We start from the raw sequence: 72,089 nt of genomic DNA on the forward strand, positions 1-72,089 counted from the left end.
GACATATGCACACTACTGTATATAAAATAGGTAACTAATAAGGACCTACTGTATAACACAGGGAACTCTGCTTGATACTCTGTGATGACCTGCATGAGAATAGAATCTAAAGAAGAAAAGAGAATAGATATATGTATATGCGTAACTGACTCACTTTACTGTACATCTGAAACTGATACAACATTAAAAGTCAACCATCCTGAAATAATAATTAATTTAAAAAATGAAAAAGAGGAGCATATCTTACAGCTTATGAGGATAGAAATGTTGGAGGGAATTTGCCATATGCATCCTCCTACATCACTCCCAAGACAGTCCGGAGACCACTTTCTCCAGTAAAGTCCTGAAAAACTACTAAGAAGAGGCTCTGCGGTGCTGTCTTGCTCCAGGCAGGTGTGCCAACAGCAAAGGCTACCATTAAACTTTCTGACTCAATGAAACTGAACAGGTCCCAAAGCAGCAGAGGTCAAATGCCAAGGTTGGTTTATTAAAGATAAGCCATGTGCCTTTATCTTACTAGTTGGCAGAGACTAAATCTCTATCAGAATCTTAAGATGCAGGGTCATGATTACTAGCTTATTTATGACAGCTTTCCCAGGAATGAAATAATTAGTATTTCCTTCTACAACAACAACAACCAAAAAACAACAGAAACACAACTTCTGTCTGGTGCCAGAAATATGAGCTCTTCTCTGCAATGGAGGGTCGTATTTTCTTACCTTATTTTTAAAGCTAAGCTGGTTTGCAGATCAGAGTCTCTTGATTGAAAGACAGGCTGATTTCCATTGAGTAAAAACTCTGCAGCTCTGTTGCTATGAGTCATCCTCTCTGCCTAGTTTTAAGGAATTTGTAACCAATTACTTGAACAATAGTGCCTTGGGGAAAAGGCCTATGTAGATTTCTCAAAGATTACTAGATTCTGGTTCCATGTTACTAATTCCTGGGGACCAAGTGCTTGTCACTGTGGTCCACAGTTTAAAATGAAGCTTATGGTGAAATTTTCACCCAAGTTCAAATAAGGGCATGCCTAGTAGGTCTGCTTATCACTCCTGTGGTTATTTTCCCATTTACTGAATACATATTTGGAATGGCCATTCTTAGAAAATAGCAGAATATTCCCATTAAATCACAGGATTTTTACACCTGGTTAATGTTCTCTTTGGTAATTCCTTTTCCTTCGGGGACAATGTAGGCTTCTGATCTTTTTGCATTGAATCCTTTCAATGTACCAGAAACCACGTTAAAATTTATCACCTAGACCTAAACAAAGGTCTCAAACTATTTTGCTTTCTCAGCTCATGGGGCTTGGTTAACTTACTAGATGTTGTCACAGGGTTATTGAAAAAAATCGGCCATAATGAGAAGGCAATGCCTTTAATCTAACCTGCCTTCCAAGGTACAGTAGGCAAATATTTTACCAATTATTATACTTGGCCTTTTTATTGGAACAGGCCTCTAGTTTTAACATCCACGATTCTGTTACCCATGCCGAGAAAAGGGTATAAGGAACAGTGATTTGGGGGCATAAGCTTTCATTTCCCAGGGCTACTGGCTATGCTGTTTCCACCTAGTTCAGGAGATGGAATAAAGATGCATAGTATCTGAAGTTGGAGAAAGCTGTGGTCTGTAGGAGTGAACCTAGAACTGAAGGGGGTCCTGCAGGGCAGCAAAAGCGTTATCTGCAGGAGTGCGGTGTGCAAGCTACTCTAAAACCTGAATGAGGACAAAACCTGCCACCCCCAAATGGTTTTTGCCATGTGGCCTGTTTTTAACTGTGAACAAGCCCCATCTGAAAGATTCAGGAAGAAACTTTGACCTGCCCCCTAAAAGCCTAAAGTATTAGATAGAATGGTTGTTTCTCAGAGTAAAACTGTCATTAGATGTATTTCTAAAGAATAAGAGCCAGTTGTGGTGGGGGGAACAGGGCCTAGATCTGAGCCCAATCTGTATCTCATTGACTGCCTGGCTCAACAAACATTTGTTTACTAAAAATTTGCTTTCCAGCTCCATGTGAATTGCCTCCACCCCTTTTGATGTCCCAAGGCACTAGCCCTGACATTCTTTTTGTCTTTAACCGAAGATGGTATTTAAGGTAAGGGATTTTGCCATTTTGGTGATCTACTTAGCTTTCCTAGATCTCTCCCATGTATATAGATTATCAAACTTTTGTCTGATTTTTTTCATGTGATGTTGTCTCATGTCAATTTAATTCTTAGACCATCCAAGGAATCTAGGAGGATAAAAGGAATATTTCTTTCTCTCTGACAAACCCTTTCCTCTTCTAGTATTTCTCCTGTGCATTCTATTACAAAGCTTGGCATTGTGCTCCTGGCAAAGAGAAATATTTGCCGTGCTCAGCTCTATTATGATAAAGCAGCAAAATAAATGAATTTATCGATAAGGGACAATAAATTGATCATTGACAGAGCTGGTGTTGATGCATCACCTCTGTCCACATAACATTAGCAAGAATTAGTCACATGGTAACATTCAGTTAGGAAGGGGCCAGGAGAACGTAATTCGTACATAGGCAGCTGTCTGTCAGTAAATGCCATGACACGGGGCTGAGAGGCAGCATTTTTGTATAAGACATCACTTCTGCTACAACTCAAGTCATCCATGTATTTGGAGTTGATGTGAGTCAATCATGTTTCTGAGAAGCTGAGTGAGGAAAATGACAGAATCTCTGGCCCTTCTATTGAGGATAGCATATATTAATATTAATTTGCATGTAGTCATCTTCGCTTTTAGTCTATAGTTGTGAAGATAGTTCCCACTGTTATTTTCTGCATCTGTAAGAATCTCCCATTGACACTGGATTTCTCCATGTATCATCCTTGACTCCAATTCTGTACATCCAAGCTGGCCATGTTATTATTTTTTCTTAAATCTGTATGTTTATTTCCTATATAATATACTCCCTTTTAAGAAGAATAATTATATTCCTAATAAAATTTTGGTCCTACTCTTCCTTATGTTTAGGCATATTTCCAGGTTCTTGGGGGTGTGCTGTTTTTAAAGTCGGTTTTATCATCACCATAACTACTAGAAATCATTCACTTATTTTTAGCTAAGTCAGTTCAATGAAATGCTGATTATGGAAGAGATGTATATTAATTCTTAAATTTGTATAAAGAAACAAGTAATACTTAATGACCTCATAATCCAGGAGTATCTATCATTATTTGAGGGGGATGTCTTTATAGTTCCTTTTTCGGTACAAGTTTAATATATTTTAATTTATGCTAAAAATAAATTTATCCTTTTAAAAGTGGGATATAATATTAAATCTTTGTGAATATAGTTTGAAACATTTGCATAGCATTTACTAATATTGGTATATCATGTTTGAAGTAGTCATTTTAAGGCTTTTGGAATTTGTGTTGGATCTGACTTTTCCCTGTTATGCTTAAACAAAGTGACAGAGATGCTTACAAATAAAGCACAAAAAAGATCTCTGCAAATTTAAATATCTAAAAACAGGTTTATAAAGGTTGAATTTCAAAATTAAAATTATTGAATTTTTTAGGTCTTGATATCTGTTGACAATCATTTTCTAAAACAATTTTTCATATTAACAAGAATTATGATGGTATTCTTTTAATAAAACCATCACCAGCACCAAAGCATATTTTTAATGTCTACCTATCTAAACTGATATTGTAAACTTTATCATGGGTTTTGTGCCCAGTATCACTGTAAATTTCTGGTGTTAAAACTTTCTATCATGTGACATTGCAATTGTCTGTCACTGAAAGTCTCAACCTGTTTTTTTCTTTAATAGTCTCACGAATATTTTTATTTCCTCCCTGAGAAGTAAGCAGGAAAATAAAACTAGCAATTCTTATATTAGGCAGTTTTACTTGTTTTGTTCCCTCATGTGTAAACAATTTTCTGAGATTTCTGATATTCATAGATGCCAAAAATTCCTATATGAAATCCCATATGAGATTTAAAGAACTAAATGTGTCCTGAAAAAAAAAAAAAAAAAAAGCAGGATACATGGTAATAACTCTGAGTACCCATTTAGCAAGTACTTGGCAGAAATGATCATATGTAAGTTTTTAATGTTGAAATAGTATTAATTTAGGTCCTTTACACAAATAACAGCATTCAGTGGCACAGTATGCTATAGTAATCAGCAGTAGTCATCTTTCCTAACTTCCAACATTGTTTCACGTGTCCATCAATCTCTTACTAGTAACATCTCTTGAACCCTCAGTGATTTTCAGCCAGGAAATGATGCCACCTTTTTTAGGCAGTAATATCTACCGCATAGTATTTCCTCTATCCATTAGGAAAAAAAAAAATGAAAAAACAAAAAACAAACTCTTAAAATTTTGTCAGTTGGCTGGAAAGACCCTCTGTAGGTTTCTCCTGCTTATTCATGCTGCTCCTTAGGTAAGTCTGGAAAGATGACCTACTTTGATATTCAAAAGATGGTTCTGGCTGTTGGCCAATAAGTCTCGGTTTCTCTTCTACATGGCCTCTCATACTCAGGTGGCTAGATTGACTTCTGTTTATGGAAACATTTCAAGAAACTGAGAACAGAAGATGTAAGTTCATTAAGGTCTCAGAAACTGTGTGATACCACTTTTACTAAATTATATTGGTCAATCAAAGTAAATCACACAAAACAGCATGTATCCAAGGAATGGGGAAGGATACTCTACCTCTGTATTAAAGAAATGGCAAAGTCATACTGATAGAGCCATGCATAATCAATTGGGAATAATCTGTGGTCACATTTTGCAATCTGCTTTTGACTCTCTCTTACCACAGTTATTTAAATTTCTCTTTGTTAAAAATTCACTCACCCCAAAGTTTCATCTATCTATGACATTAAGCTCAAAACCTAGTATCTTATTATGAATCTGGCTCACGTACAATGAGTTTTCTTGATACAATACATATAAATTATAAAGGCAAATTATCTACATCACTCCATTGGCTAGAAACAGGATAATCATCAGACCCTCATATTAAAAAGGGGAAGAGTGCAAGAACACAGGAATCAACCATTCATAGCATTTCTGAAATTCAGTCAGTCTCATATAGCCAGTTGCCCCTACTCAGGGGGCAGGTCATTGAAAGGTTGTTGCTGAACCATGAAAAGACGCCAGGATTCTTGGCCTCCAGAGGAGAAGAATTCAATCCAGGGCCAGAGACAAGGCTGGATCTCTCAGAGCTTTTGTGTAATAATGTTTTATTAAAGTATAAAGGAGATAGAGAAAGCTTCTGACATAGGCATCAGAAGGGGGCAGAAAGAGTAACTTCTTGCTAGTGTTAGCTAGTTAGTGGAGTTATATACTCTCTATTAAATTAAAAGAATGTCTGGAGGTTGTAAAGACCTCACTACACCTACTCCCATAATTTACATTTTAAAATAACAGGATTAGCCAGAAGGTTTAATCCGGAGAGTGTCCTCAGGCAGGATACATTGTTATATAATCCTTGTAAAGACCAGACCTACTCCCCTAATTTACATTTTAAGATAACAGGGTTAGCCAGAAGGTTTAATCCAGAGACTGTCCTCAGGCAGCATTCATTATGTTATACAATCCTAAGAAATGTAGAGGAAAGGGAAAAAAGTTTGTCCTTTCTTCCTCCTTGAGAATTCCAGACCCCTCTCTCCTTGGGGACCCCTGGACTTCTTAGCAACCTGCCTAGGAAATGACTCTCTCAGTGTGATAATTGGTAAGGTATTGTTTTCAGTCCTCTGTGAGTGCTTTTCTGGTGCATTTTTCCAAATATCTCTTGACTCTGTCCTGTTGAATCTTGGGGCTACCGTCTAAGGCAGTTTGGTTTTTACCAAGCAAATATCCTAAGCTCATTACACTTTTGGACTCTCAGCCCACTGTGCATGCATGCATGCTAAGTCACATCAGCTGTGTCTGACTCTTTGCGACCTTATGGACTGTAGCCCACCAGGCTTCTCTGTCTATGGCATTCTCTAGGCAAGAATACTGTGTGGGTTGCCATGCCCTCCTCCTGTGGCCTGCTTTATGACCATGCAAATTTAGTGAAAAGAGCCCTTTTTTCATTTTGAAATATCTCAGTTTCTTTTAATCTAAGTGGACACTGCTTTCATAAATCCGACTTAATTTTTGAAGTACATGAGTTTCCTAGGTATCTGGTTATAGTTTCCTCAGGCCTCAGTAAATCCACCCATAACTGTTTTGGAGACAGTAATCTCTCTATGTTGGGTCATGTGCTGCTTTGACGTGCCACACTAAGTTTCTGTTCTTATAAACAGTTTTTTGAAGCTGTGAAGCTTTACTAGGCATTTCTTAAAACTCCCAGAAGTCCTAGCAAAGAGCATTATGCATTTTTTTCCTCATGGTTAATTCTTCTTCTTCTTTTTTTAATAGAAGGATAATTCACAGTATCGTGTTGGTTTCTACTGAACATCAACATGAGTCAGCCATGATTCTTACTTTGGGAATCTCTTCAGGGCTGGACGGAGAAGATGGAGATGAGAAAAACTTTATTTCAAATTCAAACAGATATTGGATCCTCTTGATTTTTTCCTAAATTATGCTTAAAAACTAACTATTTCCTTTCTAGGTTCATTTCCACTTCATACACCTTATAATAGGCATCCCCCCAAAAAATCAGTTGCCAGTTTCAGAAGTCTGCCTGAAAATCTCTTTAGTCAGTTTAACACATTCATAAGACACATGTTTAATCTTCCAAGCTATTACATACGATATTTGCCAGTTGTTCTGCCACCATTTAACTACAGATGTCCCTCTTCCAGTCTCAGATAACAGTCTTCTTACTATTCTTCCCGCTTTTGCTGACTTCCTGGTACCAAAGGCAAAGCCACATTTTAAGTTTTGGTTAATGTAGCCCTCTATTTCATGATACTAACTACTGTAATGGTACACAAAAAACATCTCAAAACTATCATTTATATTTTCATAATTTTTCCATTCAGTATTGGATTTAGCTGGGTGTCTTTTTTCTGTTCCACTTGGCTCACTCAAGCCTTTCTAGTGATTGGAAACTTCAAGGTGGAATCACTCACATATCTGCTGCGTCACCTAGGATTCCTGGCTTGGTTAGGATCTGGCTGTTCCTCTCTGTATTCCTATGTACTTTTACTATCCAGTACTTCTCTCTCCATGTGGCCTCTCACCTTCTAGAAGACTCCTTTAAATGAAATCTCAGGGCAGCGAGAGACAAAAAGCAGAAACTTCAACTACTCTTAAGGCCTAATCTTGACATTTTCACGATGATATTGTTACATTCTATTGTCCAAAAAATTCAAGGGTCACCTCCATGTCAGTGTGGAAGGGGACCATACAAAGAGGTGACAACCCATCATATCACCCTAAAACAAAGAAATTATTTAGCTCACTAAGGTACACACACACACACACACACACACACACACACATATACACATATATCAGTTCAGTTCAGTTCAGTCCCTCAGTCGTGTCCGACTCTGCGACCCCATGAATCGCAGCACACCAGGCCTCCCTGTCCATCACCAACTCCCGGAGTTTACTCAGACCCATGCCCATCGAGTCAGTGATGCCATCCAGCCATCTCATCCTCTGTTGTCCCCTTCTCCTCCTGCCCCCAATCCCTCTCAACATCAGGATCTTTTCCAATGAGTCAACTCTTTGCATGAAGTGGCCAAAGTACTGGAGTTTCAGCTTCAGCAACAGTCCTTCCAATGAACACCCAGGACTGATCTCCTTTAGGATGGACTGGTTGGATCTCCTTGCAGTCCAAGGGACTCTCAAGAGTCTTCTCCAACACCACAGTTCAAAAGCATCAATTATTCAGTGCTCAGCTTTCTTCACAGTCCAACTCTCACATCCACACATGACCACTGGAAAAACTATAACCTTGACTAGACAGACCTTTGTTGGCAAAGTAATGTCTCTGCTTTTTAATATGCTATCTAGGTTGGTCATAACTTTCCTTCCAAGGAGTAAGCATCTTTTAATTTCATATAGTTTTAAATATCTTTCTTGCAATAAGACATATATGATATATACATATACGCTAAGATATATATTGTTATATATATTATATATATATATATATTCAAATATCTTCAATTATATCTAGCAATTATATACATAGGACAATTTCATTTTAACCAATTCTCAGATACCCTAGTTAATTATATCAATCAAGTAGTAAAATATTTGTGAAGAAGCATAGTAGTTAAGGTCACAAGATTTAGATACACGTTACCTGGGTTCATGTCTTGTATTATCTGCTTGCTTGCTACATGATTATGTGTATTGTTATTTGACTCTTTCTTTCATCTTCACAATAGGATGGGGAAGTTAACAATAGTAATTCCTCTTATATATCAAGTTTAAAAGTCTATAGAAGGACTTCCCTGGCAATCCAGTGGTTAAGACTTCACCTTAACAAAGCAAGGAGTGTGCGTTTGGTCCAGGAGCTAGAATCCCACCTGTCTCATGATCAAAAAGTCAAAATGTACAACAGAAACAATACTGTAACAAATTCAATAAAGACTTCAAAACTGGTATATATAAAAAAGTTCTTTAAAAATCTGTAGAAAGTTTCTGGTATACGGTGGTAACCTTCATTAGTTGCACATGTATAATAGTATGAATAAAATTGGAAATAAATGAGGAACAGTAAAAACAACATTTTAGCTGAATGTTTAAGTGTTCTGACAAATGTATTTTCAAGATCCTAGGGAAGTTCAGAAGTGACTAGATTGATACTGAAAGGATGATTGTAAAAATATGAGTAGGAATGGTTGGAACGAAAAATGAAAGCTCATCTTGTAGAAAGGCATGACGGAGGAAACGGATGGGCCCGAGGTGAGTGGGTTGTGGTCCAGCAGCAGAAGAATATTAGAGGCAGTCCTGTGTTCTGGGTGAGATGTTGTCTCCCTCCTGGAATTTATGGGGGATTATGGACTAGTGACTCAGCCTGTAAAGAATCCACCTGCAATGCGGGAGACCTGGGTTTGATCCCTGGGTTGGGAAGATCCCCTGAAGAAGGGAACAGCTACCCACTCCAGTATTCTGGCCTGGAGAATTCCATGGACTGTATAGTCCACAGGGTCGCAAAGAGTCAGACATGACTGAGTGACTTTCACTTTCACTTTCATGGCCATCTTTTAAGCAGAGTGATCCCATGCATAGTTCTGTATCACAGAGGAACACTCTACAAACAAAGTGAAACAGTTTTTAAAGACCCTTTGAGAGAATCTCTATAACTTTTGCCTGGTTCAACTGTGCTGACTGCAATTGAGTTGACTTTTTTAGCATATAAAAATATCAACGAAATATCTTTCATATTTGTGAGTGTACACATATACCTCATTTATACACTTTTTACTGGCAGAGTTGCTGTATAAATGAGGTATATGTGTACACTCACAAATATGAAAGAGTTTTCCAATAGGTAATATGGGCCCACAACCATTTAAACAAAATTCTGAAATCCATAAACCTCAGAAGAAAAAAAAAAAAATGGTAGTAGAAGAAACTCACCCGATTTGGACTCATTTGAGGCAAAGTTGAATGGATATGAAAAATGAAATATTATTTAAAATTTTCCCACTTAGGTAATCTTTATATCTTTGCTAATTTCCTTTTTAATCTAGGGTGAGTATACAATAAAATATATATCATATACATGCTGTATATTATATATGACATACACACACTGCATTACCATTCTAAAATATTATATATATGATGAATTCTAAAATGCATTGTATATATATATGAGATTCCAATTAGTTCTGGTTCCTAGAGCTTCAGATAAAAAATTATGTCCCTGTGCTATATAATTATAACAAACTAATAGAATTATTATCCAAATCAGAGCAAGAAAAATAATCAAAATATCTAATTAAATTCATTTAAAATGGAGAAAAAGAATTACTGTTATATACCTTGCATCATCTGAGGCCAGATATTGTTAGTTTCCAATCTTTTTGGCAACACCAAATCCTGCCTAACCTTGTTACACTCAATCATGACTCTGATGGAGCAGTTTGGGTAAACAAGTCTGTTATGACTGTCATATCTTGTTAAAACAAGATAAAAACAGAGAGCTGGGGAAGATCACTGCATATGGTCAGGAGATAGTGAAAAGGCAAGAACAACTCACAACTTTGTGCTCAAACCATCTGCTTACAAACCAGTACTCCACTGCTGACAAACATGTAATTTTATCAATTTAGAAAGATTCTATGTATTTCCATATCATTAAAAATAGTTAAAATGCAATTTATATGGGAAACGGTTATGGGCAGTTAGCCTCTAAATCCTCCAAAAATTAAAATGTCCCAGGAGAGTGGCCCTGAATTGCCTTCAAACTCTTTCAAGTTTTCCACAGAACTCAGCACAGTGCTACTGGCAAGTTTGGCATCAGCAAACCCATATTGGGGGCATTAATCTTCAGGCCCTTTTAGAGGCACCCTGGGGGTTGTTAAAATCACGCACAAGCTGTTAACTATTAAAGCACATGATGTTTACTGTATTCATCTCTTAGCCATGACCATGTGAACTGTCCAACTTTGCAAAGTCCAAGTGAAAGACATAGTACTCATGGATGACTAATACTGGCGTGGGTAGCCTTTCCCTTCTCCAGGGGATCTTCCCAACCGAGGCATCAAACCCAGGTGTCCTGCATTGCAGGAGGACTCTTTACCAGCTGAGCCACAGGGAAGCCCAAGAATACTGGAGTGGGTAGCCTCTCTCTTCCCCAGCAGATGTTCCCGACCCAGAAATTGAACCGGGGTCTCCTGCATTGCAGGTGGATTCTTTACCAACTGAGCTCAAGGAAGCCCTTTGATGTTTTCAAACATTCCCAATTTCCCCATCACTGTAGAATACATTGCATCGTATAACTTACTATAATTTTATGCAGTCACATGAGGTCATTCTTTGTCTAGAATGAGTTGTGCATAGCTTTCATAGATAGGAAGAAAGCATGGGATGATAGTTGGGTATTGTATTATCAGGGACCATCAAATCTGAAAATCTCCTTATGTAACTTTCCCGTATGAGTAGAAGCTTGGCCAGATAAGGCATTTTTGAGATATGTCATTTTCTTCTGAAAATTCATAAACCAATTCATTGCTTTCCTGAAAATTATGCTATAGAGCAGTATAATGTTGCAGTGATGTTTCCTCTCTGAGCTTTGCTTATTGACTGGTGCTTTTTTAAAAAAATTGGGGCATAGTTGCTTTATGATGTTGCATTAGTTTCTGCTGTACAACAAAGTAGATCAGCTACTGATAGACCCTCCTTGCTGGATCTCCCTCCCATCTCCCCATCTCACCCATCCAGGTCACCACAAAGTACCAGTCTGAGGTCTCTTTGCTGCACCGCAGGCTCCCTTGGCTGTTGCTTTGCACTTGGTAGTATATACATGTCGGCGCTACTTTCCTATGGATCCCACTCTCCCCTTTCTTCACCCGTGCCCACAAGTCCATTGACTACATCTATATCTCTATTCCAGCTCTGGAAATAGTTTATCTATATTATTTTCCAGATTCCACATATATGCCTTAATATGTAGTATTTTTTTCTCCTGCTAAGTTCATTCTATATGACAGACTCTAGGTCCACACACGTCTCTACAAATGATCTAATTTCATCCTTTTTTATGGCCAATTAATGTTCCATTGTATATACGTACCACATCTTTATCCATTCATCTGTCAAAGAACATTTAAGTTACTTCCTTGTTCTGGATACTGTAAATAGTGCTCCAGTGAACACTGAGGTGCATGCGTCTTTTTTAATCGTGAATTTTCTCAGGGTACACGCCAGTAGTTAGATTACTGGGTCATATGGTAGGTCTATTTTTAGCTTTCTAAGGAGCCTCCATAATGTCCTCCACAGACACTGAATCAATTTACATTTCCACCAACCATGAAAGAAGATTCTCCTTTTTCCACATCCTCTCCATCATTTGTTGTTGCAGATATTTTGATGATGGCCATTCCGACCAGTGTGAAGTGATACCTCATTGTAGTTTTGATCTGTATTTCTCTAATAATTAATGAAGCTAAGAATCTTTTCAATTGCCTATTGCTCATCTGTATATCTTCTCAATAATTGGTGCTGTGAAAACTGTACAGCTACATGTAAAAGAGTGAAATTAGAACATTACCAAACATCATACACAAAAGTAAATTCCAAATGGATTATTAAGATCTAAGTGAAGACCAGACAACATAGGAAGAACACTATGATATAAATCACAACAAGATCTTTCGGACCTGACTCCTAGAGTCATGAAAAAGAAAACAAAAAATAAACAAATGGGAACTAATTAAACTTAAAAGGTTTTTCACATGGCAAAGAAAATAATAAATGAGGCAAAAAGACAACTCTAAAAATGGGAGAAAATATTTGCACATGAAGCAACTGACAAGGTATTAATCTCCAAAATATATAAACAACTTATGCAGCTTGATATAAAAATAAAATAAAATAAACCAACCAAAAAAAAATGTGCAGAAGGCCTAATAGACATTTCTTCAAAGAAGACATACAGATGGCCAAAGGGAACTTGAAAAGATGACTGAGGTTTAAAGAACTCATTGCTTAATTTTAATGTTCATAGTTTTCACCAGGATATGTCAATATATACAATGAAACGATATACCCAGGCAATATGTTTGAAAAACAAAGTGTTTAGGGCCCAGTCGTTTGGTAAGTGGAATATGCTGTACAATCCTCTCTGAAGAACCACTGTGAACAGGTGCATGTCTCTGAGAAGCCCAGCAGTGAAGGATCCTGGTGGATTTTGCTCTATCCAATACTCTACAGACTCCAAATATATTCAAACAGTTCTTCACTGTTACTTTGAGCTAACAATTCTTTTAGTAGATATTTTGCAAATATTGATACCTTCTAAGTAATTTTTATGATATCTTTTGAGTTTTTCCAATATGTAAAATCTCATGTCTCAGCAGAAAAGCTTTGTTATATTTCATTTTGGTTCTCATCTGTTCAGAAACATTTTTGATACCCCTCTCTTTTCCTTTATTCCCAACATCTTTCCCTCTTTGTATATATCTATAATTTTATGAAATTCATTCTCAAAATCACAAGAATGAAAATTTCTTGGTTTTAGACAACAGAAGGGACTTGCACTTACTCAGTAGAAAATATATTTGTAGGAAGCATATCCAAACACCTAAATTGTTCTCTGAAGTAAGGAGTGGGCTGCAGAACCAGACTCAGAAAGGTGGCAAGGATAGATGGTGGCAAGGAAGAGGAGAACATCACCAGGAACCATCTACTTCAGACACCGCTGCCTCTGGACACCCGCCTGTGTCACTATTGCCTGATCCTAGTCACCCAGAAGTGTCCTCCCTGGATCTACTCTCGAGGACACTTGCTTCCACACTGATGAATGCTAGATCTTCTAGAAGTCTCTTCAAAATCCCCTAACATTTCTGTGAAACAGTCTCTCCCTTTAGTTACTGAGCGGTGCTATCTACTTCACCAAACTTGGGCCACATGACCCTACTGTGTTATACAAAGGGGAAAACCTGAAACGTTGAAGGGGAGCAGTGTTTTGCCTCCTTCTCATTTTGATATATCCCCAAATTTAAAGGGTGCTTTTTGGCAAGGCAAGCAAATACACACATACATACACACACAGAGAGATCCTTTATATCACTCATTTACTGTTTGAATTACCCTTTTCCCTTATGTTTACTGTGTACTCTTTATTATTATGTTGATGAATATTTGATTTTATAGCATTCTTCACATTATCTAGTTTCCTTGTTGTAAATTTCTGCTTGATTTTCAATTAACTTTTCACCTCATACTGTTATCCTATCTTATCTCTCATTATATAGAATACATGCTCCATAAATTTGACTAAGATAGCAACAGATGCTATTTAAAGTTTACTCCTTTTCCCTACAGTGAATCTGTTGGGAAAAAATGCATTTCTGCCTTTTATTGTTATATCTCATTTCTGACATAAACAGATTTCCTTGAGTTTGATATTATTTTTTATCCATCTTTATTCATCCTTTTAAAATGAGACAACTCTAAAATTTAATGCCTATTCCTAAAACAAAGTATGGATAACTGTCTTTGATATGTTGTGTTTACATTTAGGTCCCACTCCTCTGGAATCTGGAAACTGGAGAGCTGATTCAGCAACCGAGGATAAATGCAAAGGGCCAGGAGCGGAGGAAGCTGAGTGGGGCGGCAGCGGGATTAATGACCCCGGTGGGGCATGGAGTCTAATGAGACTTGCTTGCTTTCTCACTACTTTCACCTTCCATGTCAGGGAATAGCATGTGCTCTTTATAAAGAAATTCCTGTCAATTCTCCAGACTCCTCCCTGTGATAACACTTGTCTCAACAGGAAAGATGCTATCATGTCTCTGGAGATGCTACGGGAGCCACTCTATGCTATGACCTACTGTCTCTGGAGCCACTGAATTTTACACATATTTCTTAGCCCCGTTCTTAATACTATCCCTTGATATGCAAAGGACAAGAATGCATTTACTTTTCCCCACTAAGAGCTATAGCTGGCACCTTGCTTGTAGGTGTAGCCACCCATTCCTCGGACCGCCAATGTACCATCCCCCTCTAAGCTGGCTGGCTTTGGTCCAGGTGCTGCTGCCTGATCACAGGGCAGCGCATCTCAGCCGTGGGTAGCCTCCGGGTGCTGGTGCCTGATCACGGGGCAGCGCATCTCAGCCTGGGTAGCCTCCAGGTGCTGCTGCCTGATCACGGGGCAGCGCATCTCAGCCGTGGGTAGCCTCCAGGTGCTGCTGCCTGATCACGGGGCAGCGCATCTCAGCCGTGGGTAGCCTCCAGGTGCTGCTGCTGATCACGGGGCAGCGCATCTCAGCCTGGGTAGCCTTCACTGGTTGCCATGGCCCACCACTCCTGTGGCTCTTTCGTCCACTAAATCCTAGTGGCGCATCCTCCAGGCCTCTGTTTCTTCTCTGTTCATTCCAAACTGTAGAGAACTCATGGAACTCAACACATCTTTTAGTTATTTTCCACACATCTAAGCTGACTTCAAAGGAAGTCTCTGTGTCCTTCTTCAAAGGTAGTGGCATCTGAATATCACCCTTGCTTATTTTTTAATAGTGACCAGACCTATTTATGTTCACACTTTTTGGTTGTTGCATATGCTGCAGAGATGGAAGGAAGGAGAGTCATCTACTTCTACCCACGTTTTGCCAAAGGATAGATCTTTATGAACTTTTCAGCATTAGCTATATTATCAGTTGACTTCCTTGCTTGCAAATAAAATTTAGTAGTTGCTTTTTATAGCAAAATGGGATAAATTTCAAGGATTCCATATTTTGGCCTGATCACTTGGAACGTAATTGTACACTGAGAGATCAGTTCAGAATCTTCTGACATTTGGGGAAATGTACAAGATCTTCTTGTTCCTGATCCAAAGTACAGTTTTAAGTTGTTAGAAATTGTTTCCCATGAATAGAAACATTCTAAAGAAATAATTCTTTGGGGAAAAAAATAATTTGAGGTCACATTGAGAAGAAAGTAGAGATATATGGTGACTGTAGAAAATGGTTTAAGATAGATGTCATTTTTAGAATTTTAAGGAAAATCAATTTATATATTACTCATTTAGTAGATTATAGCTGTTCATCTTAAATGGGCTAGATAAATTCATATAAATGTTTATTATAAACCACAGGTAAATTTCACTAAAATCTATGGGGTGTGCTTTTTTGAAAGTTATTTTTCATTTTATTTTCAATGAAAGAAAGCATGGAAGCAGGCGTAACCATAAGCAGCCACATCAGGAAGGCTGCTGAGCATTAGACATCTCCTGTGCAATCTGAAGGCAGCCCTTGCCTGCTCTGCTTTATTCAATGTACCTAAGCTAAGATTGTGGTGCCCCAAAGGACACCAAGGAATGAGACCTGTCTCATTTTCCAATACTTGTAGAAAATGGAACATTTTGACATATTTGGAAAAATGTATCTGCTCTTCTAGTTTACTAGAGTCTTCTTTCAGAGAGAAGAAAAATAAGAGTGTATGTTCTTGACCTTTCTTGGCATATAAGTAAAAAAAACAAGGGTCTAGATAGAATAAACTACCCAGTAACAAATTTAATTTTATGCTTATGATATAGTTTTAATAATAGTATGTATTATGGAGGGAGTCTTTTAAAATTTCTATTGGAGTGTAGTTGATCTACAAAGCTACTTCAGTTTCAGGGATACAGGTATATGTTATGAATATAACATATATATATATATATATATATATATATATGTTTGTGTTTATCCATTATTTTTCATATTCTTTTCCTATGTAGATTATTTCAGGAGATTGAATAGAGTTCTCTGTGCTATACAATAGGTCCTTATTAGTGACATATTTTATGTATTGCAGTATGTATATGTTAATTCAAATCTCTTAATTTGTCACACCCCACAAGTTTTCCCCTTTGGTAGCCACAGTTTTGATTTTGAGGTCTGTGGGCCTGTTTCTGTTTTGTAAAAAAAGTTCATTTGTATCATCTTTTATTAGATTCTACACATAAGTGATATCATATGCTGTTTGTCTTCTCTGTCTGACTTATTTCAGTTAGTATAATAATCTCTAAAGGATGAAAGGATAAAGAAGATTTGTTAATATATACAATGGAATATTACTCAGCCATAGAAAAGAAGGAAAATAATTATTAAATACTGAAAACCCATTAGAAACATTGCTAAACCATTGGTCTTATGAAATTAAAGTGGAAAATGTCTTTGGGGTCAACTGCAGTCTTTAAAGTAGACACGTCATAGGAAACAAATGTATGCGTGAGAAGGGGCGGAAAACCAGGACATCTGCGAATGGGATTTGTTTGCTGTGCAGACGTGGAGAAAGTGCAGAGAGGGGCACAGGCTGCTCTGAGGAGAATGGAATCCTTTCTTTAGCACTTCTTTAGTAACGGTAAGAGTCTGTAACCTAAGCTAGCACATTCCCGGAGAACTGTGACTTAATTATATGCTTATTTTATACAGGCGCACCAAGTGGCTAAGTGAGAAAGAATCTGCCTGCCGATGGAGGAGATATGGGTTCAGCCCCTGGGTCGGGAAGATCCCCTGAAGAAGGAAATGACAACCCACTCCATTTTTCTTACCTGGGAAATCCCGTGGATGGAGGAGCCTGGCATGCTATATAGTACATGGGGTTGGAAAAGAGTTGGACATGACTTAACAACTAAATGACATTTTCTATACACAAAAATAAACATTTATGATAATTAAACTCAGAGGTATTGACAGTGTTATTAATAACAGTACAACCTAAAAATAAACTAAATGTCTAAGTAAAAATTCATAAGAGCATGTAATTCAATGAACTATTAGGTTGTTGATTGTGGTCATTCATATCTGATAATAATTGGAACCTAATTATGTATAAATATAAAGTTAAAGTGGTTGTATTTGGATATCAAACTGCGGTCTTTTTTAACATTTGTGTGGGGGTGCTTATCCAATTTTAACAAATTTTAATGAAATATATAGTAGCAATAAAAATAACATAACATGTTTAATACATATTCAAGTAAAATAAGCTAATTGGAAAGGTTGCATGCTGTGTGACTCCAACAATATGACATGCTATAAAAAGCAAAACTACAGAGACAGTCAAAAAGCAAAGCAGTGGTTTCCAGGAGTGGAGGAGTGGAAGGTGAATGATAAATAGTCAAAACACTGAGAAATTTTAGGGCAGTGAAAATGCTCTGTATGATGCCATTTGATGAACATATGTTATTATGTTCATTTATTCAAAATCATAGAATGTACAATACCAAGATTGGACTTTGGGTGATTATGATGTGCCAACATAGGTTAATCAATTGTAACCAATATGGGGAATGATGAAAGTGGGGGAGACTCTCCATGTGTTCAGGCAGATGATTCAAGGAACCTCTGTATCTTCCCTTCAATTTTTCTGTGAATCTAAAACTGCCCCAAAGAGTAAAGTAATAACTGGAAAAAATTACAAATGCTAATATGAGTTTCATTAAAGCACATTGGTTAAAGTTAAAGCTCTAGGTGCTACTCCAAATAAACCCCCAGTCTCTAGAGTTTCAAAATAAACTTTGTAGCAATTTTAGACTATTTTTAATTTAAAATAATTTAATTTTTAAACTAGTAGAAATCAACACTATGTATTTAGAGCCTAATATATTATAAGTGCCTTACATATTCTATATTCAATTTCACAAGCAGATTATTATGTGTTCCACATATGTGGAAAGGAATCCTCAGAAACATTAAGCAACTTACTGCTTAATCACACTGCAATTAACTAGCAAACCTGGATTCAAATCTGCATCTGTGTGACTCCAAGGTGTGACTTTCTTTCCTCTCTACTTGGAATCACTGACTCACTGTTCATCCACTCATAAGCCAGTGTTTCACAGTGACAAGCAGGAAACTCAAAGTGACATTGCTCAAGGCTTCACATGTGATACTTTTAGAAGGAACACAATCCATCTTCACTTTAGCCAGGGATGGGAACTGTTTCCACAAATCTTTAACTCCCCACTGTGGAAAGACCTCCATCTGATTTCACCATCCCTTGATTTACAATCGCCATTAGTTGGGGTCGGTCACTTTTACGGGTATCCATGTCCCAGTGAACTGATTTGTCCATGGCCATATATAATTATAGTCCAATTGGTTCAGGCAGGGACCATCCAACTGCCCAGACATTCATTTTATTATAAGCCTTGATTTGAGCTTTAATTAAATAATAATTTATTCAGTACCACCTTCAAAGAAGTCTGCTGCGATTAATACCCATATATCTCTCCAAATGTCTATATGTACTGTGGAAATTCAATAAACGGTGCTGACTAACTTCATGCCTGGCAGAAAGAGAAATATTGTTGAGGCAGATGAGGTGGAAACAAACCCAGTAGTGTGATATATAAAATTGAATCAGTTGATCTTTCTTTGGTTAATGCGGGGACACAGCCAGGCATCAGATGAGAAACAGCAGCTCAGAGCCATGTAATATCAGAAGCAGCTGCATAGCCTTAGCTGCTGTGCCCACTGGCTCATTTCTCTTGTCATTAGAAAGATCAGCTATGACATTTCCACAAACATACTGGCATTTGACATAGCAGACTTTTCTGGAGGTTGGTTGTGTGGTGATTCTGGGCTTCAGCCCCAACAGCCACTGCGAGATCATGCTGTTTTTCCTTTACCCTGGTATCCACATGGGGAAAATGGGAGAGTGTGCTGCTGTCATCAATAATACCACACTGTTTATTTCTAGGAAAAGGAGTTAAGATGCATCTGTAGTGGATGGGATAACCAGCTCCATGCACAGCATCTGCATTCTGGAGATAAGAAAATAAACACCCAATTATAAATAAAACATCAATAAAATAAATGAAGGTAGTCAGATCACATGCATACCACACATGCAAAGGCACAAAGCCTTAACCATTATAATTGAGCAGTCTAAATGGTAATGAATATTTAAGAAGAGAATTATGTATTCAATGGGTCTAATAGATAAAGAGCCTGTGATTTATCACCAGACTTTTTTAGGTAAATATAAAGCACATGAAAATGGATTAGTACACAGAACCATCTCTTATTTGCACCTTTCAATGCTTTGCTTCCAGTGGATTCAGAGATTATTCTGCTCTCTCATTTACCAAAGATACATAGACTATAGTCCACCTGATTCCTCTGTATTTGGAATTCTTTAGGCAAGAATACTGGAGTGAGCAGCCGTTTTCTCCAGGGGATCTTCTTGACCCAGGGATTGAATGCAGGCATCCCACATTGCAGGCAGATTCCCAGGTAGTGCTAGTGATAAAGAACCCGCCTGCCAAAGCAGGAGATGTAAGAGACTCAAGTTTGATCCCTGGGACAGGAAGATCCCATGGAAGAGGGAATGGCAATGCATTCCAGTGTTCTTGCTTGGAGAATCCCATGGACAGCGGAGCCTGGTGGGCTACAGTGCATGAGGTTGCAAAGAGTCAGACACAACTTGAACATGCATGTCTCATTAACATTCCCAAGACTCCCTTACACTCTCTCTCAGTCAAAGACGACTATGAAGCCTCTTCCCATGAACACACGTGTCTTGTTATTTTTCCTATCAAGTCAGTCATAAGCTTTATTTATTTATGAACTTCTGAGAAAAGGAACTAAGGAAAGGGGCAACAGGGAACAAGATTTAGTTTAGTTCAGATCAGTCACTTAGTTGTGTCCAACTCTTTGTGACCCCATGGACTGCAGCATACCAGGCCTCCTGCCCATCACCAACTCCTGGAGCTTACACAAACCCATGTCCATCAAGTCGGTGATGCCATCCAACCATCTCATCCTCTGTTTCCCCCTTGTCCTCCTGCCTTCAGTCTTTCCCAGAATCAGGGTCTTTTCTAATGAGTCAGTTATTTGCATCAGGTGGCCAAAGTATTGGAGATTCAGCTTCAGCATCAGTCCTTCCAATGAACACCCAGGACTTATTTCCTTTAGGATGGACTGGTTGGATCTCCTTGCAGTCCAAGGGACTCTCAAGAGTCTTCTCCAACACCACAGTTCAATATCACAACTCTTCACTGCTCAGGTTTCTTTATAGTCCAACTCTCACATCCATACATGACTACTGGAAAAACCATAGCTTTGACTAGACAGATTTTTGTTGGCAAAGTAATGTCTGCTTTTTAATAAGCTGTCTATGCTGGTCATAGCTTTTCTTCCAAGGAGCAAGCATCATTTAATTTCATGGCTACAGTCACAATCTGCAATGATTTTGGAGTACTAAATAAATAAATTCTCTCCCTGTTTCCATTATTTACTCAACTATTTGCCATGAAGTGATGGGACTGGATGCCATGATCTTAATTTTCCAAATGTTGACTTCTAAGCTAACTTTTTCACTCTCCTCTTTCATATTCATCAAGAGGCTCTTTAGTTTTTCTTCAATTTCTGACATAAGGGTGGTGTCATCTGTATATCTGAGGTTACTGATGTTTCTTCCAGTAACCTTGAATCCAGCTTGTGCTTCATCCAGCCTGGCATTTCACATGATGTACTCTGCATATAAGCTAAATAAGCAGGGTGATAATATACAGCCTTGATGTACTCACTTTCCAATTTGGAACCAGTATGTTGTTCCATGTCCAGTTCTAACTGTTGCTTCCTGACCTGAATATGGATTTTGCAGGTGGTCTGGTATTCCCATCTCTTTAAAAATTTTCCATAGTTTTTTGTGATCCACACAGTCAAAGGCTTTTGTTTAGTCAATAAAGCAGAAGAAGATATTTTTCTGGAACTCTCATGCTTTTTCGATGATCCATCGGATGTTGGCAATTTGATTTCTGGTTCCTCTGCCTTTTCCAAATCCGGCTTGAACATTGGTAGTTCACAGTTCATGTACTGTTGAAGCCTGGCTTGGAGAATTTTGATCATTACTCTGCTAGCGTGTGAGATGAGTGCAATTGTGCAGTAGTTTGAACATTCTTTGGCATTGCCTTTCTTTGGGATTGGAATGAAAACTGACATTTTCCAGTCCTGTGGCCACTGCTGAGTTTTCCAAATTTTCTGGCATATTGAGTGTAGCACTTTCACAGCATCATCTTTTAGAACTTGGAATAACTCAGCTGGAATTCCATCACCTCCACTAGCTTTGTTTGTAGTGACTTACGAGGCCACTTAGGGCTGCCTAAGGCCCAGTTGACTTTGCATTCCAGGATGTCTGGCTCTAGCTGAGTAATCACACCACCATGATTTTCTGGGTCATGAAGATCTTTTGTGTACAGTCCTTCTGTGTATTCTTGCCACCTCTTCTTTCTGCTTCTTCGAGGTCCACATCATTTCTCTCCTTTATTGTGCCCATCCATCTTTGCATGAAATGTTCCCTTGGTGTCTCTAATCTTCTTGAAGAGATCTCTAGTTTTTTCTCACTTTATTGTTTTCCTCTATATCTTTGCATTGATCACTGAGGAAGAGTTTCTTATCTTTCCTTGTTATTCTTTGAAACTCTGCATTCAAATGGGTATATCTTTCCTTTTCTCCTTTGTCTTTAGCTTCTCCTCTTTTCTTATCTATTTGTAAGGTCTCCTCAGACAACCATTTGACTTTTTGCCTTTCTTTTTCTTAGGGATTATTTTGATCACTGCCTCCTGTATAATGTTATGAACCTCCATCCATAGTTCTTCAGACACTCTATCAGATCTAATCCCTTGAATCTATTTGTCACTTCCCTGCATAGTCATGGCCATAAGGAATTTGATTTAAGTCATACCTGAATGGTCTAGTGGTTTTTCCTGCTTTCTTCAGTTTCAGCCTGGATTTGGCAATAAGGAGTTCCTGGTCTGAGCCACAGTCAGCACCCAGTCTTGTGAATATAATCAATCTGATTTCAATATTGACCATCTGGTGATGTCCACATGGAGGGTCTTTTCTTGTGTTGTTGGAAGAGGGTGTTTGCTATTACAAGTGCATTCTCTTGGCAAAACTCTGTTAGCCTTTGACCTGCTTTGTTTTGTAATCCAAGGCCAAATTTGTCTGTTACTCCAGGTATCTCTTGACTTCCTACTTTTGCATTCCAGTCCCCTAAAATGGAACGGATATCTTTTTGGGGGTGTTAGTTCTAGAAGGTCTTGTAGGTCTTCATAGAACTGTTCAACATCAGCTTCTTCAGCATTACTGATCAGGGCATAATCTTGGATTACTATAATATTAAATAGTTTGCTTTGGTGACAAAGAATTCATTCTGCCCTTTTTGAGATTGGATCCAAGTACTGCATTTTGGACTCTTTTGTGGACTATGAGGCCTACTCCATTTCATCAAGAAGGTTGAATTCTTTTATTATGTGAGGTTAGAGATCCTTGAAAACTCAAGAACTCCAAAGCCTTGCTTTTGTCCTAGATTGTCCCCATACCCTTCTTTATAAGGATGCCTATCATAACTCTGTTCAGATCCTGCCCCAATTCTCCATCCTCACTCTCAACTTCCACTTGGTTGATTGAACTCTTGTTACCTGCAGTCAGAATGCACTAGGTTCTGACACTGACTGCCTACCTGTTTTTTTTTTTTTTTTTTGTATAACCTGTATATACAGTAATATTCTCATGTTTCACTTGTATACAGAGCATCCTCAGGACTTAAGTTAGCATTCTGGATGCTATAGAAGAACTTCCCAGACAGTACAAGTGGAAAAGAAACCACCTGCAGATGCAGGAGATGCAATAGATGCAGGTTTGATCCCTGGGGTGGGGAAGATCTCCTGGAGTAGGAAATGACAACCTTCTCCAGTGTTCTTGCCTGGAAAACTTCCATGGACATAGGAGGCTGCCGAGTTACAGTTTATGGGGTGGCAAACAGTTGGACATGACTGAACGACAGAGTACACACATACACACGCTATAGATATCTCACCACTCCTACTTGCCACAATTTACAAGTAACATGTTCTGCCTTTTGGGTAAGACATCTCTGTCTCTGTCTCTTTATTTCTTATCTACTTTTTTTTCCCCTCAATTGAAAAAAAAAACAAAAACAAAACCCTCGCTTCTGTCTGTGTAGATAGCTTTTATAAACTCCTGAGAAATTTTTCCAGAATTGCAAAACTGTGGAGATGACATAAACTCAGAGAGGCTAACTAGAAAGTGTAATAATGGCCATATATTGCCCCTTGCTCTAACATTTACTCAAGCTTCACAACAGAAGGCCTTGTGACTAAAATGATGGTTTGGAATCTATAAGCATCAGTAGATAAAAGTTATAAGTTCTGAAATTCTCTATAAGTTCTCCTTTTGGTTCCCCATTTTGGTAAAGGACAATTCTGCCTTACCAGCTGTTCAAATACAAGAACAATGGAATCACTAATTCCTTTACCTCTCTTATCATCCATCAGAACCACCAGCAAAGTCTGTTGGCTTTGACTTCAGAGTGTGTCCTCCATCCATTTACTTCTCTCTACAATCCTGTCACGCTGCTTCTCCCCGTGGTGGCCACACATTTGTTCTCTATGTCTGTGTCTCTATTTCTGCTTTGCAATTAGATCATTTATACCATCTTTCTATTCCACATATATGTGCTAATATAGGATATATACCTTTTCTTTCTAGCTTACTTCACTTGGTGTGGCACTGTGTAGGTCCAACTTGTGAAACATCCAGGCTGGCATTTCGCATGATGTACTCTGCGTGTGAGTTGAATAATCACAGTGACGACATACAGCCTTGTCACAATCCTTTCCCAATTTTGAACCAGTCCATTGTTCTGTGTCCTTTTCTAACTGTTGCTTCTTGATCCACATACCGGTTTCTCAGGAGGCAGGTAAGGTAGTCTGGAACTCCCATCTCTTCAAAAATTGTCCACAGTTTGTTGTTATCCACACAAAGGCTTTAGTGTAGTCACTGAAGCAAAAGTAGATGTTTTTTTGGAAGGCCCTTGTTTTCTCTATGACCCAGTGAATGTCAGCAATTTGATTTCTGGTTCCTCTGCCTCTTTGAAACCTAGCTTGTACATCTGCCCCTGGCTTAAAGAATTTTGAGTATAATCTTTCTAGCATGTAAAATGAGCACAATTGTGTGGTACTCTGAACATTCTCTGTCATTGTCTTTCTCTGCATCAATTAATAATACTTCCCTACAACTTTCCTACCCAAGTTGCTCACAATCTCTATTCCACTTTCTGCCTCTATAAATTTACCTCTTCTATGTAACTCATAGAAGTGGAATCATAAAAGAGAAAAAGGGAAATAGAGTTTAAATGTTGGTAAGAGAAGACTATCATTACTAATAGTCATCTATAAATATTCAAGACAATTAAGCTATTAAAAATTATAACTAATGAGTATCTAAAATTAAAAAGATACAAGATAAATCTTAGAAGAATCAAAAGCTCTCACTAAAGTAATCAATTAGAATTTTTAACTTCAAAACAATTCAAAGTATAGTGAATTTAAAATCAGCAGTGTTAACAGATGTTAAAAATTGCCTATCAATAAAATTGAAAAAATCTAAAGTGAAGGTGTTAGTTTCTTGAGTCATGTCGGACTCTTTGCAACCCCATGGACTGTAGCCTCCCAGGCTCCTCTGTCCATGGGATTCTCTAGGCAAGAATACTGGAGTGGGTAGCCATTTCCTTCTCCAGGGGATCTTCCCAACCCCGATCAAACCTGGGTCTCCTGCATTGCATGCAGATTCTTAACCACCTGAGCCAGCAGGTAAAGCACTAATAAACACTGTAAAGACAAAAAAGTAACTTAATAAACAGAAAAGTAATTATATTCCTCTATTAAAAAGCTCAATTAAAGTATGCTAAAATTTCAAAATCTATAAATGTATGCACTTCACATTTAAACCTTTGTGGTATTCATTTATGAACTTTGTATAATTATATGTAGGAATATCTGAATTTTTAATAGAATAATAATAAGAATTGTACTTTCAAATATTAACACACACAGTGAAGCTATGTTCATTTAAATTGTGGGATATAATTCAAAAATTGACAATTTCATCAATAGAACAGATTAGGGAATCTAAAATATGTAGAATTTGTTGCATTATAATGGTAACAATTTTAATTAGTGGCAAGTAGATTGATATATTCAATATATGTCATTCAGATATTTGGCTAAATACTTAGAAAAAATGTGTCACTTACTTTACCTGTACTCTAAATAGGATGGATCAAAAGCTCTAATGTAAAAAAACAGAATCACAAAATCAACAAAAATTTAGCAAATTGCACATTGAGCTTGAGTATAATTAAGGTCATGGCAAGTAAGATGAAATTTTAAAAACCATAAAAAGATGAAGAGATTTGACTATAGAAATCTAAAATAACTGAGCAGTGAAAGGTACTATAAATATATTAAGAAGCCCTATACTGGAATAAAATACTTCCTTCTATACAGCTAACATCTATGTAAATTAGTCTATGTAAATTAATATCTAAACTTATAAAATAATTATACAAATAAAAATAATAAATATAATAGCCCAAAAGATAAATTAACCAAGGATAGAAATTGAAAATTCATAAAATAAGACCTTCATATGGTGAGTGGTAAATGAAAAGATGCCAAATTTTTCTAGCAATTAAAGAAAAGCAAACTGAAATAGTAAATGCTATGCAAATTGATAAAATTTTTCAGAATTTGATAATATTGATGTTTGCCATGGAGATATGGAGGTCGTGTGACTATTTTTATAAATTACAGATACAGAGTAAAAATTAGTTCAGCCTCTTTGAATTTTAAATATGCATAGACTTTGAACTCAGAAATTCTATTTTTCAAAGTTCAGCTAGGGAAATATGTATGCAGGTAAACATGAATATATGTGTATGGCACCCCACTGTTTGTAACAGTAAAAATGGAAATAATCAGAGAACAAACTGAGCATAAAAAAAAATTATAACATGTATGTTTTTTAAGAATAATATGGAGCTGTTAAAAAGAATGGCTTAAATCTGTTCATATTGACACAGAAATTTAGGTAAGCTTTAATATGCCAGTAAAAAGCCGAGTGGTAGAACATATGAATACCAAGATCCCATATGTGCCTTGAGCAAAAGATTTGGAAAGATGAAATCCCATTAACAGCGGGTACCTCTAAAATTAGTGTATGAAGAGGGAGAATTGGCTTTAGAAAATACAATAGGAGCTGAAGGGGCCTTCGCGGGTGGTCCTGTGGTTAGGACTGCTTCCACCGCAGGGCCACAGGTTCAGTCTCTGGTCTGGGAACTAAGATCCCATATACCAAGACACGGCAAAGAGAAGAAGAAGAAGAAGAAAAGAGAGAAAGCAGAAGGGAAATGTCTTCTGAAAGGCCTCTGCTCTACAGTCTCTAACCCAGTTTTGATTATTGTGATTATTAAATATCTGTAGATGAGCATATCCTAGGTTTGCACTGTCCGTGTCCTTGCGTTTTATCAGAAATACCCGTATGAAAATATAGAATTTGTCTCTATGTTTTTGTGTCTATGTTTGTGTTCATGAATTTAAGAATTAGAGATTTTCAAAGGCATATTGCTTATTTATCCCTTGTTGTTTCAAAGCATCGATTAGCAGAACCTCAAATTATTATCTCTTTAACCTGTGTGTCTCCAACTTATTATTGCTTGAGGCTTAGGTAATGTTTATATGCAACATACATGATGGATGTAAAGCAGCACAGGGATGATGTTGCCCCTAGATACGCAGCAATTACAAAAGCAACTTTTGACCATTTTAGAAAAACCTGAAACTCTTCTGTCTCTGTTAAGTGGATGTATTTTTTTCTTCATCTAAGTCCTTTCACTGTGTAAGATTGACTACCAACAAGGCTCCCTAGATGTATTTATCAAATTTAGGGGTTTCATTTTGTTGCCAGAAATGTTGTAATTGTGAAGAATGGCAAGAGATAATAAAATACAGAGAGAACCAGCCTGATCCTGTCATCCCTGGAAATGTTTCTCATGGGCCTTAAATTTGGCTCCTGGCTCCATTTCAGTCTGTTCAATGTTGATGGAACAATGAAATGCAGACCTTACTGGCCAAGGAAAATGCTGCTTGAATCATCAGGTAGGTGTGTGGCAGGCAGCCATACAGGAATTCAAACCCAGTAAATCTAAAAATCCGTGCAAACGGTGAGTCAGTGAGCCCCAGAACACTAATGCCTTAGACACCATCTCTTCATTTTTCCAATCACTAAAGGCAAATTCAAAGTTCCTCAGCTCTTGAGATAGCTGAATACACAAGATTTTCCATTTAATAGTTCTATCTGTCCCTTTCTCAGTTTCTGACCCAATCCTGCTTCCCTGTAGCATGAAAAATAGTTGACTTACAGTGACTCCTTCTTAGTTACATATTTCTTAAAGTGCTAACATGTCAAATATGTAGAGTATCTGCAAAGATTAATAATTTGTCTTCCATATTTTAAAGGTACTTCCACACGTTAGAAGTTACCTGGCTTGCCTAGAGTCATAACAGAAAATTTTGTCTCATGGTCTGGGGCTTTCTTTAGAAACATACTAGTTTATCACAATGAAATGTAAAGTCCTCAAAACACTGAAAAACAGCAAAAAAAGAAGAAACTTTCATATGCAAGAAAAGAAAGAATTGAGAGGAAGGGAGACAGAGAAGGAAGAAGGGCACAACAGGAGAAAGGGAAAGTGAGAAGAAGACTATGAAATTAGAACATAAATGTGAAACCAAAATGAAATAAATTCATTATCAGGTGCTGTTACAATAATAAAATATAAAAACCCAGGCATCATTCTTTAATCCATAATTAACTCCAGAATATCATACTGAGGACCAATATCATACTGGATAAAATAGATACCCAAAGAACAAAAGAGTATAAGACTAAGAAACTCTCCACTTCAACAGGGAGACAAAAAGCAAGACAAAATTTTCTATCAAGTAAATACAGTGAAGGCTTTCCAAATATGAAGAAAATGGCATAAAAGGGAGGTGGGGAGGAGAGAGAGAGAGAGATGCAGAAGGAAAGACATGTATTCTTTACTGCACTTACTTCAAATTTGTTCATGTAATATTTAATTAAATTATTTAAAGCACAAAAATTTTGGAAAGAAGCATATCCAGTGAGAGGAGGATGGTCCAGCCATACTAGACAAGAACTTACTAGCAGGGAGTATTCAGGATTCCATTAGCATTGGTCTGTAAGGTTTCAGAAGTGTAGTTTAATTCAGTTCAGTTCAGTTCCATCCCTCAGTCATGTCTGGCTCTCTGTGACCCCATGGGCTGCAGCATGCCAGGCTTCCCTATCCATCACCACTCCCAGACCTTGCTCAAACTCATGTCCATCGAGTCGGTGATGCTATCCAGCCATCTCATCCTCTGTCATCCCCTTCTCCTTCTGCCTTCAATCTTTCCCAGCATCAGGGTCTTTCCAATGAGTCAGGTCTTTGCATCAGGTTGCCAAAGTATTGGCGTTTCAGCTTCATCATCAGTCCTTCCAATGAATATTCAGGACTGATTTCCTTTAGGATGAACTGGTTGGATCTCCTTGCAGTCCAAGGGATTCTCAAGAGTCTTCTCCAACACCACAATTCAAAAGCATCAATTCTTCAGCACTCAGCTTTCTTTATAGTTCAACTCTCACATCCATACATGACTACTGGAAAATCTGTAGCTTTGACTAGACAGACTTTTGCTGGCAAAACAATGTCTCTGCTTTTTAATATGCTATCTAAGTTGGTCATAACTTTTCTTCTAAGGAGCAAGCACCTTTTAATTTCATGGCAGAAGTCACTATCTGCAGTGATTTTGGAGCCCTCCAAAAAATAAAGTCTCTCACTGCTTCCATTGTTTCCCCATCTATGTGTCAAGAAGTGATGGGACTGGATGTCATGATCTTCGGTTTTTGAATGTTGAGTTTTAAGACAGCCTTTTCACTCTCCTCTTTTACTTTCATCAACAGACTCTTTAGTTCCTCTTCACTTTCTGCCATAAGGGTGATATCATCTGTGTATCTGAGGTTATTGATATTTCTCCCACCAATAATTATCCCAGCTTGTGCTCCATCCAGTCTGGCATTTCGTATGATGTATTCTGCATATAAGTTAAAAGCAGGGTGAAAATATACAGCCTTGACGTACTCCTTTCCCGATTTGGAACCAGTCTGTTCTTCCATGTCCAGTTCTAACTGTTGCTTCTTGACCTGAAAACAGATTTCTCAGGAAGAAGTTAAGGTGGTCTGGTATTCCCATCTCTTTAAGAATATTCCATTGTTTGTTGTGATCTATACATTCAAAAAGGCTTTGGCATAACCAATAAAGCAGAAGTACATGTTTTTTTCTGGAATTCTCTTGCTTTTACCATGATCCAAATTAGCGTTGTTTGTAGTGATGCTTCCTAAGGCCAATTTGACTTTGCATTCAAGGGTGTCTGGTTTTAGATGAGTGATGAAAGCGTCATGGCTATCTGGGTCATGAAGATCTTTTTTGTAGAGTTCTTCTGTGTATTTTTGCCACCTGTTCTTAATGTCTTCTGCTTCTGTTAGGTCCATTCTCAGTGGATTATTAAATTGAAGTCCACTCAGATAGCTCCTACTGCAAATAACCAATAATAATCTGTCATCCTTTCAGCACTTGCTTTCTGACATTGTTCTGGCAATGAACTCAGCTGGTAGGTATTCTTCTAAGTGATTTAAAATAACAGATTTAGAAACTTCAGATGCATGCCTACTGTGAATAGACCCTCTTGAAAATCCAAAAAGGATAATTTTCTCCTATAGATAAGATTCCTCATTGCGGAGAACCTCATCTTCCATCAGCCAGTTAGGTTAATTCAGTAGCACCATCAGTGCACAAGTAAGATTGTGGCCCCGAGTTAAGGAATTCTTTCCTATGATATGTGTTAGATAAGAGTCAAGCTTTTTCATGTTTTTCTCTAACTTCAAGGCAATGTAGCTCAATTAGATGCAAGATTAGTTGTCCAAAATTATTATTGGGGGTCACAGGGCATTCTTAGTGATAGAAAATGTAATTTTGATAGAAATTAGCTCTAAGTTCTGAAAGAAGCAAGTAAAACCAAATCTGATTTCTATTTCCAGATATATTTGCATTTCTGTCCACACATGTATGTGTTCATGCATGCATGTGTGTCTGACCATTTCTTTATACAACTTCCTGTGTAACAATCCAATGAAACTTAAGAAGTAATTAAAGAAAATATTCACTTTGCAAAAAATTTTAGTAAGTACTTATTGAAATAAAAGCCTTACATTTGTATATATATTAATGTATATTAATAATATAATGTATATTTATATGTCCTACTATATGATTTATACATATTAATATATTGCTATACACATAAGTAGCTTCCCTGGTGGCTCAGAGATTAAAGCATCTGCCTGTAATGTGGGAGACCCAGGTTCGATCCCTGGGTCAGGAAGATCCCCTGGAGAAGGAAATGGCAACCCACTCCAGTATTCTCACCTGGAGAATCCCATGGATGGAGGAGCCTGGTGGGCTACAGTCCACGGGGTCACAAAGAGTCAGACACAACTGAGCGATTTCACTTTCTATACACATAAGTCATATGTGTATATTAATTAATATATTAATATGTTAATATTTTTATATAGTAACATATATATTAAGGTATATTATATATGTGTATATATATGTGTATTCTGTACATACTATCTGTATAATATACATTATATAATATGTATATAATAATATATACATACAAGGCTTATGCATATATTAATATATATTAATTTTGTATGTTAACACAAATAAATTTAAAAACTAAGATCATGGCATCTGGACCCATCACCCTATGGTATATAGATTGGTAAACGATGGAAACAGTGAAAGACTTTAATTTCTTGGGCTCCAAAATCACCGTGGATGCTGACTTCAGCCATGAAATTAAAACACACTTGCTCCCTGGAAGAAAAGCTATAACAAACCTAGACAGTGTATTAAAAACCAGAGACATGGCATTGCCAACAAAGGTCCATATAGTCAAATCCATGGGCTTCCCTTGTGGCTCAGCTGGTATAGATTTCTCCTGCAATGCAGGAGACCTAAGTTCGATTCCTGGATTGGGAAGATCCCCTGGAGAAGGGAAAAGCTAACCACTCCAGTATTCTGGCCTGGAGATCTCCACAGACTGTATAGGCCATGGGGTTGCAAAGAGTTGGACACGACTGAGAGACCTTAATTTTCATTTCACGTTCATCGTTTTTCCAGTGGTCACGTATGGATGTGAGAGTTGGACCATAAAGAAGGCTGAGCACTGAAGAATTGATGTTTTGAACTGTGGTGTTGGAGAAGACTCTTGAGAGTCCCTTGGACTGCAAGGAGATCAAACCAGTCGATCCTAAAGGAAATCAGTCCTGAATATTCTTTGAAAGGAATGCTGAAGCTGAAGCTCCAATGTTTTGGCCACCTCATGCAAAGACCCGACTCATTGGAAAAGACTCTGATGCTGGGAAAGACATAAGTCAGAAGAAGGGGATAACAGAGGATGAGATGGTTGTATGGCATGTCTGACTCAATGGACATGAGTTTGAGCAAGCTCCGGAAGTTGGTGAAGTCAGAAAGCCTGAAGTGCTGCAGTCCATGGGGTTGCAGAGTTGGACACAACTGAGTGACTGAACAACAAAATATAAATATATATCATATATGCTATGTACTATATGCTCTATATGCATATATTAATGTATCTACACATTCAAGCCTTTTTATTTCAACAAATATTTAGTGAATATTTTTGTTAACTGGGTATTTTCCCCAGTAGCTCAGAGTGTAAAGAATCTGCCTGCAATGCAGGAGACCTGGGTTCAATCTCTGAGTTGGGATGATTCCCTGGAGAAGGGAATGGCAATCCACTCCAGTATTCTTCTCTTGGAAAACACCCTTGCTGTTTGGTTGAAGCATAGCTTTCTAGGACCACAGAAGTTTGAACAATTTGGGCTTGATGCCCACCATTAATCTTGCCCAACTATCTATAGGAAATGTGATTGAAGGATAATAAAGATTAGGAAGACACATCTCCATTAGAAATATTTGCCCTGAACCCTTTTGACTTTACTTTTATTTTTTTCCTTCTCTGACCCAGTCTCAACCTTAATTTGATTAAAATTATTATTTAATTACCAATACTGAGTTCCAACTATTCTATTGAGCTGTTGAATAATATATATGCCTTTAATTTTTAGCATATTTTTGAGAAATATCTAATTTTCTAATTAGGAAAAAAAAAAAAAAAAACTTGTCTAATGTCTAATGGCCCTGACTCGAAACAATATCTTCCTAACTTCAAAATCCATGATTTCCCAAATAGATCCTTAGCTTTCCTAAGGACTTAGGATTTCATTCACTGTTTACTTTCAGTAACTTAGATGCATATGAGTAATTTATCTTAATCCAAGCCTTCTGGAAGAGAAAAGTTTGGCTTTATTTCTATATTTCTTGCCTAAAATGTTCCACTTCTGCAGGACTGGAATATTGAAATATAGAAAGTATTTGCAATTAAAAATAAATACTAAGTGCATTCCAAGGTTTCCTTTTGTTTGCTGTGTAATAAATACAGTAAAATTCCCTGAGGTGACCCTGAGGTGTATAGGGATATAGCAAAGAATGATCATGTTATGATGCTTCTGTACAAACCATTCCAGAAGATTATACTTAAGTTAGTGTTTCTAATTCAGTTCTGTCCTGTGGAGTTCAAATACATCTACAATTTATGTAAAATAATTCATCAAAGTTAAAAGGATTATTGGCATGTCTGACTGTACAATCACTCCTACATTTGACATTTAACAAGTAGGCAAGATTGCCTCCTAATTTGGAGGTGGTACCATTTCCGAGGCCTTAATATGGGTACATTGCTTACCTTGAGATTCACCTTAGCTCTAGGAGTTGTGTTGATCAAAACGTAATCTAAACATAAGCTTCATGAAAATAAAAATGTCTTTTTCCATTAGTTCTGATAGGAGAGCAGTCTTGAATTTCTTGTGATCCCCATGTTGTTGTTTAATAATGCATATTTTGAGTGAATAATTATTACCCTATCTAAAAACAGATGATTTCAGAAGTTGGGCTTTTTCTTCTGTTTATAAATGGAAGGATTTTACAACTGCAAGAAAACTTAGGTATTTCTGTTTATTCATTATGCATATGTATTTTCTATTTTTAAACAGAGTTATATTTTATTTTATTTCTTACATAATAAAGAAAATCAACTTTATGTGTAAAGGTACTATGGATGAAAGAAGAGACCCTAGGAAAAATGCTTGATAACATGCAAAAAACAAAGTTACTATTCTTTTTTTCTTAATTTTTATTTGGATATAGTTGCTTTATAATGCTGTGTTAATTTCTGTTGTAAAACGAAGTGACTCAGCTACGTGAATACATGTGTCTCCTTCCTCTTGGACCTCCTGCCTACCACCCACACCCAGGTCACTACCGACCTGGGGGTCTCACTGTGATATACAACAGCATCCCACTAGCTATTTTACACATGGTAATATATATGTGTAGATATTACAAATGATAGGAAATGCATTTCATAATAAAAAGAAGAAAGATATTAGTGTGTGAAATGCACATGAAAGTAGAAGAAGCCAAAAATGTGAAAAAATATAGAACTTTATAGTAAAAGAGGAAATGCAAATTAAAATACCATTGGGCTTCTCTTTATCAAATGAACATTTTTTCAAAGGAAGATAATATTGGCGAGAGTACGTAAAGTTTGGTATTTGGGCAGGTGAGGGTGTTTGTTCTGAAACCAGCTCTTGTGAATACTGAGAGGGCTCCAATTCTCCAGTTCTCTCCAATTCTCTGGCATCAGTCAACTTTCTTTCCTAGAATGTATTAAGAGGGGAATAACTGGACCCGAAACCTTTTACCTGGTCTTAGCAGGGTCGCAACAACAACAACAACAGCAACAACAGAAAACTTGTCAGGAATCGCTGATTCCCACTTGCCACTTATGCAACTAGACATCTGCAACTATAGGAGAGTTACTCTTAAAATTCAAGGAGCTTTCTCCCAACCAGCTTATCTAAAATAACCACATCAATCTCTTCTATCCTTATCTATGTGTTTATGCATATGCTTCTTTCTCTCCCTTCAAAGTATATCTCAGTGCCTGAAATTTGGCTATTTGGTTTTTGAATTATTTAATTTATTCATCTATCATTTTTTTCAAGAAAGTGAACTGTATAAAGACATGAACGTCTTATCTCTTTTACCTCAAAATTTTCAGAAACTAAACAATGGCTGGTACAGAGATTGAAATATTTACATATTATTTTATATTATGACAATAACATGCTAATGGGAGAAAGCAAAGAGGAACTAAAGAGCCTCTTGATGAGGGTGAAGGAGGAGAGAGAAAGAGCTGGCTTAAAACTTAATATTAAAAAATCCAAGATCATGGCATCCAGATCTATGACTTCATGCAAACAGAAGGAGAAAAGCTGGAAGTAGTGACATATTTTCTCTTCTTGGGCCCTAAAATAACTGAGATGGTGACTGCAGCCATGAAATCAGTAGACATTTGCTTCTTGGCAGGAAAGCTATGATAAATCTAGACAGTGTGTTGAAAAGCAGAGACATCACTTTGCTGACAAAGGTCTGTACAGTCAAGGTTATGGTCTTCCCAAAGGTCACGTACTGTTGTGAGAGAGGGGCCTTAAAGAAGGCAGAGAGCCTGAAATTGATGCCTTCAAACTATGATGCTGGAGAAGGTTTCTGAGAGTCCCTTGGACAGGAAGCATATCAAACCAGTCAATGTTAAGGGAAATCAGCCCTGAATATTCACTAGAAGGACTCATGCTGGAGCTGAAACTCCAGTGTTTTGGTCATCTGATGTGAACAGATGGCTCATTGGATAAAGCTCCTGATGCTGGGAAAGACTGAGGGCAGAAGGAGAAGAGGTGTCAGAGAATGAGATGGATAGATGGCATCACCAAAGCAATGGACGTGTACTTGGGCAAACCATCAGATGGTGAGGGACAGGGAGGCCTGTCATACTGCTGTCCATGGGGTTACAAAGGGTTGGACAGGTCTGGGCGACTGAAAGCAACAACAATTAATGCATGTTTCCCAAGTGGCGCCAGTGGTAAGGAATCTGCCTGCAAAACAGGAGCTGTACAAGATGTGGGCTTGTTCTCTGGGAAGAGAAAACTCCTTGGAAGAAGGCATTGCAACCCACTCCAGTACTGTTGCCCAGAGAGTGCCATGGACAGAGAGCCTGGCTGGCTGCAATCCATAGGGTCACAAGGAGCTGGACACAACTGAAGTGACATAGCACACACATATTAATATTGTTGTTGTTGCTATTCAGTCACTCAGTTGAGTCCGACTCTTTACCACCCCATGGACTGCGGCACACCAAGCCTCCCTGTGCATCCCCATCTCCCGGAGTTTGCCCAGGTTCATGTTCATTGCATTACTGATGCCATCCATCCATCTCATCCTCTGACTTCCTCTTTTCCTTCTGCCCTTGATCTTCCCCATCATTAGGGATTTTTCCAGTGAGTCATCTGTTCACATCAGATGACAAAAATGCTGGCGTTTCAGCTACAGAATCAGTCCTTCCAGTGAATATTCAGGGTTGATCTCCCTTAAGATTGACTGGCTTGATATCCTCGCTGTCCAAAGGAATCTCAGGAGTCTTCTCCAGCACCACAGTTCAAAGGCATCAGTTCTTTGGTATTCTGCTTTCTTTACAGTCCAACTTTCACAACCATACATGACCACCAGGAAGACCATAGCCTTGACTATATGGTCATCTGTCAACAAGTAATGTCTCTGCTTTTCAACACACTGTCTAGGTTTATCATCCCTTTCCTGCCAAGAAGCAAATGTCTTCTGAATCTGTGGCAGTATCTGTATATTAATATACATAAATATTTAAATATAAATATACATTAAATATCTTCAATTTAACATATATAATTAAATATATGTATCATATATATTGTTCAGGAAGAATGGAAGGAAAAGAAGAAGGGAAGAAAGGAAGCCAAGAAAAAGAAGGAGCAAAATTAAGCAAATGAGGAATGAAAGAATGGAGAGAAGAAAGAGCAATTGCAGAAAATGAAAGACAGAGAGAGACGAAAAAAAGGGCAAGAATTTTGAGTGTCTTATACTTCTTTGTGCACTTAATAGTAAGTGTACAGAGATAATTCTCAGCGTAGTATTTAGCAGAATGTCGTTCATACATAGGCCAACAACCTGAGAGCAGAGCTTCAGTATATTGCTCATCCCATTTCTCCCTTGTATTCTGTATTCATCATGTGCCATTTCTTCAAGGCTCTTCGGTGCTATGTAGAAGAGCCTGTGTAGAAGAGAGGAGATCTATTTCCCCTTTGCCCTCCAATCCTTTCGCTATAACCTTCTTCTGGCCCTCTTTTCACAAGGGTCAGCCTTAGAGAGATGGCCTTCTAGCAAGTACCCATTCTTCCCCAGTTTGGTTCAGTTCATTGGTCAGTCGTGTCCAATTATTTGCGACCCCATGGACAGCAGCATGCCAGGCATCCTTGTTGATCACCAACTCCAGTTTACTCAAACTCATGGCCATTGGGTTCGTGATGCCGTCCAACCACCTCAACCTCTGTCGGCCCCTTCTCCTCCTGCCTTCAATCTTTTCCAGCATCAGGGTCTTTTCAAATGAGTCAGTTCTTCACATCAGGTGGCCAAAGGATTAGAGTTTCAGCTTCAGCATCAGTCCTTTCTATGAATATTCAGGATTTATTTCCTTTAGGATGGACTTCCCCAAGTACAAGATCTTCTTCCCCCAAATCCTGTCAAATTAATTTCTCTAAACCAGTGATCAATTCATGCCCACTCAAAATAAAATTTAAGTCTTCATTAAAAGCAGAACAAGATTGAATCTTCTTTCCCTCACAATCAAACAGATTCTCCCGTAAAGTTGCCCATCATCTTTTCTCGTGTATTTGGCCGATAGTGATACAGCATAGGAGCTCTGGTCACAAACCGAAAGATCCCATTCTTTGGTCATGTGGTTTTGGAAAAATTAATCATCACTTTTCACGTGGAAGAATGTCTATGAGGAGTGCCTGTGTTACAGAGTTGCTGCAATAATTGTGAGCCATAAAGCACCTGGACCTCAGGCTTCAACTTCAGTGTCTCCATGTTTGCTGTGTCATTTTGGGCACAGACTTAAGGACTCTGCGATGTAGCTTCTCAAGGGTAAAACGAAGGTAGTACCTACTTCAAAACGTTCTTATAAGGTTTCAGTAAACATCTGAAGGCTCTTCGGGCATGTAATAATGTTCATAAAAGCTCATTTGGGGTCTTCCCCGGTGGCCCTAGTGGTACAGAACCTGCCCGCCAATGCAGGAGACATGAGAGATTCAGGTTCAATCCCTGGGTTGGGAAGATCCCATGGAGGAGAGCATGGCAATCACTCCAATATTCTTGCCTGGAAAATCCCAAGGACAGAGAAGCCTGGCAGGCTACAGTCCATGGGGTCGCAGAGAGTCGGACACGACTGAAGTGACTGAGCACACACGCTTCCATGTTCATTTATAAGACACATAATTTTAGCCAAATATTCACTTTAAAAATTAATTACCCTGGTTTATTTTATGTATTTCATTTTGTTTTCAGCAGAAGATCTATTCTGAGATTCTGCCAATAAAAATCCTTCTCACTCTTCAAGGCGCCTCCCTGGAGCTTTCTCTAGGTTCGTATTGATGTCCTAATCTATCTACAAATTCTTATATCTCTCTTCCTTAAGAATTCAACAATGTATACCTTTCTTACAATATTACTGTTTCCCTTTATTTGTCAACTGAAAAAGAATAGTTTTTAGTTAGTTGAGATTTCATTCTTGCAGGTATGACATTTTTCTTGCTTCATGGATCACAGCCTTATCATGGCAAAGAGATTGGCATAAATCAATGAAACTGTGAGTCATGCCATGCAGGGTCATCCAGGATGGATGGGTCATGCTGGAAAGTTCTGACAAAACATGGTCCACTGGAGGACCATGCCAAACCACTCCAGTGTACTACAGTGGGAATCCCATGAACAGTATGCAAAGGCAAAACGATACGACACCGAAGGATGAGTTCCCCCAGGACAGAAGGTGCCCAACAGCCTACAGGGGAAGAGGGAGGGCAAGGTCAAGGGCACTGACCTTGGAGGAAGAGTGAAGTCTCCGGGCTAAAGCGCAAACACTGCTTGCTCATGGATATGAATGGTGGTGACAATAATGTCCAATACTGTAATTAACAGTTGCTTAGGAACCTGGAATGTTAGGTCCATGAAATCAAGGTAAATTAGATGTGGTCAAGCAGGAAATGGCAAGAATGAATATAGACAGTTTAGGAATCAGTGAACTAAAATGGACAGGAATGGGTGAATTTAATTCAGATGACTATTTATACCTACTACTGTGGGCAAGAATCCCTTAGAAGAAATGGAGTAGCCCCCATAGTCAACAAAATAGTCCAAAATTCAGTACCTGGGTGGAATCTCAAAAATAACAGAATGATTTTGGTTCGTTTCCAAGGCAACCACTCAACATCAGAATAGATGCTGAATTCTAGATTCAAGTCTATGTTTCAATCATTGATGCTGAGAATTTGAAGTTGACCAGTTCTATGAAGACATATAAGACTTTCTAGAACTAATACCAAAAAAGAAAAAATGATGTTCTTTTCATCACAGGGGATTGGAATGCAAAAGTAGGAAGTCAATAGATACCTGGAGTAACAAACAAGTTTGGCCATGGAGTACAAAATGAAGCAGGGCAAAGGCTAGCAGAGTTTTCCCAGGAGGACAAGCTAGTCATAGCAAACACCCTTTTCCAACAACACAAGAGATGACTCTACGCATAGACATCACCAAATGATCAATACAGAAAATTAGATTGATTTTATTCTTTGTAGCCATAGATGGAGAAATTCTGCATAGTCAGTAAAAACAAGACCAGGAGTTGACTGTGGCTCAGATCATCAACTGCTTAGTACAAAATTCGGGCTTAAATTTTCAAAGTAGGAAAAAAAACACTAAGCCATTCAGTCATGACTTAAATCAAATCCCTTATAATTACACAGTGGAGATGATGAATAGATTCAAGGGATTAGATCTGGTAGAGAGAGTGCTTGAAGAAATATGGACAAAGGTTCTTAACATTGTACGGGAGGTGGTGACCAAAATTATCCCAAAGAAAAAGAAATGCAAGAAGCATAGCACTTGTCTGAGAAAGCTATAAAAAAATAATTGAGGAAAGAAGAGAAATAAAAAGCAAGGGAGAAGGGGAAAGATACACCCAACTGCATGCAGAGTTCCAGAGAAGAGCAAGGAGAGCTAAGAAGACCTTCTTCAATGGGCAATGCAAAGAAAGAGAAGAAAACAATAGAATGGAAAAGACCAGAGATCCCTTCAAGAAAAGTGGAGATATCAAGGGAATATTTCATGCAAGGATGGACATGATTAAGGACAGCAATGTTAAGGACATAACAAAAGCAGAAGAGATTAAGAAGAGGTGGCAAAAATACATAGACAACTGTACCATAAATGTCTTAATGACTAGGCTAACTGTGATGGTGAGGTAACTCATATAGAGCTAGACATCCTGGAGTGTAAAGTCAAGGGGGCCTTATGAGCTAGAGCACTCTCTAACACCATACACAAAAATAAACACAAAATAGATTAAAGATCTAAATGTAAGACCGGAAACTATAAAACTCCTAGAGGAAAACATAGGCAGAACACTCTCTGACATAAATCACAGCAGGATCCTCTATGACCCACCTCCTAAAATAATGGAAATAAAGGCAAAATAATCAAATGGGACGTAAAAGCTTTTTCAAAATGAAGGAAACTATAAGCAAGGTGAAAAGACAGCCTTCAGAATGGGATAAAATAATAGCAAATGAAAGTGAAAGTGAAGCTTTGTCTGACTCTTTGTGACCTTGTGGACTGTAGCCTACCAGGCTCCTCCATCCATGGGATTCTGCAGACAAGAATACTGGAGTGGGTTGCCATTTCCTTCTCCAGGGGATCTTCCCGACCCAGGGATCGAACCCAGGTCTCCTGCATTGCAGGTAGATGCTTTAACCTCTGAGCCACCAAGGAAGTCCTATAGCAAATGAAGCAACTGACAAAGAATTAATCTCAAACATATACAAGCAACTCATGCAGCTTGATACCAGAAAAATAAATGACACAATCAAAAAATGGGCCAAAGAACTAAACAGACATTTCTCCAAAGAAGACATACAGATGGCTAACAAACACATGAAAAGATGCTCAAAATCACTCATTATCAGAGAAATGCAAATCAAAACCATGAGGTACTGTCTCACGCTGGTCAGAATGGCTACTATCAAAAAGTCTACAAATAATAAATGCTGGAGAGGTTGTGCAGAAGAGAACCCTCTTACACTGTTGGTGGGAATGCAAACTAGTACAGCCACTATGGAGAACAATGTGGAGGTTCCTTAAAAATCTGGAAATAGAACTGCCATATGACCCAGCAATCCCACGGCTGGGCATACACACGGAGGAAACCAGTATTGAAAGAGACATGTACCCCAGTGTTAATAGCTAGGACATGGAAGCAACCTAGATGCCCATCAGCAGACGAATGGATAAGAAAGCTGTGGTACATATACACCATGGAATATTACTCAGCCATTAAAAAAGAGTGTATTTGAATCAGTTTTAATGAAGTGAATGAAACTGGAGTCTATTATACAGAGTGAAGTAAGGCAGAAAGAAGAACACCAATACAGTATATTAATGCATATATATGGAATTTAGAAAGATGATAATGATGGCCCTATATGCAAGACAGGAAAAGAGACACAGATGTACAGAACAGACTTTTGGACTCTGTGAGAGAAGATGAGGGTGTGTTGATTTGAGAGAATAGTTTTGAAACATGTATATTGCCATGTGTGAAATAGATGACCATTTCAAGTTCAATGCATGAGACAGGGCACTGAGTGCAGAGCGCTGGGACAGCTGAGAGGGATGGGATGGGGAGGGAGGGGGGAGGGGAGGGGGAATGGGAGGGGGGAGGGGGAGGGGAGGGGGAGGGGGAGGGGGAGGGGGGTGGAGAGGGAGACACGTGCACACCCGTGGCTGATTCATGTCAATGTATAGCAAAAACCACTACAATATTGTAAAGTAATTCACCTTTAGTTAAAATTTAAAAAGAAAGAGAGAAAGAAAAAGCATAATCGAACTATAGGATGATGTTATAAATGAGGAGTGGGTTTCCCACTTAAAGCACTCCAACTGAAACAATCAAACCCTGTATCAGCTAAATAAATTCAGTGGACTAGATTCAACTCACAAGCCTTAAATTTAAGCCCACTAGTCTGGACTTGTATTTCAAAAAGAAAGAGGAACAAAAAAGAGATGTGAAGAGCGTGCATGTGATTAATTGCAGGGGTGGGAGGTGGGGGTGATGTGTATTCTGAATGTATCCAGAAAAGGGTAGCAAGTGGCAGGCTGGGCTCTACCACTGTGTCCTAATGGATTGTCCAAACCTTCTCTCCTCTGTATCTGGTGCAGTGCAAAGCAATCTTTTTCTAGATGGTCAGGTAACACGTATTGGATTGTATATATTGAATTCCATCTGTACAATCACTTCTTGGCATCCACGCCTGATTCAATTCCTTGACAGGTCATCCTGTTTCTCTGTAGTTAAAGACTTAAGCTCTAAATTGACAATTCCCGAAACCGTTCTGAAACCCTTTAATGTAAAAAAGTTTCAACATAAACACTGCTCTCTCTTGTTCCATTCTGGGTTCACATAGGTAGCTCTGTAGGGATAATAATGTGACATAAAGAGACATTTTTTAGCATTTATAGTTAAAAGGGTCTTTGTGTAAAAGCTTTAAAATTAAACTCATGGGAAAAATTCAAGCATTAACAGAATTGTTCCACTATTCACTCGGTTCTACCATCCTTCAAACAGAGATTTTAAACTTTCGCTGCCTGTTTCTTTGTCTATTAATAAAGAAAATTATAGGACTGCCTTTATAGTTGACACTTAACTACAATGACACTTGCCTGTAGAGATTAGGCTATTGTGGAGAGTACCTTAGTGATCCAGCCCCCTGCCTGCTTCAGAAAATAAGTCAAGGTTGTAAAGGTGGCTGTTTGAAGTGATGTCCAAAATGAAGACATCATAGCTCTTTGCCCCTTGCTCTTATTTATTTTGATTTTAGAAAAATCTTTAGAGAAACAGCATGCTCCTTACGCCTTTCCACCCTACCTCACCATCAGAATTACTGTAAATGTATTTCTTGATTTGATTCACATTTCTCTGCAATCTTTGGCATCCCTCATTGTTAGAGGAAGTCCTCCCCTCAACACTGTCCTTGCTTACCCTCATCAGCTATGCCAAAATTACCATGCAAATAAGACATAATTCTGATGTAAATTTAAGCTTGTAGACACTGTTTTGCTTTGCAGAGTTCTTGGAAAGCTCTTTCAATTGTCTTCTTTCCTGTATACTTGAGATCTTATTTGCTAATTCATTAGAGGCATAGTTCTTGTCAGTACATAGCTCTTGAAAACACATTTATGTTTTAAGAAGAAAAAAAAAGTACAAAAATCTAATCATTCAGTTTTGGGGATTACAGACAGCATAGGTTTGGAGAGATTTATGGGCAGAAAAGGAGATCAAACCAGTCAATCCTAAAGGAAATCAGTCCTGAATATTCATCGGAAGGGCAGATGCTGAAGTTGAAGCTCCAGTACTTTGGCCACCTGATGCGAAGACCTGACTCATTAGAAAAGACCCTGATGCTGGGAAAGATTGAAGGCAGGAGGAGAAGGGGATGACAGAGGACAAGATGGTTGGATGGCATCACTGACTCAATGGACATGAGTTTGAGCAAGGTCTGGGTGTTGGTGATGGACAGGAGGGCCTAGCATGCTGTAGTCCATGGGGTTGCAGAAAGTTGGACATGACTGAACTGAACTGATGGGCAGAAAAGTCTTCACAATGTAACATATTAAAGCTAGCTTCTTTCCCCAAGAAGTCAGTTTTGCTTGACTTTTAGTTTTGAAATCAGACTGAGATTGACTCCCTGACCTAATGTGTGGCCTTGGAACTGTTACTACCCTTCTCTGTACCTTATTTTCTTCACCTGTAAGTTAGGTGCATATCAGTAGTATTTACAGCAAAGGAATTTTTACAAGAGTCCAATGAAAAATTCACATAAAATATTTAGAAATGTGCTTGACAGAAAGGAAGGTCTCAGTAAAATTCTAGCTGCATTAATTATGATTGTTTTCAAATCCGATGGATTTGGTTAAGACCCCAAATTTTTTTCCTACTAATTATTCATTGGAAGGACTGATGCTGAAGCTGGAACTCCAATACTTTGGGCACCTGATGCAAAGAGCTGACTCAATGGAAAAGACCCTGATGCTGGGAAAGATTGAAACAGGAGGAGAAGGGGACAACAGAGGATGAGATGGTTGGATAGCATCACCAACTCAATGGACATGAGTCTGAGAAAGCTCTGGGAGTTGGTGATGGACACGGAAGGCCTGGCATGCTGCAGTTCATGGGGTCACAAAGAGTCGGACATGACTGAGCAACTGAACTGAACTGAATTTAACTGCATCAGTCTTTAGTTTCCTCATCTGAAAAAGAGACAAAAAGATTACATGAGAAGTCAATGAAATAAGAAATATAGTACCATTATGAATATCCAACATAGAATCACATTTTTGATAAACATAATGAAGATGTATTTAAAGTATTTAGTATTTAAAATTAGAGGTCTGTATGGAGTCAACAGTGTTGACTAAAAAATATAGTCACAACCTGAAAGTAGAGAGTTATTTTATTTGGTGGGAATGTTCAGGACTCTCAGCCTAGGAGACAGCATCTCAGTAGCTCTGATAAAACTGCTACTAACATATATATGGAATTTAGAAAGATGGTAATGATAACTCTATATGTAAAACAGAAAAAGAGACACAGATATACAGAACAGACTTTTGGACTCTGTGGGAGAAGGCGAGGGTGGGATGTTTCAAGAGAACAGCATCGAAACATGTATATTATCTAGGGTGAACGGGCCTGGTGCACTGGGAAGACCCAGAGGGATCAGGTGGAGAGGGAGGTGGGAGGGGGGATCGGGATGGGGAATACATGTAACTCCATGGCTGATTCATGTCAATGTATGACAAAAACCACTACAATATTGTAAAGTAATTAGCCTCCAACTAATAAAAAATAAATGAAAAAAAAAAAAGAAAGAAAAAAAAAAAAACTGCCCCAAGAAGGCAGGATGGGAAGTCAGGCGATATGCAAGGCTACGACAAAGGGATCAGGCAATCTGACCATCAAAGATTAGGTATCAAGATAGAGAATTTAACATTCTATGTAGCGGAAGATGCAAAAACCTCTGGACTCACTGAATTCATTCCTTTGGTAAAGCACTTTCTGGGACCAATCCTGTTTCCTTGTTCACCTTGCTTCCTGCATTCCCCCAGCTCCTCAACAATCACTGTGGGGGCTGGCAGCATCTGCTGGATCACAGGGATCCCTCATCCCCTGTGTCTCAGAAGGTAGAGCACCTGCCTGCATGCGGGAGACACGGATCAGATCCCTGGGTCGGGAAGATTCCCCGGAGAAGGAAAGGCAACCCACTCCAGTACTCTTACCTGGAAAATCCCATAGACAGAGGAGCCTGATAGGCTACGGTCCATGGTGTCGCAAAGATTTGCACACGACTGAGCGACTTCACTTTCTTTCTTTCTTTTGTTCGTGCGTTAGTTTGTTCTTTCTTTCTTACTTTCACATTTGGAAGCCAGAAATTACTGGTGTCTGTGACATTTCTTCTTTATTAAAATGGCAAGAGATATTTTTATTTCACTATATTCAATAAATATAAGTTTTCTGTCTCTGTTATTCTAACCTCCTGTTCTGTTCATTGTTTTTCTTAATCAGTCACTAAGTTGTGTCCAACACTTTGTGATCCCGTGAACTGCAGCCCACCTGGTTTTCCTGCTCTTCACTATCTCCCAGAGTTCGCTCAAACTCACGTCCATCAAGTTAATGATGCCATCCGACCATCTCATCCTCTGTGGCCCCCTTCTCCTCTTGCCCTCTTTCTTTCCCAGTATCAGGGTCTTTTGAATGAGTCAGTTCTTTGAATCAGATGGCCAAGTATTGGAACTTTAGCATCAGTCCTTCCAGTGAATATTCAAGGTTGATTTCCTTTAGGACTCACCGATTTTACCACCTAGCAGCGACTCTCAAAAGTGTTCTGCCGCACCACAATTCAAAAGCATCAATTCTTCAGTACTCAACCCTCTTACGGTCCAACTCTCACATCTTAAGTGACTACTAAAATATACATACCTTTGTCTATGCACACCTTGTTAACAAAGTGATGTCTCTGCTTTTTAATATCCTGTCTCGGTTTGTCATAGCTTTTCTTCCAAGGAACAAGCATCTTTTAATTCCAGGGCTGCGGTCGCTGAAAATAGTAGCATTTATAAAATAACTTTTTCTTTCTAATGCTGAGAGTGCTTGATGAAGTGAATACTGCATAATTACTGACACCCCCCTTCATGCACTAACAAGGGCTAGGTTGTGAAATTTTACAATTACAGTAGTAAACAATTGCAATCTCTTATTTATATTAAATTAAAAACAACAAGAACAGCTTTGAAAAACAGATTCTGGCCTATCCCTAAATAAGTTTTAAAATAATCTTTTGAATAAAAATGCCGAAAAAGAAGATTAAGGGTTTTTTTTTTCCATTTATTTTTGTTAGTTGGAGGCTAATTACTTTAGAATATTGTAGTGGTTTTCGCCATGCATTGACGCTGTGTGTTAGTCAGAAGGACTTTTATCTAATTTCCCACCACCCCCCTTTTCTGCCAGGCCCCTGCCATTCTGCTGTGCAATGAGAACTCAGCAGTGACTAAGATACTGTCGTTATACTCAAGAAGCAGCCTGGCCTGGCAGAGCCTCTAGTCTGTGAGAAACAACTGTGAAGATTTTCCTTACATCTAACATTTTCATTAGCGAAGGAGGATCAAAATATTCATAGACCGTGAATGAGGATGGGCTGCTGAGATGGCCTGAAATGTTATACTGTACTATTACTATTCACTTTCATCTAGCACTTAGATTTTGGGGAAATTCAGCAATACAGAGGGCAACTGAAGACTTAATTCATCTGAAAAGCATTCAAAATTCATTGTAGAACTGTTGGAATGTATTGCCAAGGTTACAGTGGAATAAGGTAACTGATGTTAATGTCCGATTCCATATGCTGTGGGAAAGTTCCCAGTTTCCATGTGTGTTAGTTGCTCAGTTGTGTCCAACTCTTTGGGACCCCGTGGACTGTAGCCCGCCAGACTTCGCCTGTGGGATTCTTCAGGCGAGAATATAGAGTGGGTTGCCGTTTCTTTCTCCAGGAGACCTTCCCAACCCAGGGATTGAATCCATGTCTCCTGTATTGCTGGCAGATTCTTTAACATCAAAGGTACTAGGGAAGTTTCCCTCATTTCCATAGTTACCAATAAGTTTCTGTTTCCACATTCATTCTGTTCTGAGTTATGTTTCTGCTGGATCCAGAACTTGTCTGTCAGGCCAAGGTTAGGTGGCCCCTTTCCAATCAGTCCTTCTTTTTAGTTCTGGATATGAGAAGTTACACTGCAGCAATGCCAAAACATTTAAAGTAAATATCAGTCATTTTATGAGTAAAACTCCAGTCTCACTTCCTAAGTTTGGACTATAGATTTTCTGCATGTCCTCTTCTCTCCTTCCATGTTTTCATCTTCTCTCTTAACTCCCAGGCTCCAGTACCTGTTCATTTCTCATGCAGATGATTTATTCTTTTATTAATCTTTATTTGTTTCCTTGTCCAGATGAGAGATAATTTATGTGCTTAAAGTTGTACCTCTTTCTCCAAGCATCATTTAATCATATTTCTAAAACAGAAAGACATTCTGAACATTAATTCAAGATGATATATAGCTTTAGTCTTCTACAATATGTGAAAAAAGAATCAGATGATTTAGCAGTAAAAGTCACGTGTATACCTGGTCCTCCGTATGGATTCTATTTTCTTGTGAATGAAATTTTTATTTTAAATTCCTTTGAGTCCTCTCTTTCATCTAAGATAGCACTCTAAACATACTACTCATGGAAGGCAGAGGATGTTCTGCAGGCAAAGAGAACATATGTTGTTCTTTTGGTTGCAGCAGCAGATTGTAGCACGTAGAATGCTATGGAAAGTCAGATTTTCTTGCTAGACTCTGTTACTGCTTACCATATGAATTGGGGTACATCATATAATTATACTGAGTTTTAGTGTCTTCATTTGCAAAACTGATTTTATATGTCATAGTAATGTTGTTAAAACTAAATAAGGTAAAGAAATCAAAATATAATTATGTTTCTTCTCTTCACCATATATAGTTTTGTGAATGCTCTAAAAAGTACAAATGAAATGTTTGAAGTGCTTTCCATGACTGTCATGCAAATATAAAGGGAAACTTTCAGTTGATTGAATCTGGGTATTATGTCTCAGTAATCCTTCAACCAACTTGCTTCATTCCTAGTCAACAATAGGGCATGAGCCATATCTCTAGTTTGTCAACTAGATGCTCTAGCATCTGCTATACAAGCATATGCCAGATACACATATCTAGGGAAAACCTGATGTTATACTTAAGTCACCTGGCTTGGTTCCCTTTAGGGCTCCCTTTCTCTTTTGGAAGAGCCTTCCACAAGAGGGCATGATTTTCAAATAAAAGCATTCAACCTGGACTCCACACCCCCAAGCACCTCCCCTGTTAGGCTCTCAAGCTCCAGCCACTATACACCTGAACTGATCACCTAGGGCCAGGCACCAGACAACTCGAGGCAACCCTTATGGCCAGAGAGCCTGTGCCATTATCCAAATTAGTTGATCCAGCGTTTTCTTATCTCATCTGTTTCCCTTACCCCTGCCGTGGAAATTACAATAAAGGCTCTTGCCCATGAATCTTCCCATCCTACCTGCCTCAGAAACAACCCTGGAAATTCCCAATTGCCTCCTGCCTCTCCCCAACCATGGCATGATATATCCTTCTTCTTGTGAGATTTTTAAGCACAGAAAACTATCTATTCCACAACAATCAGCTCCTGATCTATTATCTTTAATAGATATTTTCTATTTTCTAGCAATACACTTTAAAACACCAGCATCATTCAATGCAGTGTCACTGGGCACCTCTGGCTTTTGTGACATAGGCCAGTTGGTGGTCCCACTGACTTTCTCTCTTAATCTAATTGATTTCTGAAAATGAATTAGATTGACCTATGGTTACAGTCTTTATTTGTAAATAGCTGTCAGTATTTGGTTTCTTCTTGCCCTTAAAATTGTCATTTAATTATTTTTGAATATATGATGAATAGACAGACTCTTATGGGACTCAAAAACCAGTAGGGCAGAGAGAAAAATCAAATAATAAGACAAACATATGCAAACTGACATGTATGAAAATTCCTATAAAGAAGAGTCATGAGATACTTGAGGATGTTTTACCACAACTGGAAGGTCAAAGAGAGATTCTCTGTGGAAGCGACATCTGAGGTGGGATCTGAATGATGAGTAGGACTTAAGAGGCAAGAAAAGGGAGATCTCTCTTCTTCTGGGTGTATGAGAAATGAAAAAGCTTTGCTGCTTCACCTTCATCATCCGTAGAGTCTTCTATAAAATCAAAACCAAAAACGAAACAAAAACTTAGAAAGCAATCAAATATGTAATTAAGTCCTCTCCATGTGAACCTTCAAGTTGCAGACTTTTAAGGATGCAGATGTGTGTTCATACATCCAATCATTTAAGCTAGTTCCAGTATCTGGCATATATGGTCACTTGCGTGCATCCTCTACGAGTAGCTATGCTTCCGTGTACTGCCCTGTTTAGTACTGTGTGGAGTAGAGAGCTGCAGGATCTTCATTTCAAGCCCAGGATGTATGGAAGCCAGTGTGAAAGCAGCAGTGATGTAACTGGTACTGTGCTGTACTTTCCAAGATACTCTACTGTAAGATTAAAAATGTTCTCCTTATTTTCTTTGCTTTTAATGTAATATTTGTGTGGAAAGTATTGTCAGCCTATTACAATACAGTTTTATTAAGCCAATTTTGTTAGTTACCTACCTAAACTAATTATGTTGGACTTAACAAATAAATTGAACTCATAAACATGCTCTCAGAACAGAACTCATTTGTATGTAGGGGACATACTGTAATTGTGTTTAATCCATAGAATTTTGCACAGCTGGTAGAGTTTTGATAGGAAATTTGATAATAAAGATATTTTTATTCAGATTTGTGACCAATGGCCCATGTTAGGTTTCAGTTCAGTTCAGTTGCTCACTTGTGTCATACTCTTTGTGACTCCATGGACTGCAGCATTCCAGGCCTCCCTGTCCATCATCAACTCCTAGAGCTTGCTCAAACTCATGGGCATTGAGTCAGTTATGCCATCCAACCGTCTCATCCTCTGACGTCCCATTCTCCTGCCTTCAGTCTTTCCCAGCATCAGGGTCTTTTCCATTGAGTCAGGTTTTTGCACCGGTGGCCAAAATATTGGAGCTTCAAAATCAGTCCTTTCAATGAATATTCAGGACTGATTTCCTTTAAGATTGACTGGTTTGATCTCCTTGCAGTCCGAGGGACTCTCAAGAGTCTTCTCCAACACCACAGTTCAAAAGCATCGATTCTTCAGTGCCCAGCTTTCTTTATAGTCCAACTCTCACAGCCATACATGACTACTGGAAAAATCATAGCTTTGACTAGATGGACCTTTGTCAGCAAAGTAATGTCTCTGCTTTTTCATACGTTGTCTAGTTTGGTCATAGTTTTTCTTCCAAGGAGCAAGCATCTTTTAATTTCATGGCTGCAGTCACCATCTGCAGCGATTTCGGAGCCCAAGAAAATAAAGTATGTCACTGATTCCACTGTTTCCCCATCTGTTTACCATGAAGTGACGGGACCAGATGCCATGATCTTTGTTTTTTGAATGTTGAGTTTTAAGCCATCTTTTCACTCTCCTCTTTCACTTTCATCAAGAGTTTCTTTAGTTCGTCTTCACTCTCTGCCATAAGGGTGGTGTCATCTGCATATCTGAAGTTATTGATATTTCTCCCAGCAATATTGATTTCAGCTTGTGCTTCATCCAGCCCAGCGTTTCTCATGATGTACTCTGCATATAAGTTAAATAAGCAGGGTGAAAATACACAGCCTTGATGTACTCCTTTCCCAATTTGGAACCAGACCATTGTTTCATGTCCAGTTCTATCTGTTGCTTCTTGACCTACATACAGATTTAATGTGAAGTGTAGTCTGAAATTAAAAAGTAATTACCTAAATTAACCCTAAAACTTTGTTTTGATATTAATGTTGAATATGGTACTGGAAATATAATATTTCTTCTTATACTGAACAGATGTTACAATGTATGCAATATATTTTCTATGTGTACATACCATCATATCCATTCATTTGTTCATATATGAAATATTTACTGAGAAGCTACTAAGTTATAGATATACAAAATGGAATGAGTCGGATTTCTAGGCTAAAGGGATTTAAAACAGAGTTGAAGGTACAAAAAGTCACAGGATTATAACACAAGGATAGCTGTACACAAAAGGCTTTTGTGGAGACAGAAAGAAGGGAAATTTTATTGGACAGAGGGTCCTGATCTACTCTCTAAAGGAAAAGACATTTAACAGGAGCTCTAAAGAATTAAATGGGATAATGGCCCTCAACTCCTAAGCGAGGGAGACAGGCTGAGAACACAGTGAAATGAGGAGAGTTAGGGGTATCTTTTAGAGAAATGATTTCATAATCAGAATCTGAGCAACTCATTCTTCACTTTGTAGATAAGGATTTGATGAAACCCGGAGAGCTCAAGTGCCTCGCCAAGGGCTAGAGAAGTAATTAGCTGCTTAGCCAGAACCAGGCTCTCTGCTTCCTGACTCCACAGGGGCAGGAACAGAAGCCACACAGGAAAAGCGAAAGGACTGTAACATAATGGTGAGGTATTTTAGGACATGTTCTCATCTTGGAGTTTTTTTCAAGGCTCTTTGCTGTCAAGTGTACTTGGGAATAGATTTGTTTCCCTGTCCCCATGTAGCCTCAGAAGGTTACTCTGCAATTGACCCCACAAGAAAAAACCCACAGGTGACAGGAAACTATTATTCTACAAAGAAACTACCTCACCTCTGGGGTTACAAGAGAGAGGAAAAAAAAAAAACAAACCTTAAAATCAAGGCTAGAAGAATTTTTTAAATAATCAGGAACTTGGAAAACTAATGACCAACCTAGACAAGGTATTAAAAAGCAGAGACATTACTTTACCAACAAAGATCTGTCTAGTCAAAGCTGTGGTTTTTCCATTTGTCATGTGTGGATGTGGGAGTTGGACTATAAAGAAAGCTGAGCACTGAAGAATTGATGCTTTTGAAATGTGGTGTTAGAGCAGACTGTTGAGATTCCCTTGGACTGCAAGGAGATACAATCAGTCCATCCTAAAGGAGATCAGTCCTGGGTGTTCATTGGACAGACTGATGCTGAAGCTGAAACTCCAATACTTGGCCACCTGATGTGAAGAACCAACTCCTTGGAAGACACCCTGATGCTGGGAAAGATTGAAGGTGGGAGGAGAAGGGGACGGCAGAGGATGAGATGGTTGGATGGCATCACCGACTCAATGGTCATGAGTTTGAGTAAGCTCTGGGGTTGATGATGGACAGGGAAGCCCGGCATGCTGCCGTCCATGGGGTCCCAAAGTGTCAGACAAAGCTGAGTGACTGAACTGAACCAAAGTGGAAAACTAATATTGATGTCTTAGTTTCTTCGGTCATTCTTTACGTAGCGTATGTTGGGATAATAGAGGAACAGAAAGTGAAAGTTGTTGTAGTTGCTGTTTGTCTACTCATTTCCATGTTTGCTCGTTTCCATAAATACCAGGTAGGGGCTGGAAGTACATCTTAGTTTTGTTAGCTGTGTCTTCAAAAGAGCTAAGGCACATGTGTTGAATAATGCATCTCTGTATCTTATCTAAATAACATTTTTGTTAATCATTAACACATTCACTCAGAAAATAAAGACCCTGATGTTGGGAAAGATTGAGGGAAGGAGGAGAAGGGGATGACAGAGGATAAGACGGTTGGATGGCATCACCGACTCAATGGACATGGGTTTTGGTGGATTCCGGGAATTGGCGATGGACAGGGAGGCCTGGCGTGCTGCAGTTCATGGGCTCACAAAGAGTTGGACACAACTGAGCAACTGAACTGAACTGATTTTCTAAATAGTATTTACCAATGGTAAATAGTATTTACCACTGAGATTAACATTGTGCTACCATTTCAAATGCACTATGGTTCTTGATCACTGAGAGTTTAATATCTCTTAATATTGAAAAGGGAAAAAAAAACTAGAAAGCAAAACTCCCAAGCAATCTATTCCCCAGTTGGTGAAATTTCCCTTCCTCGTCAGCCCTGGTTGGGCTTACTCTTATGATCCCTTTAAGATTCAGCTTATGTGTCATTTTTTATTTTCTTGACCTGATCTTTCCCAAATGGATCACACGCTCTTCATCTTCGCTTGACATCACAGTGTATTTTAATTATAGTGCTGACCACACCAGATTGTGATCATAGGCTAATGTGCTTTCCTCCCTTATTAGAGTGTAGACTCTTGAAGGTCAAAGATTATATTTTATTTACTGTTATCTTCTAAATATAAGAATACAAAGCAATTGTAGATGTTCAAACAATGTTTAAGTGAAGAAAATTAAACATATGACACACAGCTGTTCCTTTCATAGCAGTATCATGTCATATTTACATTAGCATCCAAGAGAATTCTGAGCTTGACATAAGATAGGAATTCATATGTTTAATGAATAAATGTGATTGAATGGAAGGTGTTCTGAGGGCAAAGTATTAAATGTAATGAACAGTAAAGAAGGAAGATATCTATGTTAACTAAAACAATGAAAAAGGTTTATAGATAATTAGAAGGTGTCAGCTGGACCTTGGAAGACCCTAAACTTTAACGGAAACAGAGGAAGGGAATAGGAATTTCAACTGGAAGATAGCTTATATAAAGACATATGATTGGATTTTTCCATAACATTTTATGAAAACCTGAACAACCTTTTAGGCCAACCCAATATATTTGAACACAAGTCAATTAGAATATTGCATTAAGGATGGGCAAGCCAGTCAGTCAAACCTATATGAGATTCCCAAGGCACAATTTATAGGCCCTTGATGGTACAGTATAAGAAATATTAAGTAAATACATATTAATATTCTAACTTTAGTTAGCCAAGCACAGTTATTGCCTGGTAAAGCAACTACAAGTTTCTACAATTTTCAGATGGCATTCATGTTTTGCTCACTTAATTAATGCTAAATGGAAATGCAGATGTGTTAATAACAGGATTTTTGCACTCCACAATATGTCACAATGCACAATATTCACAATTAATAAAATGTCTTTAGCAATATTATCTAAAAATATGTATGATCTCTCTGTTGGTAAAGAGTCCACCTGCAATGCAGGAGACCCTGGTTTAATTCCTGGGTCAGGAAGATCTTCTGGAGAAGGGATAGGCTACCCACTCCAGTATTCTTGGACTTCCCCTGTGGCTCAGCTGGTAAAGAATCTGCCCACAATGTGGGATACCTGGGTTCAATCCCTGGGTTGGGCAGAGCCCCTGGAGAAGGGAAAGGCTACCCACCCCAGTATTCTGACCTGGAGAATTCTGTGGGCTGTATAGTCCATGGGGTTGCAAAGAGTCAGACACGACTGAGCAACTTACACTTTCACTTTTCACTTTCATGACTTAATGAGACATTGACTTTTCAGCCCAAAGATACAGCTTCTTCTGAAGTCAACTAAAGAAATGTATCCAACCAGAAGATTTACTCAGATAAATCAGATTTAGATCTTGCCTCTCCATGATTGTACTAACTATACTTTCTCTAAGGATATTAAAGAGAACTTCCTCCAGAAAAGCCAGTGCATGCACTGGAATCAGAAGTGTCTTTATTCCACTACTTTCTTTGTTTCTTTCTTTCTTTCTTTCTTTCTTTCTTTCTTTCTTTCTTTCTTTCTTTCTTTCTTTCTTTCTTTTATGTGGGCCATATTTAGAGACTTTATTGAACTTCTTACAATAAAGTAGATCCCATGAGATATCTGGGATCTCCCATCTGACACTTTGCAACCTTGTGGACCATAGCCCTCCAGGATCCTCTGCCCATGGCATCCTCCAGGCAAGAATACTAGAGCGGGTTGCCATTGCCTTCTCTAGGGAATTTTCCCAACCCAGGGATTGAACTTGCATCTCAAGTCTCTTGAATCGGCAGGCAGATTCTTTACCACTAGCATCACCTAGGAAGCCCATATTTAAAGTCTTTATTGAATTTGTTACAATACTACTTCTGTTTATTTTTTTATTTTTTGACCATGAGGCATGTGGGATCTCAGTTCCACAACCAGAGTATGAACTAACATCCCTTGCACTGGAGAGGCAAAGTCTTAACCCAAGATGGTCAAGAAGTCCTTATTCCAATACTTTCTTTACTACTTCCTAGTACAAAAGAAACAGCATTCTTGAGCTTAATTTTTATCTAAATGCCTACTTTACAACATTACATCAAATACTTACCTTAAAGAATTGCTGTTACAAAGTGTTTAGTAAAGCATCTGGAATATACAGGATGACTATAAAGAATATTTTAGTAATTTATTTATTTGTTATAATTTAGTATTCATTGCCATTCACCTATTTATTCATCCATTCATACTTTTATAGTGTGATAAATATGTGTGTTTGTTTCTATTGCATGTGCTAGTGGTATGTCTGTGAATTAAACCAATAAAAATAATGTTATTCCTATTTGCTTAAACCCTAATCTTGTTGTCTACTGGGTGGAGGGAGAGGAAATAACAATTAGGTAAATATCTAATATAAGTAATAATTACTGGGGAAGGGGAAAATCTAAGCAAAGCAACCGGGAATGTCAGAGATAGGTAAGTTAACAACTTTAAATAAAGACAGAAGAAAGTGACTTGCTAAAATGTGGCACTGGGTCCAGACTTTTAAGAGGATGAAGGGGTGGGAATTCCCTGGTGGCCCAGCATTTGACTCTGCACTTACATTGCAGGGGGCATGGGTTTTACCCCTGGTTGGAGAACTAAAATCCCAGAAGCCAAGTGGCTCAAAAAACGACAGAAGAGGATGAGGGTTTGAGCCATTCCGGTGTTTAAGGGGGAGAATTCCAGTCGTAGAAAAGAGCAAATGAGGAAGGTGTGAGCTGGGGTTGACCGGGCCTGACTTACGAACAGCAAGGAAAACGGCATAGTTGGGAGGGAGAGAGCTGGGGAACACTGATATGATATGGGAAGAACGGAGGGGTGGAGCAGAGAGAGCATGATCCGACATCTGACATATTTTAATAAGGTGATATTTGTGAGAAAGGACTTCATGGGAGTTGGGATCAGGGTTGGGGCAGGGGAAGTACTGAATGAGGGTTAAACGCTTGATACATCACAGATATAGTAGATAGAGACTGTGAAGGAAAGAACAGTATCAAGAATGATAGCAAGTCATTGGCCTCACCCGGTAAAGAATGGAGTTGGCGTAGGAGGTATGGAAGACAGTGGAAGGACTGTCCTTCCACAGCCCCAGGCTTTCTCAGGAAAAGTCTACATCTGCAAGGCCACAGCGAGTCTATATCCCACTAGTATTGCCAACAGGGCATCCCCCCTCCCCCCAAAAAAAGAAAACATGGGTCTTAGGGGAGGGAAGGATGAATTGGGAGATCGGGCTTGGCACATACACACCACTATGTATAAAATAGGTAACTAATGAGAACCTACTGCATAGGACAGGGAATTGTACTCAGTGTTCTGTAATGACTTAAATGGGAAAGAAATACAAACAGGAGGGGTTACAACTATATGTGTGGCTGAAACTATACAGCAAAAACTAACACAATATTGTAAAGCAACTGAGCTTCAATTAAAAAATAAATTCCAAAAAGAAAAAAAATGGGTCATAGGCAGCCAGTGGTCAATAAAAACAGGAACAGTAAGGGAACCAACTTTTATTACAGTCTGTCTATGTCACTTCACATACATGATCTTATTCAATGTTTGAAGGGCTTTGTGACTTTTTATATTATTAAGTAAAACTTGAGAATCGGGTCTGTCTACAGTTTCCATTGAAATTGTCTGTGATCTCCGGCACTGAAGAATATGATCCTATCGTTCAACTGCACCTCAGACCTACAGAATCAGCATTCCTTAATTCAAGCCTTAGGAATCTGAGTTTTTAACAAGGACACGTTAATGCAACGACTCTAATACACCCCAGGTTTTTAGAGTCATCATTCCAAAGCGTCTGACTGATTGACAATCGGAGATGAACTGGGCGGCAGACACATCTCCCGCGGCAACTACAGCTGCTTCCTGGCTCCAGCCACTTTGTTTGTGTCTCAAACATTTAAACATGGATGTCTGTGGAATGTATCTGCCACAGTTTCTTACTTCACAGAAAGCTGTGTTAATATAAGTCACAGCCCCCCAAATGAGGAAGAACAATACCTCAGATTTTTTGAGAGGGTTACATGAAACATGTCCAACCACATCTCTGTTTATAGGTGAGAAACAAATAGTTGGCTTATCAGATAGCATATTCTTCTTGTGAAGGAAAAACACTAAAAGCCACAAATTATAGTTGTCTTTGACATTATTTTATAATAATCAATATTTATTGGAGTAACAGTAACTTCAAAAATCACCAAAATTTTTGACCACTTTCAATGTAACATATATTTTTAAAAACATCAGAATTAAGTATTAATTTCTCAGGAAAAAAATAATTCATCATAAGGAAATAGAAGATAACTAATACAGAAAAATAGAGGAACTATGTTTAGTTTTTTTCTTCGGATAGCTCTGTTCACCACTTCCTGTCTACCATGTCATGCTCACTCAGCATTAAATTAAAAAACCATGGGTCTCTCCTGGCTTCAGATTTAACTCTGCAGACAATCCAGATAGTTTTGATAGTCCTAGGAATTTACTGAAAACCCTTCTGCTATAACCTCCTGTAGTACTCCAATAGTAGAAGACAGTACAGTTTGATCCTGTAACTCTCCTTCTAGAGCCAGATCAAGCTTCAGAAATGATTTAAGTTCTTCCCTACATATTCCATGAGTGGCTCTAGTTTCCAATCAGCTACATCATCATTTATTCACTGAAGCAGCCTTTCCTGATTTGTGTTCTAGCAGACACTAGTTCCAGATAATGCCCTGGGGTCAAGAGAATATAGGAGATAGACTTTTCTCTTAGTGTATACCATATACTTTAGCAAAATAAAGGATCTGACAAATCTCATAGCAAAAGAATATATTTGATTTTTTACCCCAATGCTACCAATCTTATTGTGCCAGGGAACCACTTTTGTCCCAGTACTGCAATGAAACTGGGTGCCTTTGAACACTTAACAAAGCACTGTTTTTCTTGGTTTAATTTATAGGTACCTCTGACTATAAGTATTCTCAGTTCACTTGAGTATATTCAACTGCCATATCATTTCACAATACCAGGCACCCCTTAAGTATTTATTCTTAAGATTATCAGTTCTATAAAGTTATCACACTGTTTGGACTCACTGGTCTCACTGTGTTTTAAATGACACCGACAGGCCCTGAGAAGAAGTTGAGAATATTCTCTCCCGGTAAGTAACAGCAATGGGAAGGGGGAGGCAGGGGAGAAACAGTAAATGACTAAAGTAGTGATGAATTTAATTGGAATCATGCATGTGATGACTTCAGGCTAGTGCCTAGGAGCTGGCTTATGCTCATCAGTCATTCTCCCCTGCTCTCTGATCTTGCTGTTGAGAAGCAGCATGTGAAGAGGTGAGCAGTAGAAATCCAGAGCATATTTCAATCAGAGCTTGGTACCAAAACAAACAAACAAACTCCACAGGTCTTCAGGAAAGTAACCCAACAGAGGAATTATTAGATAAGAACATGTATTTTTAAAATTTGTCCAGTAGTCTTGCCTGAGAAAGCCTATGGACAGAGGAGCCTGGCAGGCTACAACCCATGAGGTCACAAAAGTCATCTTTACTGAATCAGTGGGATGGTGTTAAGGAAATTACAATTACAGATTCAATAAAAATAGAACTTAAATACAAAAAAAAAGAGTCAGACATGACTTAGCGACTAAACAACAACAAATTTATTTTTCAGAACTCTCTCCTCAAGTGTTCAACCTAGCTGCCACTGAAAATGTATCAAGTATTGGCAGTTCAATGCCACTGTTAACCACACTGAGTGTTTCTTTTTATTTTAATGTTTCTAATTTGATAAATCAAATGCTATCTTGTTGCCAAAAAAAAAAAAAAAAAGAGCCTTGTACCAACTCTCAGAAGTCTGTTTATGGAAAATAAACAAAGAGAACTCAAGTACAGTCCAGAGGTGGCCAGAAGGTGAATGGTTAGTAGACTCAGGAGTAAATATATGAGCATAAAATACTGTCCCAAAGAGGTTTGGGAGAAGCACTTTAGAGTCAGAAAGAAGGCCTCAGCCTCCACGTCCCCTATCCACCAGTGTTAGAAAAAATGAGACTCCCAATCAACAAAATCTGTAAATAAAAAAGGTAAATAATTTTGTAAAAATGTGACAGTGTTCATGGGATTAAGAACCAGGCAATCTTCTTCTTTCTTACTAAAGGAAAGAAGCTGATCATTTTATGATCTACATAGGCTGACCTGATACAGAGACCCTGGGTACAGACATACCACTCCCCAGAGGCCTCCGAGCCAGGAGTCAGGCCAGGCTTACGCCTGGGACATAAACAGGGGGACCAGCAGGGCGCAGAAGGACCTAAGTTAGTTCCTCCAAGGTCAATAAGCTGATTTGTAAAATGCACCAGCTGTCTTCAAGACATGCCTGTCCATCTGTCAAGGGAAAAGGAAAGGCAACCTGAATCCAGAACAGTGGACTTGAATCTTCCGGACTAAAAGCCTGAAGCGTAGGTGTGAAGACTAGGAGCACTCAGGGATAAAAGCAGAATGCTGTGACTGCTTGGGGCAGCCATCTGGGGCTGGCCTCTGCACTTTCCCTCTAGGGGTATGGGGCACGTGGGGATGTGCACATACATACACACACACGCAGACATGCACACACACACACACACACACACACACATACACACAGACATGCACACACACACAGACACATGCACACATACACACAGACATGCACACACACACAGAAATGCACACATACACACAGACATGCACACACACAGACATGCACATATACACAGACATGCACACACACAGACATGCACACACACACGCAGACATGCACACACACAGACATGCACACACACACACAGACATGCACACACACACGCAGACATGCACACACACACAGACATGCACACACAGAGACAGACATGCACACATATACACAGACATGCACACACACAGACATGCACACACACACACACAGACATGCACACACACATGCAGACATGCACACACACACAGACATGCACACACATGCAGACATGCACACACACAGAGACATGCACACACACATGCAGACACACACACACGCAGACATGCACACACACGCAGACATGCACACACACACACACAGACATGCACACACACAGAGAGAGACATGCACACACACACGCAGACATGCACACACACACGCAGACATGTGCACACACACAGACATGCGCACACACACACAGACATGCACACACACACAGACACGCACACACACACGCAGGCATGCATACACACACGCAGACATGTGCACACACACAGACATGCGCACACCCACAGACTGCACACAAACCAGACATGCACACACACACAGACATGCACACACAGACATGCACACATACACACAGACATGCACACACACACAGACATGCACACACACACACAGACATGCACACACACAGACAGACATGCACACACACACAGACATGCACACACACACGCAGACATGCACACACACAGACATGCACACACACACAGACATGCACACACACACGCAGACATGCACACACACACGCAGACATGCACACACACACACCCTGAAGCCAAATCAGGAACTGTTGCTGCTCCTTTGGCTGGACTCTGCCATGGCAGCATCTGATGAAGCTTCTCTAATCCGCTCTAGGCGAGCGTCTCTAAAGGAACTGCATGATAACTTACTCATACGAACAATCCTTTTTGACCAACTGCTTTCTTTACAAACTGTTCCATTACCACCAAAGTGGGGACAAGACAAGTCTTTCCATGCCCTTCCATTTTTCTTTTCCTCAAGATATGTTACTACATCAACCCAAAGTGGCTGGCACTGAACTTTTGTTGCTAGGTTGGCAAAATAACTGTGTTTTAACATGAGTATAATTCTGTTATTCTCTCTTCTGCTTGCTATAATCCCAGTTCATTTTGAGAAAGGGTGTCTAGCTACTCCTATTTCCTTAAATCCCTCTGCTTTGCGGATGCACTCAGTCATCTTAACTTTACTGGTGTGTCTGTTTTAAAAATCCTCTTCTGTCTCAAATGTTCATTTCTTTCTAAGGTGTTAAAAAGAAACATGGTGGATTGAACTAGTTTCTGTTAAGATGTGGATGACTCATAGCTCATTTGGTGCACTAATGGATGGTGCATAATAATGAACACCTTTCCGGCAATCATAACGGAAGTAAAGAATTTCTTGAGAAGGGAGCAGATAGTATCCGCCTGAAATTTTCTAAAGTGTATCACTGAACTCTATTATTTAAAGAAGTGCCTGTCTTTATTCCACGTTCATAGTGAATGTGAAATTTGAGGTAACTTTAAAGAAGAAAGGAAAGAGGAAGAGAGGGAGAGAGAAAGAGAGCTAGAAGAATTTTTTATCCAGAATAATCTATATAATTGCTTCAATTCTGTTTTATTTGGGTTTCTCATAACTGGCTTTACCAAGAGAAAACTTCTGCAAGAAGCAAAAATTAACAATTCCAGCAAAGCAGTGAAACTTTAAGAAGTATAGCTAATGGAGAAGCCATACAAAAATAACGAGCTATGAGTTTCAATAGTTGTCAGACTAATGCCGCATCCTTATGACAGAAACACTAATCAAGTTTAGAACATCCGGTTCGTTTCCGATTTTTTTCTTAAGTAACCAAATTAGTCACCCATACAATATTAAATCTCCTGTTCATTATCCATAAAATGTTTTGCTTTATTTGGGGAGAGAAGTTCCTGAAATTAAACAGAGAATGACACATAAAGTTATAACTAGTTTTCCTGTAAATGAATGTCTTAGAGTAGCATATTTTTTCCTTCCTTAAATGCAGTTGGCCTCACTCACATCATAATTCCTGCAGCAAATTCAATTTTGATACTCAAAACAGAAACATTCTTACAAGTTTTATTGTCCTATATTATCTAGTGCAATTTTCTATCTTCCTCAGGGTTCAGTTGCTTTGCTAAAAAAGAGACCAACTGAATTGGTTATCTTCTTGCTAATTTAAGTGTGAGTGAGCAAGAGTGTATTGGATATTTAATAGAGGATCAGAGTTAGACTTGCATCAAAGTCAGCACCGTGCCTCCACATCACTGAAGCTAAGTCAGGATCTCATTCTCAGGCTGTCACTGAGCATACTAGAGATTAACAGAAAGGAGGGGAAATGGATAGCACAGTCGGAAACTATGTTTTTGTAATGCAGGCTTAGGATAGATGAAGGGAGCTTACAAGTCAACCTGGGCAACTGATACAGGGCAGAAGGCCAACTTGATTACTACGAGGGATGTAGGCAAGAGAGGCTGTCCTTTCTGCACCGTTTGCTGGGGTGAGGAAAGCTGGATAAACCTGCATGTCTGATAGTGGGCAAAGACTGCTGTTCTGAGTTGCCTAGTACACCTGTGAAAGTAATTAATGCAAGCAAAAGAAAGATAGAGTTCACATTGCAAATCTATGATGAGCTTCCAGATTACTCTATCTCTGAGGCCATATTTTCTAAGACAGGAATGTTTAGTCATGAGAAGAGTACCACACCAGTTTTTGTCCCAGGCAACATATCAGCTCCTTGAGGGCATCTATTTGTTGACTTGAATGCGTGTGTCTGTCATACTGAGCATCTCTATTGCACAGAATAGGACTAAGTGCTGGTTTGGTCTCCCCATTTTTTGTTCTTGATGTGTCCTGACCTGACATGATACTCTTTCTTTAGTTATGATAAGGTCATTCTTTAAGCTACAGCCAAGTAGCTGTTTCTGTCCATTCATGAAATGCTGTGATTCTTTCTAGATATTAAGAATTTACTTTGGAAAAATGGTGACAATGTTTTCTTTGCAAATGTTTGGAAAGCACCTACTTTTATCCCCAGATGTTGCATTTGGCAGCCAAACTCCTGTGGTTTCTCAACAATGTTATAGACACTTAGATTCCCAGTGCAGTCAGAGCAGCCAAATCTATTGACAAACTTGATAATTATCTCGTTTTTGATACAGTTTTACTGAACAGCATCATACGCTGCCCACTGACCTCATAAAAGCATCCAATATCATGTGTTTCTTTTGGCAACCCCTAAGCAAGGTTGATTGCCATAAGAAGTTCACAGAGAACCCCAGGCTATTTAATTTTACTAGAAAATGTCATCTGCAACTGGTAACACCATAAAACTGCACTAATGGGACCTGGGCCCCACTGAGACTCATCATACATTTCGTCTGTCTCCAGTTGGCTTCTCAATACCTTTGGCAGGATTGATTCACTCTCCCTAATATTGAGATCCTCTCCCTCTGGTGAGGCGACACTTTACTGATGCCTTCCCAAGAATGCCTACATCTTCTACATAATTTTCTGCTTAAAAATGATTTTCCTTATCTATCTTTCCTTCAATCCTTTTTTCGTCCCCTCCTCTGTTTTTCCTTTATGCTTCCTCCCAATTTAATTTAAAGTTATTAAGCATCTTTCTGGCTTTATCATGGCAAGGATTTATAATCTGAGGCAAATTCCCTTCTGCATCAGAAGTCTTCCTCTTCTTTCCGGAATGAGACTTTAAGACTCAAACTAGGTGTAATTGCTTCTGAGAAGTGTTCTCTGAGCTCTCTAAGCTAACTTGGTTCTCCCTTGCTGTGCAGCGGGAGACCGCAGGCTGACCTCTTCCTTCATGACATGCCATCGTATTTGGCTGCTGGCTCCACTCATGTGTGATCCCATTGAAGAAAACACTTGCTTTTGGCCATTTGTATGTTTCTCGTAGCACTAGGTTCTCAATATTATTTTTTGAATTATAAAACACTTAAAGCAAATCCTCAATATTATTTTTTGAATTATAAAACATATAAAAACAAAAACAAATATTTTGAATCCCTTGCTATGCTCATTTGTTTATGCTTTATTAACCTCGCTGAAAATATTACTCCCTATCTTAGCTGCAAACATGACATCTTCCTACAGGATAAGACCAGGCTTAACCTGCTCACCATACAGCAGGTCAATAGATTAAAAGATGAGGTCTTGGATCAAGGAATAGTGACTTTGTTCAGGAAGCCAGGTGACTGAAAACATGGTAGATGAGTGTTCCAAAGAACCATCTTCTGCAAGTTAGAATTTAGGCTTCCTTTATACTAAAAGAGGAGGGAGTGTGGCTGGTTGTTGCAAACAGATGTGCCAGAATCCTTTATTTTTGCACTTGTCAATATAGGTCAGGTTACAGTGTTTCTGGAAACCTCCAACAAGACAAATGCAATTCTGTTTTGCAACTTTTTATCTTTGTATGAATGAAAATGTGTTATAACTTTAAAGGTCAAGGCTGAGAGGCAGAGCCTTGAGAATGAGCTGTCCTGTTAATTTCAGGCTATAGCCAACATTCTTTTACAAAAGGTGCAGCGTCAGCATAACTAACCACAAGCAACAGAGCACAGTGGTTAGAGCTCAAGAAGTAGATCCAATAGAGTCAGGTTTGTTCTCTGTTACGCTACCATCTTCTTCTTTTTTAAACTTAACACATGTGCTTAATCTGCCCCTATTAAAAATTCTGGATTTTTTTTGATGCTATTAACTCAAGTTATCCCTCATTTGGGGGGGGCGGTAATTTGTATTTGTTGCCTCATTTATCACATCTAACTCACAATTCTACTCCAATCATTTCTCAAACTGTGATACCCAGATGGGCATCATCAAGGGCATCCGTGTGAACTTGTGACACATGCACATTTTTGGTCTCTATCCAAGAGCTAATGAATTAGAAACCCTAGGGTGGGGTCTAACCATCTATGTTTTGATAAATCCTCCCAGTAATATTAATGCATTCTATTGTTTGAAAACCACTGCTCTTGAATTATTTTTCCAATGGGATTAGGGACCTTGATTTGGTTTTCATATTAAATACCATTTTTTAGCTTTCCTCATAATAGATATTTAGAAAATATTCAGGTGAGCTTTACAGGACAGGAGCTGTGGAGCCAGCTCTGAGAGAGGCTGTGGCCAGAGTAAACGGGAGAGACAAAGGCTATGATAGGACCAGTTGTGTGTGTGTGTGTTTAAGTAAATCCTCAAACCGAAATAAGAAGAAATCTTCAAAGAACAACTTCTACTGACAGTGAGTCTGCAGTCATCTGTATGCATAATATGGAATGTTCTCAACCCAGAGATAGCTCTGTTGACAAGGAGTGAGTGACTACCTGTGAAGACCGTAAGTCAAGACAACTCATTTTTATACCTTTCCTGGTGGTTCAGAAACGAGTCTCTGTAGAACCAGAAGCAAAGAAAGGAAATAATCTGACCTTTTCTTTATTAGATTAACTACAAAAATTGCTTGACTTTCAGAAACAAAAACACGGAGAAATAATAAAATTATTTTGGCATCATTGGACATTCATCATATTGAGAAGCATGCTTTGTGAAGCTTCCTGAGTTGAGATTTGGAAACTTCTTTGGTGCTCATTTATAACTTGGACTATAAACATGAGTGAATTGTGATTGTGTTTCAACTGCTGTATTCTTTCAGTCTAAAAGGGGCCAGCAGATTGACTGACGCATGACTGGGGAGACCACAAACTTTGTGCACGCAGTTCACATGGGGTCAGGAGACCTGTGAAGTGGGATGAATTCCGGGAGCTCCAGTCAGAACCAGATGTGGCCCCAGGGAGGCTGCAGGGTGCCGTGGCTGTCACGATGCAGTTGTAGCTCATGAACGTGAAGACAGGGTAGCCCCGGGCCTCTCCTCCAAAGTGTGATGGGTGTCTTTTTCACCCTGTTGTGATCACTCCAGTGACATGTTCCTGTTCTGCTCTGAAGAAATTGGTCAGAACAATCCTGCATTTCCGTCTGCTGGCACATGTGCCTTTGGACTCATGGACAGAGTCCTTTGGATTATGGTTTAATTACTGATTTTTATGAATGTGGATCTGATTTTACCAAGATCATTTTTGTGAATGTTCACACTGTTCTGCACTTTCCCCCTCACTTTTCTCGTTCCACCTCCAACCCCTCTGCCATACGATTTTACTGGTGCGCAAAGACCTGCTCTTGTTAATCTGTCACCATTTATGCATGCTTTGGGGCTTCGGGGCTTCCCAGGTGGCACTAGTGGTAAAGAACCCACCTGCAATGCAGGAGATGTAAAAGACACAGGTTCAGTTCCTGCGTCGGGGAGATCCCCTGAAGGGAGGCCTGGCAGCCCACTCCAGTGTTCTTGCCTAGAGAATCCCGTGGGCAGAGGAACCTGCTGGGCTACAGTCCACAGGGTCACAGAGGGTCAGATATGACCGAAGAAGCTTAGCTCACATACGTGTACATATTTTGGAAGGTATGAGACTCACAAGCACAACGATCATTTCTATTCATTTGAAAGTTCAGCAGAGCAGTATCCGTATGTTTTATGAAGTTGCCTGTGTGGGAACCCACAGGATGCCAGAGATGAACACTTCTTTACTGCCTTTTCTGCTGCTATCATCAGAATCATAAATTATCATCAGACAAAGCCTAGTTGTGGCACCAAGTCACATCAATTTCATAAAAAAAAATGGCAATTTGTAGCTTATTTTAGAAGTATAACTTTTATTTAGATAGAATTATAATTTTTAAAAAAAGCTTGCATTCATAAAGCATTCATTTGTTGTAAATATTCAATATATTTATTGGAGAGCGAGGACCTGGCATTGTGAGCATGGACGGTTGTGTACCTGAGTTTGTGGTAGCACGCTCATCTTGTCCTACTCTGAGCATCATGACCTCAGTAGCTGCTCATTTCTCTGTGTGCTCCTTCTGTTTTCACAGGTTTATGCTTAATATTACTTTATCCAGCTGCTTTCACTAGCAATTTGTTGAGCTTCTAGCCTGTAATTCTAACTGTGGACTCTGTAGTCATTGGTCTCTCCATATTCATATCTTGGGACAGTGGAAGTCGCCAGGAGCAACAATTGACCTTCCTGTGTTATTGCCTATGATAACAACTTGCATGGTGACTTAAGATATTGGTGTGAAACCTTGGCTCAGGTTCCAAAATAAATTTGTTCTTCACAGATTGTATTTCTACAAATGCTTCTCCTTCCCCATAAGTGTCTAGTGCTAAGCCAAATAGTGGTTTTTTTTTAATTAAAATTTTTAAGTCCTATGTCAAGTTACATTTGATAGGAGTACATTTCATGCAGGAAATGGGCTTAATTGAAAACTGACTTAGAAAACTGTAAAGATTTAGGTAACTGCATAAAAAAGGGAGATCATTTTCTCTTCACCTTAGTCATATGAAACAGGTAACTGAATAAATATTGGATTATATAGGCAAAATATGGCAGCATTTCTTCCCCCGGTTCTTTTAATTTACCCAGTATAGTTGGCTCTAGATTATTCAGTCCTTGTAGTTTTGCAATTTTGAGTCTTCATAGATGTCAATCTCAGAGAATCTGTCAAGTAAAAACATTTATGCTTAACAATCAAAATAGGCACTTTACAGTTTAATGACTTCTAAACTTGAATTCATCTGAAGTCATTAATTAACATGTTGATCCTGCATTCTGGATTTTGCTTGAGTACCAGTGTAATTCTGGTCAGCAGAGTCAGGGTCCAGCCAGGCACTCTGCCGCGTGCAAGCTCCTATAAAATGGATTTTTTTTTTTTTTGGTATTGTCATTCCTGATGCATTTTAGTCTACTTCTAGTTTGACTTTAAAAATTAGCACACAGTTTATAATTGTGTAATTCCTAGAGCAGTGCAGAGAGCCATGGTCCCTTTTCCCTGATTCATGACTTTTTAATTTATTTTTTCTCAGTTGCTTGCTTTGCTGATTCTCCAAGGATCCAGTACTCCAGGGAGCACTGCCTTGTGTCTCCATGGTAACCAGAGGCGGCGCACTTCAGCCTCCAACTGTTCTGCAGCCACCCTGATTGACAGGCACAAGTGGCCACGCTGTGTGCAAGGATGCTTGCCAAGGAGGGTGTCAGTACTGAGCCAAGATCGGGTAGAGAGAGAGGTGGGAGGGGGGATCGGGATGGGGAATACATGGAAATCCATGGCTGATTCATGTCAATGTATGAAGAAAACCACTACAATATTGTAAAATAATTAGCCTCCAACTAATAAAAATAAATGAAAAAAAATAACAGCTAAAAATAAATAAATAAATAATAACTGCTGTTGTCTCTGGGGAAAAAAAAAAAGAATAAGAAAACCACCAATTTTAAGATACTAACCTGGGACTCAATTTTTTTAGGGAGTCAGCTTTCCCACATTGATAAGTGGATTTGTAAATTTTGGGAGGTCATTTGCTCCCCATAACAATGTGTCTCATTTGAAAAACGAAGCTAACTTAATATAACTGACTGCTAATACTTTACTGAAATGGTGCCTACGAGCATACAGTGGAAACATGAACTGTGGTGATTAGGTTCAGCATTTCTGATGTAGCACTATCACTGGACCTTTAAAGATACTTTGTGAGTATATATTAACTGTCATTTTTGTTATTAAATTATGGCAGTTCTATTACAGAGAGAGCGGTTGACTTGATTTTGTTCAAAATGACTTCTGCTCAGCACCCAGGAGATAAAATTGACCTATTTTTACAACATAAGCCTGCTTATTTTATACATTGTGTTCATTCTTGAATAAAGTAAGTTCTGTGTTGGCTTGTAGATAGTAAAAATAAAGTTTTCGATTTTGATTCAATAAATGTTTTTCAGTCCTGAAAAAAAGCATTCACACAGCTTGATAATAAAGCATATACACATGATTCTTATTTTCTTGACATATGCTTAAATAGTTTTTAAAGAACATTTAGCTATTGAAATTATTAAAAGACTGGTTTTCATTATTCTCTTTAAGTATTTACAGTGACTTTAAATTTCTAAATATTTGAGGAAAGATTTTATTGTTTTTTAATTTTATTGTATTGTGGCCAGAAAACATTATCTATATGAGATTGATTCTTTGTTGTTTTTTGATATTTTCTTTGTGACCAGTACATGACCATTGTTACTTTTATGCTTGAAAAGAATGCATACTCTATGATTGTTGGTTATAGGTCCCCATCTATGCTATATTAAGATTCATGACAGGTTGTTCAGATTTTCCTTAGCTTTACTAGGTTGTTGCATATGGAAATTAATATTATTCACAATATTAATTATGAGTTTGTTGATTTCTGCCTCAAATTCTGTCATTTTTTGCTTTGCATATTTTGAGGCTATATTTATATACTAATTTAAAATGTTCACATTAATATTTTTCTTTTTCATTATGTAGCTAAATATATTATATATCTAAATATATTGTTACCTTACTATTACTAGTATAATTATATTAATATTATTTATTTTCTCTAAATCATTTCTCACCTTCTATTTTAAATGTGTGCTTTAGAAGAAATTGGTAACATGAACTCAGTAAACAGAACATAATGCTTAACATAAAAAAAGTCATAGTAAGTTTAAAAAATGAAGAGTTCCTTCCTGATTGAAGTAATAGAAACTATAAAACAAAGTATTTTTATTATAAGAATAAAAGTTAAAAACAGTGGGGAAAATGGGTGTACTAAAAATGGAAATGCTAAAAATAGAAAAGGGGCTTGAAACATTAAAGTTAATGCCAAGAGAAAAGACAAGGAGGTTAGTGGAAATAGAATGTAAAAGATGTAGAGGACGAGAAAGAGCAAATGGCCAACTTTATCCCCAGATCCTGGCACTCTGAGTAAAATGAGCATGAAGAATTAAGACTTGGATATGATGAAGAGAGTCCCAAGTGATCAGAGCTGTTTCTTTGAAGAATGAGCAGCAGTCATGGGCGAATGAGGAATATGTCAGCAACAGGTGCAGGCAGGCTTTAGGAGCTGTTAAACTTTGTTTAAATTATTGAATCCTATAATGCAGCTCATTATAAGGAGAAACATAAGTGTAGTCTTCCAGAAGAAAGTGGATTATATGAAAGGAAGAAAAATAACCATAGGCAAATAATACTCCAAGTCAATCTTTTATTGATTAATAAAGGCCATAAAAGATATTATCATATGTATAATAACTTGGTGGTACAGGCTGTATGCATGCCCTATTCTGCAAAAAAGAAGGCAAAATCCAAACAATGTTAATGACTGCAGTGAAAATGTTGTCTTAACTGTGGAGGACATGAGGCCACATCTCTAAGTACCTATGCAATGTTCAATGGTCCAGAAAATTTTTATTTAAACAAATTTTCCTTTTATATAAAAACATCATATATATAATCTTAATAGGGCAAGAATTTACAATGCCCTAAATTTGACCCATCTTTATAATAGCTTTATTGTGATGGACTAGGAAATAGCTAAACCAAAATCAATGAGTAAGAAATGAAAAAAAGTATGGCAAACAAACCAGCAAAGAATATTTAATCCTCTGAGATATTGAAATGAGAGTAAAACTGTTTGGTAATTACACTTGTAGAAAGGAAGCAAATGTACTGAGTTCTAACAGAGTTAAGTTTTGTAAATAAAAAAAATACAAAAGTCAGATAATGAAACAGGTGAGAAAACTTATGGAGAATATTTTTTCAAGTTTTAAAGTAGGGAGAAAATTGCTTTATATAAGACTAAAAGAAGTAGTTAATGTGAAATCATTGTAAATGTAAAGTACTAATGTTTTTTATAATTATCTTTAATTTAAGGTATATTTTAGAAATCAAAAATTTTGTTTTGATTAAATATTTGCCTTATGTTAATCAATATTTTCAATTTCATCTGTTTTATTTTCAAGTTAAAGTAAAATGATGATGTATAGGAGTCATATAATTTATTGGATAAAATTATTTCTAAATATCTATTAAGCTATTTATGAATGCTTATAAATCTCTTTCAGTACATACCCATTAAAAGATTTTTCATGTGTTTACTTATACTAGGTGATAAGTCCCCCCCCCTTTTCTTTTTTGGTACTTTTCAATACTTTTGATTGTTTTTGTTATTGTTTTAGTCAATAATGAGCAAGAACCAAATTTATAAAATCATAGCCTCTTAATTTTTTTATTAAAATGATATGTTTGCTGTCAAATAAATGTTGAAAACATAAAGGAGAGAATATAAGCCTTTTATATCAATTTCATCTGGCACCAGATTTACTTTCTTAGCAAATTCTAACTTCTATTCACCATCATCAATATAAAGCTACAGTGACCATCCAAGTCAAAAGCAAGACTGTCAAACCCACTTAATCTCTCTTGGTACTGGAATAGGTCAATATGCATTGAGTAGGTAAAATTAGAATGTATCTACTCAAGTGAGTTTGTAGCTACTAACTCCCTTCCACTCATTAAAAGAAAATAAAATGTGGATGTCACTGACACTAGTCAGTTATTCAGAGGATGAGCTCATATTGGCAGAGAAGAAAGGATAAATAAGTTTCTGATTCAATAAACTCAAGGTGATGATGCTAGAGAAGTGTATGGGTGTCATGTAGGCAATAGAAAGTGCAGGATTGGATGGGAGGTCAGGGCTGGGACTCTAAACTGGAGACTGAAAAAACCTCGAATAGCCAAAGCAATCTTGAGAAAGAAGAATGGAACTGGAGGAATCAACCTGCCTGACTCCAGACTCTACTACAAAGCCACAGTCATCAAGGCAGTATGGTACTGGCACAAAGACAGAATATAGATCAATGGAACAGAATAGAAAGCCCAGAGATAAATCCATGCACCTATGGACCCGTTATCTTTGACAAAGGAGACAAGGATATACAATGGAGAAAAGACAATCTCTTTAGCAAGTAGTGCTGGGAAAACTGGTCAACCACTTGTAAAAGAATGAAACTAGAACACTTTCTGACACCATACACAAAAATAAACTCAAAATGGACTAAAGATCTAAATGTGAGACCAGAAACTATAAAACTCCTAGAGGAGAACATAGGCAAAACACTCCATGACATAAATCAAAGAAAGATCCTCATGACCCACCTCCCAGAGTAATGGAAATAAAAGCAAAAATAAACAAATGGGACCTAATGAAACTTAAAAGCTTTTGCACAACAAAGGAAACTATAAGCAAGGTGAAAAGACAGCCCTCAGAATGGGAGAAAATAGTAGCAAATGAAG

The sequence above is a fragment of the Odocoileus virginianus genome, chromosome 13, assembly GCF_023699985.2.
Source record: "Odocoileus virginianus isolate 20LAN1187 ecotype Illinois chromosome 13, Ovbor_1.2, whole genome shotgun sequence".
Lineage (NCBI taxonomy): Eukaryota > Metazoa > Chordata > Mammalia > Artiodactyla > Cervidae > Odocoileus > Odocoileus virginianus.